Here is a 65,446-nt window from a genome sequence, read left to right as displayed (position 1 = left end):
GGGGCATTGGATACAGGCAGAGGTTGGAGCAGACCGGCAGGCATAGAGTGAGCAACCTTGTTAGAAGCACACACAGTGCAGGAAGAAACAAAGTCCATAATGTCTTTGGGCAGCGTGGGACACCAGAAATGACGAGTTATCAGGTCTCGAGTCTTACGAACACCAGCGTGCCCAGCCAGTTTGGAGCTGTGTCCCCAGCGGAGAATTCTCCTCTTGTCTGCCAATCGAACAAAAGTCCTCCCCGGAGGTCCTGTTGGATGAAGTTTGCCGCGGACCCGGAGTCCAGGTTTGGCAGAGACCTGTTGCGTCTTCTCACCGGACACTATGGTCACAGGAATAGACAATTTGGGAGAGAGTCTTTTATTTAGCGCCGTTCTACCTAGAGTTGTTTCTTCAACCAATTCTAGGCCTTGGAGGTTTTTTGGCTTTTGTGGACACAGACGCACTAAATGGCCTCCAAGGTTGCAATACAGACAGAGTCGCGAAGTGCATCTGCGTTGTTTTTCTTGGACAGATAATTTGAGACGGTCTACTTGCATAGACTCCTCTGGTGGAACAGCTGATAAGGGCAACAGGGGTTACTGGAATGTAGGAGCCAGTCTAGGAAGTCTTCTGGCCCGGCGAACCTCTTGAGACCGTTCCCGGATTTTCATGTCAATACGGGTGGCTAGAAGAAAGAGGTCATCTAGGTTGGAAGGCAGATCTCGAGCGGCAAGCTCGTCTTTGATATCAGAAGATAGGCCCTGCCAGAATGTGGCCACTAAGGCTTCGTTGTTCCAGACCAGCTCTGCCACCAGGGTACGGAACTGAATGGTGTACTCTCCCAAAGAGGTGTCTCCTTGGCGAAGGGTCAGCAGGGATGCGGCTGCAGATGAGACTCGTCCAGGTTCCTCAAATACAGTGCGAAAAGTCTGTAGGAAACACTGGAAGTCACAGGTCTCTGGTCCCTGTCATTCCCAGATAAGATTCGCCCATGCCAGGGCCTTGCCAGTAAGGAGAGAGACTATGAATGCGATCCATGCGCGCGCACACCCTACGGGACACTGCAGAGCGGAGCAAAAGTGAGTGCTGGCGTCTACTGGGGAGGAGATGCGAGCCAGCACTCACACATCCATGGCTGTGGCCGTCGAGGGGTGAGTAACCAAGACCGTCTGCGGCCGTGGATGTTACAATATATACAGCCTCAGAACCAAGCTCACTACATATATGTAACTCCAGAACCAAGCTCAGCACATAAATATCGCACAAGCACAAATACAGCTCAGTAAAGAGATCAATTGCAAATTCCGTTTAACCCCTGCCATATAAGTTTGTACGGCATAAAACTACAGCTCTTAGTATAGCCAGAACGATGGTAAGGATATGCTGGGAATTGTTGTTTCACAAAAAAGAACGATATACCCATCATCTCGCTGCGGATCGTACAGTGACTACAGTACGGACCAGTCAGAGGGAGAATAAACATTTACGTTTAGTGACTCACCGGTATGTCTTCTCAGATTGGAGTCATTCTTTTTCTCTCTTCTTTTCCATCTGGTCCAGACCTCTATGATGAAGCCTCCTGGCCATGACCCATTTCTGCAGAGTTTGCCACTCAGATGACTTTGGAAGCTCACTTTTCCAACATTTCCGTACCTATAAACGAAGATAAAATTCTCATGGTGCCACACTCTATGTCCCTAAATATAATAGTATCATACACTGTGCCCCTGAATAAAATAGTGCACTGTAGGTAGTGCCACACATCTAGCCCTCGGTAGATTGTGCTCCCCATAGAGCCCTCCGTAAATAGTGCTTCCGATAGAGCCCCCTGTAGATAGTGCCCCTCATAGAGCCCCCTGTAGATAGTGTACCTCATAGAGCGCTCCGTAGATAGGGCCCCTCATATAGCTCTCTGTAGGTAGTGCCCCCCCATAGAGCCCCTTGTAGATAGTGCCCCTCATAGAGCCCTCTGTAGATATTGCTCTCCATAGAGCCCTCTGTAGATAGTGCTTCCCATAGAGCCCTCGGTAGATAGTGACCCTCATATAGCCCTCAGTAGATAGTGCTCCCCATAGAGCCATTTGTAGATAGTGCTTCCCATAGAGCCCCCTGTAGATAGTGTCCCTTATAGAGCCCCCTGTAGATCGTGCCCCTCATAGAGCCTTCTGTAGATAGTGCCCCTCATATGGCCCTTTGTAGATAGTGCCCCCCATAGAGCTCTCTGTAGAAAGTGCTGCCCATAGAGCTCTCTGTAGAAAGTGCTGTCCATAGAGCCCTCTGTAGATAGTGCTTCCCATAGAGCCCTCTGTAGATAGTAGCGTTCCCTGTAGATAGGGCCCCCTGTAGCATCCCCTGTAGATAGGCCCCCTGTAGATAGGGCCCCTTGTAGCATCCCCTGTAGATAGTGCCGCGGTAGCGATTCCTGTAGTTAGGGCCCCCTGTAGCATTCCCTGTAGATAGTGCCCTCTGTGGCGTTCACTGTAGTGCCACCTGTACCGTTCCCTTTAGATAGTGCCCCCGGTAGCATTCCCTGTATAGTGCCCCTGTAGCGTTCCCTGTAGATAGGGCCCCCTGTGGAGTTCCCTGTAGATGGGAGCCCCTGTGGCGTTCCATGTAGATAGGTTTATTAAGATATTCTTAAAAATGGGCCCTTAGAGCCAAAATAACAGGCTCAATCATTAGGTCAGCAGCAGAGACCCAACCAATGAGGCGAGCGATAATGACTACCCACAGACCAGTCTCTCCTATTATAATATATATGCTGAATCCTAATGATTGACTAGTAATAGCGCCGTACCACGCTACACCTTGCGCTATGTTGCGCTCGTCCGGCTCTTAAAGCCACGTACAATACTCTGGTCAGCAATAGGGTCAAAACCTCCAAGGTTTGGTAGCAAGCCCCCTATTACAAGATCACTGACCAGTATTCTTCTCAGAGTTAAATTGTTAGTTGTAATACTCTATAGTTAATCCTACGCGTTTCAGAACCACCGTTACTGGTGGAACCTCATCAGGGATTATTAGTGTTAAACGATAATTTTTGATTTAAATGCCGGAGCGCACGGTTGTGTGCATTAATGAACCTCCCGGCCCGTGCACGATCAAGATATAATGGTCGCACACGAGCCGGCGAGGTGCCGGTCTTTTAAGCGGCTAGGGCCCGCCCCCCATACTAACATGCCCCCGGCGTACCACCAATCCACATCCGACACGTCACTCAGGACCTGTCAGGATTGTGGCACGCCTCCCATTTTCGGCAGCCAATAGGGTATATGTAGGACGACTAGCGTCCCTAGTAACGCTGGAGATCCAAGAGCGGATCTAATACTTCAATAGGGAATATTAAACTGTGAGTGGATGCAATGTCCTAAGCAGAGGACAATGCGCCGAACATCCGGCCCAAAACCCCACTACTACCAGATTGCAGAGTAAACACAGTGCACGGCATAAGATCGTCTGAATGACACCACAGTTGCGTCTCGTTGTTATGACGACCACCGGACGCATACATATCAATGGGTAGGTTACAAGCATGTAACACCACTCCTCAACGATATCGAGATGTTTAGACTTCCACAGACATCTAGTAACTGTGGATTGGATGTAGACCTTCACATCAATACCCAACGTCTTCTAGGGTGTACTTATTACTATATCAAGGTGGTACATAACCATAGTACGAAGTAATTAGACAGCTACCATGACTCACAAAACCATGTATCCTTACAGTGTTCTATCTCTCCCTGGATTTAGATTAACCCCTTATCGTGTATACTAAAGGGGACATAATCAACCAGCTTGTAATTCAAGGGTACAAGGGTTCCTAGACGTTAACGTTTATGGATGACAAAACGATGTCATAGAAAACAAGCATAAGAAATTTGTTCGTTCATACCCAGGGGAGCAATGGTGCGCAGTCGAAAAATCCACTGTGCTTCCTTTTGAAGGATAATTTTATTCATATTCCCTCCTCTCATATTGGGTCTCACATATTCAACACCTTGGAATCTCAGAGAGGAACTATCCCCATTATGAAATTCCCATATGTGACGAGATATCGGGGTATCCTCCTTCCTTCTGCAATCCCCTATATGATCCCGTATCCTCCTCCTGAACTCTCTAATAGTTTTGCCAACATACTGTTTTCCGCATATACAGGTAATCATATAGACAATGCCCTTAGTCCGACAGTTGATATACGTTCTGTTCTCAAAAATCCTTCCCGTACTCATACTCTTGAAAGTCGTGCCACATTGAATAGAGGCACACGCTTTACACGATCCACATCTATACGTCCCTTTGAGGTTACTATTGAGCCACGTAGTGGAGGGGTCCTGTCTACCCATATGGCTATGTACCACATGATCCTTGACATTCCTACCCCTCCTGAACGTAATCAAGGGAGAATGTCCCACCAAATCTCCAATATCTGGATCAGCCTCTAGAATCCCCCAATAACATTGGAGGATTTCTCTTACCTCCGAACTAGCTGAGTCAAATGTGCCAATGACTCTGATAATATTGTCATCACTTTGCTTTGGTCTGGGATTCAATAAATCATCACGGTTACATCCTAGGGCGTTCTGATAAGCCCCTCTTAGAATATGTCTCGGGTATCCTCTATTAATAAATCTGTTTTCCAGTTCACATGCTGATATTTTGAAATCAGATACAGTGGAACAGTTTCGTCGTGCCCTCAAGTATTGACCCTTCGGTATTCCCCGTTTTAAATTCATAGGGTGACAGCTCTCCCACCTAAGTAAGCTGTTTGTGGCCGTTTCTTTACGAAACATGTTGGTATGAATATTTCCACCCGCGGATTTCGATATCACTATATCCAAAAATGTAATTTTATTCACACTAATTTCTGATGTGAAAAACAAACCTTTATCATTTACATTCAGTATAGCCACAAATTTCTCAAAATCCACCTGGGTCCCTTTCCATAATATTAAAATGTCATCGATGAATCTTATCCATAGTATGATATGCGATACCCATTGTTCCATTTTTTCACAAAAAACACACAACTCCTCCCACCAACCCAGGTATAAGTTCGCATACGTGGGTACACCCTAGAAGACGTTGGGTATTGATGTGAAGGTCTACATCCAATCCACAGTTACTAGATGTCTGTGGAAGTCTAAACATCTCGATATCGTTGAGGAGTGGTGTTACATGCTTGTAACCTACCCATTGATATGTATGCGTCCGGTGGTCGTCATAACAACGAGACGCAACTGTGGTGTCATTCAGACGATCTTATGCCGTGCACTGTGTTTACTCTGCAATCTGGTAGTAGTGGGGTTTTGGGCCGGATGTTCGGCGCATTGTCCTCTGCTTAGGACATTGCATCCACTCACAGTTTAATATTCCCTATTGAAGTATTAGATCCGCTCTTGGATCTCCAGCGTTACTAGGGACGCTAGTCGTCCTACATATACCCTATTGGCTGCCGAAAATGGGAGGCGTGCCACAATCCTGACAGGTCCTGAGTGACGTGTCGGATGTGGATTGGTGGTACGCCGGGGGCATGTTAGTATGGGGGCCGGGCCCTAGCCGCTTAAAAGACCGGCACCTCGCCGGCTCGTGTGCGACCATTATATCTTGATCGTGCACGGGCCGGGAGGTTCATTAATGCACACAACCGTGCGCTCCGGCATTTAAATCAAAAATTATCGTTTAACACTAATAATCCCTGATGAGGTTCCACCAGTAACGGTGGTTCTGAAACGCGTAGGATTAACGATAGAGTATTACAACTAACAATTTAACTCTGAGAAGAATACTGGTCAGTGATCTTGTAATAGGGGGCTTGCTACCAAACCTTGGAGGTTTTGACCCTATTGCTGACCAGAGTATTGTACGTGGCTTTAAGAGCCGGACGAGCGCAACATAGCGCAAGGTGTAGCGTGGTACGGCGCTATTACTAGTCAATCATTAGGATTCAGCATATATATTATAATAGGAGAGACTGGTCTGTGGGTAGTCATTATCGCTCGCCTCATTGGTTGGGTCTCTGCTGCTGACCTAATGATTGAGCCTGTTATTTTGGCTCTAAGGGCCCATTTTTAAGAATATCTTAATAAATTTATTTTAATCGTTCAAATCAGGCAGTCATATTTACAATTTAACGGAACGAAAACCTTGGTTATCAGTGAGATAGTATTATATCAATCCATGTAGATAGGGGCCCCTGTGGCATTCCCTTTATATGGAACGCTACAGGGGGGACTATCTACAGAGAACGCCTCAGGGGGCACTATCTACAGGAAACTACAGGGGACATTGCAGCAGGCACTATCTACAGTGAATGAATACCTATACGAGTATAGACCATTGGCATACGCCAAACAATAATGCGTCCACACAAATCATAAAGCAAATATCAATACCTATACCAGACTGTGAAGACTACTAGTATATCCAGAAAATGAAACACATATAGCACAAGTCATGTACCATGACAATATAAAATAAACTTTATTGAAATATACATAACACATTGGCCATCAAAATATAAAAACAATATAGCACACAGTTAAAAAGGAGAGTATGGAGGAGCTGCGTGAATAATCCAATATATATGCTACCATACTATAAACATCCTGTGATGTGGTAACAAATGCAGATATCTATAGAAAAGATAATCATATAGATCAAGTATTTGGACAACAGAAGCACATAAATATATTTAGCACCTGACAGAAGAGCACACAATTGTGCATGCATATAAAAGTATACAGCTAGAGCTCCAAGTTGCACCCAAAACAAAGACCATGCTTTATAAATAAAGGATATTGCACAAACCCATGGACTGCATGATAGGAAGCACGCAGGAACACTCCACACTGACCGCCCCCGACGCACGTTTCGCCGTCAGCTTTCTCAAGGGGTACTCTTGAGAAAGCTGACGGCGAAACGTGCGTCGGGGGCGGTCAGTGTGGAGTGTTCCTGCGTGCTTCCTATCATGCAGTCCATGGGTTTGTGCAATATCCTTTATTTATAAAGCATGGTCTTTGTTTTGGGTGCAACTTGGAGCTCTAGCTGTATACTTTTATATGCATGCACAATTGTGTGCTCTTCTGTCAGGTGCTAAATATATTTATGTGCTTCTGTTGTCCAAATACTTGATCTATATGATTATCTTTTCTATAGATATCTGCATTTGTTACCACATCACAGGATGTTTATAGTATGGTAGCATATATATTGGATTATTCACGCAGCTCCTCCATACTCTCCTTTTTAACTGTGTGCTATATTGTTTTTATATTTTGATGGCCAATGTGTTATGTATATTTCAATAAAGTTTATTTTATATTGTCATGGTACATGACTTGTGCTATATGTGTTTCATTTTCTGGATATACTAGTAGTCTTCACAGTCTGGTATAGGTATTGTTACTATCTACAGTGAACCCTATCTACAGGGAACGCCACAGGGTCCCCTATCTACAGGGAATGCCACAGGGGCCCCTATCTACAGGGAACGCAACAGGGGCCCCTATCTACAGGGAACGCAACAGGGGCCCCTCTGTATACAGGGGCCCCTGTTGTGTTCCCTGTAGATATGGGCCCCTGTGGCGTTCCCTGCAGATAGGGCCCCCTGAGGCATTCCCTGTAGATAGTGCCCCTTGTAGCATTCCTTGTAGATAGTGCCCCCTGTAGCGTTCCCTGTAGATAGTGTCCCCTGTAGATAGTGCCCCCTGAGGCGTGTACTGTAGCTAGGGCCCCTATATAGTCCCCTGTAGATAGAGGCCCCTATATAGTCCCCTGTAGTTCGTGCCCCCTATATAGTCCCCTGTAGTTAGTGCCCCCTATATAGTCCCCTGTAGTTAATGTCCCCTATACATAAGGCCCCCAACATTGCCCACATAAAATTGAAAAAAACAAATACATTATATACTTACCGGTGCCGACACCGTCCTCAAGCGACACCATGCCTCCTCCAGCTGGACGACACAGCGGTGTGATGACTTCATCGCACCGACTGCGTCATCGCTAAAGCGCCAAATGGCGAGGCATCAAGTGCCTCGCCAGGGCAGCGCTAGGCAACTCAATTGTATGCGCGTCCTAAGTTCGCGGACACAATTGAGTACAGGGGACCGGTTACGGTTTCCTGCATCACCCCGGTTGTGTGAACCGGCTCTAATTTTAACAAGAACCGGGGCGAACGGGCAGGATCCCACACCTGAGTACCTCCATATTTGTGGCTCCGTTATTCCCAATTGCATCACACTCTATGGTCACAATATGCAGGTCATAATGGGAGACCCTGTATATCTCCCCTGGAAGACCGGGTGTCGCAGTATATCTTGGCTAAGCATCTTTCAGCACTTTATAGATTGTTATTACGTGTCTCCTCTAAAAAAATTGTTTAAGCACTGGATAGATATAATTAGACACTTCCCTCTCTATCTAATGATAACCCTAAACTCTCCTCTCATTTTGGCCACGGATTGCCTCGTCCAAGTGAAATTCTTTCATTACATTTATGGCTGACAGATCTTTCTTGTATTTGTTTTTGGACTGCCCCATTATTCTTGGGTTTTGGACAGTCGACTGCACTATTGTTTCCGCCCAAAAAAAACCATCAACGGAACCCTGATGCTGATGTGAACAGGCCTTTAATATACAAATTCTCAGTATATCATGTTATCAGATCCAATATTGACAAGTTGCAGCATTTTATTTTAGAATGTATGCTTAGCTATAAAAACGATAATTACATGAAAATGCATGAAAATCGCCTTTGGTTACGACTTTTATTGCATGACTTCATACGACAGACGTAGACTAACAAGCTTCACAGGTACCCTTAGCCCTTTGATGGACGTTTGTGAGCACAGATCCCCCATTAAACTTTCTTCCGCTATATGTCACTTTGATATCTGGAGAAGATGGATTTTTGGTGGATTTCACGTTATTATTTTATTTATGGGCAGAAATCCAGATGTTATGTCTGGTGTATTACATGAATCACAAATCGCTCCTTCTGTCCCGGTCTTTAACTGCCCCCTACAGGTGACTTTAATATATGCATTCTGCAGCAACATCACAACGTTCCCAAAGTAAAGATGGCTTCCGGCCACGTAGAGGAAATAGGCACGTGACTAGACGCTGACGTGACGCTCTCCTTCCAACCAATGAATGAGAAGCCGGTCTCCATGCCAACATGGTCCTCCTCCGTCAGTGGCTCTTCCGGCCCCGGGTTCCTAAAGATGGTGAGTGTTATGTGTCCTGGTATGGAGATGGGTCGCGAGTGTCAGAATGCGGGCGAGTGTCAGCATGTGGCGCCAGAAAGTAGAAGAAATGATAGAGCCGTAACCACTCCGCTTCCATATTTCCCTTATACACAGAGTCTAAGTTGAAATGCAGGTGTCATATGGAATTATGGAATATACGTCCCCTTTCCTCGGGTTGTGAGTGGTCCCTTAAGGTTCATGTGCTGGGACTATTAAACCAAGCGGTGTTTCTACCGTCCTTGAGTGTCCATTGCATTTGTAAGGAGTTCTAGGAATATATAAATAGTTCCGGCACTGGACATATTGAGGGTGGTCAAGGAGGAGGGGGTCAGTGTTTGTTTACATATCTAGCTCCTCCCCCTTCCTCAATAAATAAGTATATATTTTTTGGAATAAAGATTAATACACCATGATGCAGGCACATATTCAGTAAGTTGCATACGTCACACTTGTGGATATGCGGAATATCCATATATATGTATCTCACATCCATGTACGCTATGATATGTAATAATTGTCTACATGTGAGATCAGAGACCGGTTTATAAAAAAATAAATATATATATATATATACTGCACTGAACAACTAGGACATATGGATGTCATATAGGGGATCTCCTGCTTGTGATTGGCCTCTTAGCCGGAGAGGAGAGTTGCGTCCACTCCGGAGTAACCATTTATCTCATAGTCGCCTATCCATTGGAAAACCTGGCCATGCACATGAAATATCTTTCACATATGACTGTGATGTTCCTAGACCTTCCCATGCACACGCTGCTTGGCTGAGCCTCACCACGTCTGTTTATCTCAATGGGAAGAGGCAGGTCTGCCGCTGCCAGACCCCTGTGCCCGCCACTTCTCTCTTGTGGGAATACCTGCTGTCTCGGACAGTCCTGCTGCTCCCACACACATTAGATTGTCAGATGACTTTGATCTAATGTGTATGGCTAGTTTGTTGCTTGTTTGTCATTGATTTAAAAATAAAATATTTTGTGATTGCCGATAATTGACCAATGTCTGCCAAATTGGTGATTGGTTATTCGTATTAGCGATTTATGGCCATTCTTAATCTAATGCACATGTCCAGCTTTAAGGGAAACAGTCATATTCAAAATGTAGTTTGATCTGCGGTCATCATGTTATATGCAGGAGGATCTCCGTAGACTGCTATATAGTTTTGTGAGAAAAGAGTTGGTATAACCTGTAATTTATTGATCTAATCCTCTGCTCATTCTAGGCTTAGGAGTCCAGTGGGCGGTCCTATAAAGTGATTGACCTCTATTTCTGTATGCACACTCAGAGGCAAGGCTGTCAATCATTGAGTGAGATTCCTGGACTCCTTAACCCAGAATGAGCAAAAATATAAATGATTAAATTACAAGTTTTACAGAATTTTATCCCACAAAACTATATATCAATATACGCAGCTTCTCCAGGCATGAAGATCGGACTGCGTTTTCAGTGATCGGTTCCCTTTAAGGAGCAAGTGACTCCTATAAGGGTGGTTTGGAAAAAGGTTAACAAAAAAAAAAAAATGCATTTAAATGAATCAAATTGGATCTTAAAGAGGACCTGTCACTAGGTCATATAAATTGAACTTGTTAACTGACTTGAATAGCGCTCTCTCCCCGATTCCAGCACTGTTTTTCTTTTTTCCTGGATCCTCACCCCTCCTCACATTCTGGAGATGTGGCCCACGGTTTTATTGGCTTTCTATTTACTAATTTGCTGTAGTTAGCCAGCAGGGCGTGAACTACCCTCAAGCTGCCTCTCGCTAGTTGGTGTGCATCAGAGGCAGGGAAGCTAGCTCCACCCCGTTGGCTAACTACAGCCAATAAGCATATATGGAGTCATATCTCTGGAAAAAAAGGGAAAAAAGAAAAACAGCGCTGGAATCCGGGAGACAGCACTATTCAGGTCAGTTAACCAGTACAACTTATATTACCTAGTAAAAGGACCTCTTTAAATATTTATGTATATATGTAATGTATCTGCAGTTTGTATAATAAGAAAAAAGGCTCCCCCATAGTGGTCTCAGCAGTGCCTTGTAACCCCTTCCCCATAGTAGTTACAGCTGTGACTCCTCCCACCTTTCTCCCAGTGGTCTCAGCAGTGCCTTGTAACCCCTTCCCCATAGTAGTTACAGCTGTGACTCCTCCCACCTTTCTCCCAGTGGTCCTGGCTGTGCCTTTTCTCACCATGCCTTATAGTAGGCACAGCTGTGACTCCTCCCATAGTGGTACTGGTTGTGCCTTTTCTCACCACGCCTTATAGTAGGCACAGCTGTGACTCCTCCCACAGTGGTACTGGTTGTGCCTTTTCTCACCACGCCTTATAGTAGGCACAGCTGTGACTCCTCCCACAGTGGTACTGGTTGTGCCTTTTCTCACCACGCCTTATAGTAGGCACATCTGTGACTCCTCCCACAGTGGTACTGGTTGAGCCTTTTCTCACCATGCCTTATAGTAGGCACAGCTGTGACTCCTCCCACAGTGGTACTGGTTGTGCCTTTTCTCACCACGCCTTATAGTAGGCACAGCTGTGACTCCTCTCACAGTGGTACTGGTTGTGCCTTTTCTCACCACGCCTTATAGTAGGCACAGCTGTGACTCCTCCCACAGTGGTACTGGTTGTGCCTTTTCTCACCACGCCTTATAGTAGGCACAGCTGTGACTCCTCCCACAGTGGTACTGGTTGTGCCTTTTCTCACCACGCCTCATAGTAGGCACAGCTGTGATTAGTCCCCCCCCCCATCCTATCCTTCATAGAAGTCGCAGCAGTGCGTTATCAACTTCTTCCTCTACAGTGGAGAATTGTTTGATCTGTCGATAACAGCAGATCGCATGGGGGTTAAAGAAACCGGACCTGCAGCGATCAGCTGATCACTGGCCTCTGATTAACAAGGGGTTCATTCCCTTCCCTTTAATAAGTATACGGCACGCCATAAGTCCCAGCATTTGCACCCTTAAACTTCTGTAGATGACTAAACGTCATGGACTTGTCTCCTCAACTTCATGAAATTTATATGTAAATAATATTCTGCACATGTAGAAACTCAAACAAGTTGGTACCTGGTAATAAATACTTGCAGCTAGTGGGCTTTCCGAGGAATAGCTTTGAAGAGTGTGATATGTTCTAGCCTAGAGTCATGGTTTGTGTTAAATGGCAGGAATTCAGAAGATGTTTCCAAAGTTTTGGCCTATATATTGAATAGAGATTTAGAATACTAATGGATAGCCTGAAGAATTAACTACACCTTGCCTGCTCTGTCTCTTTCATACAATTCTATAAAGATTGATCTATAGTGGATTGATATATAGTGGATCTATAAGGATTGACACATTTAGTGTATGGAAGTGACAGGGAGGGGCTTATGATATAACTTGATTCTGTAATGATGTTTTACACCGTGTTTTTTTGCTTTTCTTTGCATTTGCCTTTCCCCATTTGAAAGACACTAATATGCTTTTCTTTAATAAAGGGGACCATACATCTTTTCCGGAAGACACAGCGTTCAGTTTTAGGCAAATTAACACAAGAGTTTCGACTAGTGACATCTGATCGGAGGGTAAGTAGTTGCTAAGACTTCAGAAAGCATGATCGGACCTATGCCTGGAATAACATTAATAATCAGTTTTTGTTTTATAGCACTGACTTTTCTACCCTTTATTGTATGCATAGAGTATAAATCTTGGACTACATAGTGATTTTCATTATGCGGTTGAACAATCCATAGAAACCGAGCGTTACAAAATGTATGCAGCTGAATTCGACAATTGATCGAACCAACGTTGGTGATGCTGCATCAAATCCTTAATCATTCTAGCACACATATTCCAGTTTGGGCACATATTGATATTTGGGTGTGCAGAACACATAGATTGTGAGGCTATCCGTAGGATTATACAAACAGGTTGTGAAGGCCTTGGTTGATGGAATTTTTTTCAATGGCAGGTTAGAGACGGAACCGCAGGAAGAAAGAGCATGTCGCTTTTTTCCCCTGCAAGCGTTTTTTTGCCACTTGCAAGAGAATACGCTGCCGCCTCCCATTGAAATCAATGGGAGGCAATTTCGGCCATTTTTTGGCACGGTCTCCGCATCAAAAACAGTGCAAAAAAAAAACCAACTAGCCCATAGTAGTTTCCACATGATTGAGGACCATCTTTGTAAAAAATTTTTTTGGGGTTTATGAAGTTTTATTATGATCTTGCTGACTTTTTGTTCATAAGTGTTAGGCTCTATTCACACGACAGGGTCCGGGTGTCGGACAATTAAAAACAGATGTTTTAGTCAGCTTTTCTGGGCCGTTTTGCATCCATTCCGGGCTGTGTTTACGTTGTTAACGGACGATTGTGACCCGTTTTGCTTTGCATCCGTTTTTCACCATCCATTTTAAAAACTGATGAATTTCTATTTTTTTGGGTTCCAACCCACAAAAACACCTACAGGAAGGTCACATGATCGCCCAGTCACAATTTTATCTTGCTTTCAGAGTATATAGAGCTTTGTCTAATCCCTCAGCTTCTTTTCATGGGTTTCTGTCTTTTTCTATGCTATTTTTTACTTGCTACCATGTTCTCACAACTATTAAACCGTGTACTGCAGCTTTGGCTGATTTATCGGCAATTGGGACAGCAATCGCAGATGTTGATGCCCTCTGTAGGTAGTGCCACACAGCCCCCTTGTAGGTAGTGCCACTGTAGCTTTCTGTAGGAGTGGAATCCCTCTGGCCAGGGATTCCGCTTCAGGAGTTGCCCCTGATGTCACTGTCCATATATGGATAGTGACGTCAGGGGCTTCTGCAGCGGAATCCCCAGCCAGAGCGTCGGCAACTCTCTGGCTGGGGATTTCGCTTCAGGAGTTGCTCCTGATGTCCCTGTCCATACATGGATAGTGACGTCAGGGGCTTCTGCAGTGGAATCCCCGGCCAGAGCGTCGGCAATGCAGGGGCTTCTGCAGTGGAATCCCCGGCCAGAACGTGGGCAACGCTCTGGCTGGGGATTTCACTTCAGGAGTTGTCCCTGATGTCACTGTCCATATATGGATAGTAACGTCAGGGGCTCCATCTAGTAGCGGAATCTCCGGCCAGAGGGATTCAGCTCCTACAGGGAGCTACAGTGGCGCTATCTACAGGGGAGGGGGTGCTATCTACTAGGGGGCTGTGGCACTACCGACAGCAAAAAAATCTCTTCCTCACATGCACTTCGCACTGTGTGGAGAAGGGGAGAGCGAGAGGCAGAAAGCACGGCCGTAACTCGGATCACATCCAAGTGACTGCCGTGGGAGCTGTGCAGCCGTGAGTAAATAGGGCATGGTCCAGTTTTTTGTTTTTTTTACCAGGCCATCAAAAAATCGGCCGTGTGAATAACCCCATTTGGGGTCCATTGTTTTTCTGCGGCCCTGTGACGGACGTTAAATAAATGGCCTTCACTCCGCCGACTATCCCTGCTATGTGAATAGGGCCTTATCACTTGTAAAACCGTTCTCCTGCAGTGGATCGCATAACTGTCAAACAATGTTCATAACAACTATGATTGTTCGGTAACAAACTTCAGAATCTTCCCTTAGAACGTGTTCACACTTGGCGCTAATATATGAGGATTTATGCCAATCATGTTTTTGTTAAAAAAAAAAAGAGTTCTAGGAAATGTTTCTACACCTGCTTCTATGGAAAACTGCGATTGTGTTTTTACATGCGTTTTTTTTTTTTTGTTTTTTTTTATGCCGTCACTTTCCCTGTCGAAGGCAATATAAAAAATCTGTGGCAAAACCATGGCAGATAAGGATGCTTCAGGTTTTTCGAAGTGCAAAACATCGATGACTTTAGAGAATACTCGGTACCAAAAATTGTTCTCCAGATTGTGAATATCAATGTTTTGATTTTTAACATGTTTATTGATTTACTGATGTCTATCCTTTTAAAAATGTTATCACAATTATATTTGTCATAGGGATGCACGATGTGTCGAAACTTCGATACTGTTTTGATACCGTGCACCCTCAAACGGTGCAATACCTTTGTCATGTATTTCGATACTAAGCTGTGCGGCCGCACAGCTAAGTATAGTAATACATGAATGTATGAGAGCGGGGCTGCAGATGTGTAATACAGCCATTGACCCGCTCCTGAGTCCTGACAAGTGCGCACGCGGTCAGCATGATGGGATGCGGCCGGCGCTGCACTAATGATTGCCAGCACTGAAGACAGAACTTGGCGGGCGCACTGCAAAACACCCCCATGTTCTGTCTTCAGTGCCTGTGCCGCCGCTCGTTAGTGCAGCGCCGGCTGCATCACCTCATGCTGACTGCGCGCACACTTATTGTTAGGAGCGGGGCACTGGCTGTAATACACAGCCGCAGCCCCGCGGCGGAGATCAGAGAAACCTCTCATCTCCGCCGCTATTCTCCTGAATGCTCCGATCAAAGCTGACTGCAGCATTCAGGGGAAAATGAGAAGGGGGGATGCCCTTTGGATCGCGTCACGGGGAATTCCTGTGACGCGATCGAGGGCCATACCATATATGGGCAGACAGCCCAGGGTCCATTGAAGGGCCCCAGGGCTGCCTGACCATATTTCCTGTTAGGGCATACTTAGGTATGTCCTAACAACTGCCTGTGTATTATCCGTATATAGGTATATGCCAGTACATTAAAGTTTGAAAATAAAAAAGTAAAAAAATAAATAAAGTAGTGTTAAATAAAACAAACAAACACGCACACATTACAATAAACATTAAAATAAGTCTCGATACATAAAATATACACATTCGGTATCGTCGTGACCGTAATAACACATTTATAGCGTCATTCATGTTTACGCTGTTATAAAATAAAAAACTGCTTGCTTTCGCTTATTAATGTGAGGCACGAGGTATTATGAATTTTGAACCTCCATGTGCCTCACATTAATAGTAATTAACCCCATCATGTACCTCACATTAACCCAATGTTGTCCATTATGACTGAGGAACATGATGGGTTTAATTACTATTAATATGAGGCACATGGAGGTTCAAAATTCATCACACCAAGCGCCTCACATCAGAAAATGGTAGAACTTTTTTTTTATTATTGTTGGCAAAAGTATCGTTTTGGTATCGAGTATCGCAATACTACACAAAGTATCAGTATCGAAGTCCAAATTCTGGTATCATCACATCCCTAATTTGTCACATTGGCCGCTAGATGGCAGTACAACATGCTACACTCTGGACCAATAAAAAAACTTGTTTAAGGCTTCATGCACACGACTGTAGCTGTGTGCACGGTCAGTGATTACAGTGCGGACGGCCCGAGGAGTGTCATCCGCGGCCCGTCTGCAATCACGGACCGTGCACACACAAGTTGTGCGTTGACTTTAAGTTGCCTGGACAGCAAATGCAGCCCGTAAAATGACTTGTCCTATTTTTCTTGCAGTCTGGGCATCCAAACATAGCACGGACCGTGGTAACCACGGTCGTGTGTATTGACTCATAGGATAGAATGTGTTCTATACTGTGTACACTGCATGTGTGTTTCTAGCCTTGAGGCGAATTCCCAGGTACCGGATCTGCTGCAGACTTTCCTTGCGGATTTGTGCATGGTGAATCTGCAGCGGATTACCGTACCAGCCATGTGGATGAGATTTTAGCAAATCCCATTAACATGCTGCAGAATTATTTTTTCAGCACGCAAAGTGATTTTAAAATCCGCAGCATGTCGATTACTGAGGCAGAATGAGCACAGATTAGTTGTGGATTTTCTCCATTAAAGTGTAGCTAAACGTTCGACAAACTTCTGACATGTCATAGTGACATGTCAGAAGTTTGGATTGGTGGGGGTCCGAGCACTGAGACCCCCACCAATCTCTAGAACGAAGCAGCTGAAGTGGTCGTGTGAGCGCTCAGCTGCTTCGTTTCTGTTCGGCTTTTTCTGGAAAGCCGATGTATCTGTGTACGCGCTCATAGACGTTGTATTGAGTCCGTACACGATACATTTATTTCCGGAAAAAGCCGACCAGACACGAAGCGGCTGAGCGCTTACACGAGCACTTCAGCTGCTTCGTTCTAGAGATTGGTGGGGGTCTCAGTGCTCGGACCCCCACCAATCCAAACTTCTGACATGTCACTATGACATGTCAGAAGTTTGTCGAACGTTTAGCTACACTTTAAATTCAATAAGGAAGAAGAAATCTGCAACCAGATCTTAGTGTTGCAAATTTTGCTGCAAATCCGCAAGTGCGAATAATCGTTTAAAATGAAATCCACTTTATTCTCCTTGAGCTCCCATGGCAACGCTTGCCTGCTTCTTCGCCGGTCTCTGTATACCGGCCTTTAGAGATGACCGCTCGACACGTGATCACTGTAGTCAATCACAGGCTGCAGCGGTCATACGTGTCAATGTGTCCCTGGACGTCCATATACAGAGACCGGCAGGGAATTGGTAAGGTGATAATACTGTTTTTTTGTTTTTTTTTATGATAAGCTTCTCCGCAATCTGCACCAAAACCTGCGGAATTTGGTACAGAAGTTTTTAGCCGCAAATCCTGAAGCCCCATGCACACGACCGTAAAAAAAACCTCAGACCCATTCACTTCCATTGAACGCGGACACCTTTCCCTATCGCTACGGATGGGTGTCTGTTCCGTAGAAATGTTCCGAAAATTATGGAACATGTCCGTTCTTTTGCATTTTGCGGGCCGCGCTCCCATACTTTGTATGGGAGCACGGCCCGAAAATGCGGTTGGCAGTCGGCGGCCGGCCGTGCCCACAATCACGGGCCTTGATTACGGGCACGGTCGTATGCATGGGGCCTGATGTGCACCTTCGTTTTAAATAAGTTTTTGGGCAATTAAAAAAAATAAAAAAAAGAGACTGAAATGCTAAAATAATAAAATTGCTAATCTACTTTCCTTCAAAATATTTCACCTCTGCGTGGCGGCAGTTTGGGTTCCCCATTGTATCCATGTTTACACTCCTGTGTGATGACATGTCCTCTGTAGGGATGGCACCTCACGGCCTGATGTAGTGATGTTCCTATGGTGGACATGATTGGCTGGCCCGCTCGTATGGCATGTCATCACACAGGATGTGCTGTGTGCTGTGTAGTTGGAGGAATAATGACAGAATTACCACAGAATCTTTGAATAGATTGAAAATGCCTATAAAAGTTGCACACTCAAATTTGTTTTTCATATTTTCAAATTTAAGTTTTTTAATAGAAAAAAATAGAAAAATATTCCATTTGAATGATTTTGGACTTTGTTTTCAGTCATGGAAGATTTTGCTGTTCGGTGCAATAAATGTGGTTTGCACAGGATTCTTGCTCACGTGGTGCAGCTCTACAAACAGTATGGGTATGTAATGATATAGATACAATTGTTTACATCTCAGACAGTATATGTTCTCCCGTACCACATTCTACCCTTTACCCAAAAATTAAAAGTACAAACATTACCCATACAGATTACCGAACACTAAGAGAACTCCTAACTTTAGCACATTGTGATATGATGTATTTCTTTTTCAGCTTTGACCGCTTATACCTATCTTACAATTTTTGACCTCTTCAGGTAAGCCTTTTGGGTATTGTAATTTTACTATTCGGCCTAATCTGACATATTACAGCATAATTTCGACAGTAGCATTTGGAGTATTGAAATACCTATGCTAACTAGCAGAACGGGGTTTAGGGGAACCGCCCTAGATATAGGTGTGGATCCCAGAGGGGGGACCCGCATCTATCTGACATTTATGACATATCCTGTGGATATGTCATAAATGTCTCTCATGGGAAAAGCCCTTTAACCCGTTAGTGACCGCCAATACGCCTTTTAACGGCGACCACTAACAGGCTTTATTCTGATGCATATGCCTTTCTACAGCACTGCATCAGGATAAAGTAAACAGAGCAGGGAGCTGTCAAATCTCCCTGCTCTCCGCTGCCAGAGGCAGCTGAGGGCTTGGGGCGTCCATGCTCTGCCGTGTGAGATCGATATTAGTATCGATCTCACCCGTTTAACCCTTCAGATGCGGTGCGCAATAGCGTGCACCGCATCTGAGTGGTTTTGGAGAGAGGGAGGGAGCTCCCTCTCTCCCCCACCGACACCCGGGGATACGATCGCCGAGTGTCTGTGTCTCTAATGGCAGCCGGGGGCCTAATAAAGGCCCCCAGGTCTGTCTGGAACGAATGCCTGCTAGATCATGCCGGAGGCATGACCTAGCAGATGCCTGTTTTAAACGGACAGGCAGTAATACACTGCAATACAAAAGTATTGCAGTGTATTATAATAGCGATCGGAGAATCGCATATTAAAGTTCCCTAGTGGGACTAGTAAAAAAGTGAAAAAAAAGTTTAATAAAGTTAATTTAAAAAAAAAAAGAAAAACCCACCTTTTCCCCTTACAAAATGCTTTACTATTATAAAACCAAAATAAAGTAAAAAAGTTACACATATTTGGTATCGCCCCGTCCGTAACGACCCCGACTATAAAGCTATAACATTATTTAACCCGCACGGTGAACGCCGTAAAAAATGTAATAAAAAACTATGGAAAAATTGTTTTCTGTGAATCCTGACTTTAAAAAAAATGTGATAAAAAGAGATCAAAAATTCGCATCTACTCCAAAATGGTACCAATAAAAACTACAAGTCGTCCCGCAAAAAAAAAAGCCCTCATACAACCGCATCGACAAAAAAAACAAAACGTTACGGCTCTTCAAATATGGAGACACAAAAACAAATAATTTTGAAAAAAAAGCGTTTTTACTGTGTAAAAGTAGTAAAACATACAAAAACGATACAAATTTGGTATCGCTGCAATCGCAACTACCCACTGAATAAAGTTATTGTGTTATTTATATCACACGGTAAACGGCGTAGATTTAAGACGCGAAAAAGAGTGGCGAAATTTCAGGTTTTTTTCTATTCCCCCCCCCCCCAAAAAAAGTTAATAACAGTTAATCAATAAATAATATGTACCTCAAAATGGTGCTATTAAAAAATACAACTTGTCCCACAAAAAATAAGACCTTATACAGCTATGTCGACGCAAAAATAGGAAGGTTATAGCTCTTGGAATGCGACGATGGAAAAACGTAAAAAATGGCCTGGTCATTAAGGTCTAAAATAGGCTGGTCATTAAGGGGTTAAGTAATATTTGGAATGGGAAGACTGTGGCAAAGCATAGAAGATACAGGAAAACATAAAGCGAAAATATAAACTCCATGCATATACCCTGGTCGGATTCAAACCCATAAACCCATTGCTGACCACTAGCTCCTTACGATATTTTTTCTATCTTTTGACGTGTTGAAACGTTTACCGAGACTCCAGAATAGCAAGTCTGCCCAGTTATGGGAGCAGGGAAAGGTATTAATGCATATTAGTCCAAAACGATTTTGTTTTGCTCTATACATGATATTAGAAGCTGAATATGCCCTCTTGTTCTGTTTCTTCCTAACAATACCATTACATGTGTGATATTTTGTGTGTATTCGGATTATTTACTGTTAACACTTAGACAAATGATGTCTTTATTTTCGCAGTTTAATAACATGTTGGATAAGTTATTGGGTTATGATGAAAAAACAAAGTCTCACATATTCCTTTGGGTAGGTACTTATTGCTTATTATTTGCATCTGAATGTTTTAATGGATATAAAAACCAAGGCTGTACAATTAACCGCAAAAGTACTGTTCATAAGCATGCCCACACGCTGGTGGTTATAGACTTCTGTAATGACCGACTTACACCGCGTTTGCTGCCAACTATCAGCATTTTTTGTAATATGATCGAGTGTGACAGACACCAATAGCAGACAGATGTCTGTAGAAAATCTGATCTGACATGTTGGATTTTTCTGGTCGTTGTAAGGTGCAGCCATTGGTATAATTAGGAAAATCGCCTATGATAAATAGATGGGCACCAGTTAGCATGCCCCAATTGTCTGCGTCGTGAATTTGTAAGTTGTAACTGGGGGCAGAGTAGGGCTGGGCGATTAATTGAACATGTAACTTCGATTGCGATTAATGAACAATTCTTTAGGCCACATCCCATTTTGCATTCCATGCCACCTATTTGAATGCTATGCCATTGAATTCATATTTATCCCAAGCCTGTGTATACTACTGAATATAATATACACTCTGACACTGCCCCCACACAGTATATTGGCCCCGTAGTGCACCCCACACAGTATAATGCCCCCAATACATGCCCTCACACAGTGTAATACCACCCATAACTGCACTCCACACAGTATAATGCCACCCATAACTGCACTCCACACAGTATAATGCCACCCATAACTGCAATCCATACAGTAAAATGCCACGTAACTGCCCCCACAGTATAATGCCCCCATAGCTGCCCTATAACTGCCCTCCACACAGTATAAAGTCACCCACAGCTGCCCACTCACTGTATAATGCCCCCACATCTCTAATAGCGCCTGATAAAAATAATAATATACATACTTACCTAACCCCATTCCAACGATGAGTGGAGGAGATTTCTCTGCTCCTCGGGTCTGTTAGGCACGGCGCAGACCGGCGCGATGATGTCACTGCCTCGCGTCCAGCGATACATAGTGAATGGTAGATCATGGACTTTACAGCCCCCTGCGTTCTAAAGATGCAGATACAGTTTAATCCGGGAAAAAATAATTGATAAAACCAAAATTTGCACGATGACGTCGTTTTTATTTCCCGATTAATTGCCCAGCCCTAGGGCAGAGATTTTGTTTTTTCGGATCTATAACCAACTTTTCCAGACCAACTGTAAACTCCAAGTCCACTTTCACTAGTGTATGGCCAGATGTAGCTGTTAGACCTACACAATGGACATATCCTACTTGCTGACTGTTCTAATTGTTGCTGCTAATATGTGAAAGCTGCCCAACTCTTAATAATTCTCCATCATCTAGTAGAGGAGATAGATTGGGATCTATATTCCTACAACTAGCAGTCTGGTCCCTGAAACTGAAATGACTCCCCTTCCATCAGTATGAGGCTTCTACTTTCTATTCCCGTTTAGTTTTTTTCCATTAAGCTGATAGGAGTTGGGGTTCCCACTATTTGTCAGGTGATCTTCTTCTTTTTCTGGGTTCTCATGTTTGTTGGAACTGGGGCAGTATCTATGCTGTTCTATCTCGGGTATTTCCGTTTAGTGCCTGAAATCTTGGACAATTAAGAAATCTACAGATGTGTTTACCGCACATAGATTTCCAGATATAAAGATTTCGATCTTCTCATGTGTTGCTTAGAGAGGAAACAGATCAAAGGGCAGTATAGTCGCGTATTACATAGAACTGAATGTCGGATAGCCGTTTCTGTGGTGTGAGGCTATTCTTCTACAGTAGTTGGTTCCGACTGGGTGCTGCGCCATTGGTCCAGAGAACCTACCTGGGCATCCACACATTCTTTGCTTTGGTCTTACAAAACTTCTGACGTCTTAAGCAATGAAAATTTCACCAGGATTTACTATGTACTTTTTGGATACATCTTTCATTTCTGTGTAACTGTGACATGTGTTTAGACCAACATATGAGCGACCTTAAAAAAAACTTGAAGAACAAGAAGCCAAAACGCCACAAGTATAATGAGAAAATACAAATTTTATTAGGACATACAACACAAAATTACATATGTTAAAATTCAAGGGGATCTAAAAAAGAACAGTGTGGGTTGTATCACAGGATAAATCTAGGGTGTCCTGCGACAAATGGGTTCCTTAGCTCTGATGTGCGTAACAATGACCAAAAAATAGTCAAATGTCTAAATGGTAGATTGTAGACATATACACAACCTATCAGTATTTCTACAGATGCATTTAAAGAGAAACATAGGGTGCATCACATGAGTATGTATTGATGAGTGCCCAGAATCAAAAAATTGCATGACCAGTACTGCCACGATAGGAATAGATGAAAGGGAAAAGGTCAGAGTCAGGCCAACAGGCCAAAAGAGGAAAGTATTAGATGTCCAAAGCATATGTAGATCCACAGGATCTACTGAACGCACAAATGAATGTTGTAGCAAGCTTACCCATCAAGGTGGATATATGGATGACCCCTCTCTGCGGCCCGAAATGGTGGCGCCCCGACGTGTGTTTCGCCAAACTGGCTTCCTCAGGGGATAGTGTATAATGATGTGGCATTGTATAAACTTATATATAGCTAGGTAGATAGTAGCAAAATGTGTTCAGGTGTGTATTTTTCTCCATTACCGGTCCACGGCGCATGCGCGGGAGTCCGGCCTGAGCCGCGAGATCCCAGCCGTCTGTCGTCACGCCCGCACCGCGCATGCGCGCCCCCAGGGACGCGTATCCCTGGAGACGAAGCAGGCGCAGCACCAGCGTGATGACGACAGAAAGCCGGGCGAGGCTCCCAGGCTCATCCACGCACGCGCAACCCCGGAACATGCAAATATTCAAATAAGTATGATGAAAAGATCCATATGAGCGACCTAATTTTGTCCCTAGAATATACAGTAATGACCACTCTTGGTACCACGGTGAGGAGGAACAGGGGACTTGAGATCTCCACACTAATGATTTTGGGGGTCCCAGCGATCTAACGTTTAATTGTGTAAAACTCTTTCAAATTGTTTTCTTTTTGCTGGTTGAGAGGTCTAGATCCCCATATGTACAATGTCTCCAGTTGTCTTTGTTAGGACTCTCTAAGTGGGTTGTAGAATTCTGCCATGAATAGCCAGAATTCGGCTTGACTGATCTGTTAGGTGCACCCCATATGATAGAGGAGTGTTCTGATGGTCTGCAGTGCATCAAAACCTTTATTGATCTTCTAAAATTCAGTAGACGGTACCACCAAAATCGTCCTTAAAAGCCATGTATGTTCCATTTGGTTTTTTAACGATTAACACACTAGAATTTTTTTTATTTTATTTTTTCTTATATTCTTTCATGTTTATTTTTAGATTTGAAAGGTTTGAAGTGTTAGCGGTTTTCGCATCCACCGTTCTGGCCCAATTAGGAGCACTCTTCATACTTAAAGGAAGGTAAATACCCTAATGTAAAGGATTATTAAGAATTTGCCAGTACATAATAATCACTGATTTACTGGATTATGTGCTGTTGCTTAAAGCCCTTTTACATGGGCCAATGATGGAGTGAATGAGCGTTCATACAAGCACTCATTCCCGATCATTGCCCTATGTAAACAGGGCACAGATCAGCCGCTGAAAGAGCAAACGCTCGTTCATCAGCTGATCACATTTTATGCAGCTAAAAAATGGACGCTCGTCGGCAGCACATCTACCTGTGTAAATAGGGATATGTGATGCAAATGTATCGGGCCGAACGATCAGCAGTACCCATGATCCCGATCATTGGTCCGTTTGATTGGAGAAAACGAGCACCAGTCGGCAAGCTGTATTGTTGATCTGCGCTCGTTAATAGGTGGAGAACATGGGTGAATATCGGCCCGTGTAAAACTCCATTAAGCAAAATGGTAGATCTTGAAGACCTGTTGGTTTGGTTATATAAAAAACTACAGTACATACACATTCTTTATAGAATTGGTGACACAACTAGTTAGGTATAGTGGAATGCAGTGGCAACAACCCTGTTACATATCTTAGTTTGTGCAGTATTGTAAAAAGTACTTCTATTCTCCCATACACAATATGCAAATTAGGTTGCAAGTGTCCGCCAAGTCTGCCATTCTCTTCTGACATTTATTTCACAGGAGATCTTAAGAACCTGCTGTATTATTATAGTAGCTCTCGGCCTCACCAATGTTGCCTACCCCTGCACTAGTGCATCTGAAATGAAGTCTTAATTAAAAATGTCCTATAGTTTTGTGTCTTTTCTCCCCTACATACTTCTATATTTTCATGGTAACCGAAAACAAACCCTGTGTAGTCTGATCCTGCAGTCATACTCCCTACATTGGTCCCCTAATTCTTACTAACATACATTTGGTAGGTTAGCACAGAGTGGGATAGAAGGAAGGCATTATGACTTTATTTAGGCCTGTAAAGCAGGTGTAAACAGAGAATGATAGGACTACTTGTAAAGTTGATTGATTTTTCATTTTAAGTACAATGGGGCAATAAAAAAATTAAAAAAGCAACACTTTGCCGAAGCATACATGTTCTTCATAGATAACTCTTTTGCTTGTACCTGCTCCTGAACGGAAATATTTTCTGTTTCAATTTCATGCTGCTCCGTACTCCCAGCTTTACTGTTAAATAACTCTACCAGCAGCCGCCACCAGTGGGAGCTTATTGTAAACAGATTTATACAGCTATGATCGCAAGCTGTGTAAATTTGTATGCAGTGAGCTCCCCCTAGTGGTAACTTAAAAAAAGCAAAGAAAAACCCAAGTAAAATAAAATTGTACGTATGTATATATGGAGCATTGCCTGTAAATAAGGCTTCATAAACGTGCTTGGTCTCTTCATTGAGAGCCAGTATTCCTTTGATCTATATCTACAATAAAAATAGTGACACATTTGGGACACTTTTTCCAATTTATAGTGTTGCTTAGGGAGTTACCGTGTGTAATCTGTATATTTTTTTTTTTTTTTTCAGTGCTGAAAGATTTTTGGAGCAACCAGAGATTCACACGTAAGTAATTTTAAAATACTGGGATAAAAGCCACATATTTAAATCAAATATTTCATTGATATTAGGCTGATATTCAAGCTTGATATATGGTTGATATGGAGATGTAAGATCTGGTCCAACTACTTAGCCACTGGACCCTCTCTTGTATTCAGCTGTTCTTTCAGCACCTTATTGGAAAATGATCACATGAACAAGCAGAAAGTTGTAGGGGAAGGAAGCCATTAAAATATTGATATGATTTCTGCCGGCAGCTGCCACCATGGGGAGCTCCTTACATATTACATAGTTTGTACGGTTGAAAAAAGACACATGTCCATCAAGTTCAAGCACGGGATGGGAAAGGGGAAGTAAAAAATTTCTACACATAGGAGTTACTTTGGATTTCAAAGAGAACTCCATGGGTACTAATGAATTTAGAAACTGCCTGTAAATATCTTACATTTACCTTGGACATGTACTGTACATTAGCAGCTCTTTTTTTATAAGTGATCCTATTGGCATGCGGACACTGTGCATGTGTCCATTAACTGATGATGATGAGAATTTGGCTGTCACTGATCGATGAACTTCTGGCCTAACAACAGAGAGCAGGGTTTCCTCAGTAATTTAGAGGAGATGTGTCTGGGCAGATTTCAGATACTAGAGCATAATGATAGCCTAGACTTTTAACCCCTTAGTGACCACCAATACGCCTTTTTACGTTGGTCACTAAGGGGCCTTAGGCTAGGCTGACGCCTTTTCACGTTCGCCTAGTCTAAGTCCTGCACGGGTCTCCCGTGCAAGCTGGAGCCGGGGCTCTGCTGTCCGATGAAACCTGAGCTCCTGCTCCAACGCCCACGATCGAAGTTTACTTCGATCGCGGCCGTTTAACCCGTTAAATGCCGCCGTCAATAGCGACCGCGGCATTTAACTTTGTTTACAGAGGGAGTGCGCTCCCTCTGTCACCCATCGGCGGCCCGCGAATGCAATCGCGGGTCTCCGATGGGGTGTCATGGCAGCCGGGGGCTTCATGAAAGCCCCCAGGTCTGCCCTGGACATATGGCTGTTAGGACGCGCCGGTGGCTCGTCCTAACAGATTGCCTGTCAGATTTACACTAACAGGCAATAATGCTCTGGTATACGAAGTATACCAGAGCATTATAGCAGCGATCTGAAGATCGCACAGTAAAATCCCCTAGTGGGACTAGTGAAATAAATAATAAATGTGAAATAAAGATTAATAATAAAAGTTACAGTAAAAAAATAAATCCATTTTTTTCCATAAAAAGTGGTTTTATTTAGTAAAAGTGTAAAAAAGAAATAAAAGTACACATATATGGTATCACCGCGACCGTAATGACTCCATTAATAAAGTTAATATGTAATTTAAACCGCAAGGTGAACACCGTAAAAAAAAAACGCCAAAAACATGGCGAAATTGCAATTTTTTTCCTTTGCCCCCCAAAAAAGTCATAAAAATGAATAAATAAGTCCCATGCACCCCAAAATAGTACCAATCAAAACTACGTCTCGTCCCGCAGAAAACAAGCCCAAAAAAATCGTAGTGATTGATGGAAAAATAAAAAAGTTACGACTCTTGGAAAGCGACGATGCAAAAACAAATAATTTTAGTTCAAAAGTGTTTTTGTTGTGCAAAAGTCGTAAAACAGAAAAAACCTCTACATATGTGGTATCGCCATAATCGTACCAACCCATAGAATAAAGGTAACATGTTATTTACGTCGCACAGTGAACGGCGTCAATTTAAAAACGCATAGAACAATGGCGGAATTTCAGTTTGTTTTTTTTATAATCCCCCCCAAAAAAGGTCATAAAAAAATTATATGTACCCTAAAATGGTGCTATTAAAAAGTACAACTAATCCCGCAAAAAACAAGTCCTCATACAGCTATGTAGACGAAAAAATAAAAAAGTTATCGCTCTTTGAATGCGACTATAGAAAAACGAATAAAATAGCTTGGTCATTAGGGCCTAAAATGGGCTGGTCACTAAGTGGTTAAGTATATCAGGGTTAACGTTTTTGTTTACTAAAACATGCCATATATAAAAATAATAATAAATTATCATAGGAATTAATAAAAATATTAATGAAAAAAATTAAACCATCCATTTTTGGGAAATACTTCTATTTGGCATCCCTACACAGTATTGCATACACTATAAAATGATCTTTATCTTTATTTTCATTTTTTTCTACCAGGGGTCGACTGCTTGTGGGAACCTTTGTGGCCCTGTTTTTCAATTTATTCACTATGCTTTCAGTTAGGAATAAACCATTTGCTTATGTTTCAGAAGGTAAGATTCATTTCAGCATACAGTTTGGCTATTAGAACAACTGGGGTTAGAGGAGGAGGCAGTGGTACAAGCCTTAAAGAGAACCTTTCCCCTGCCCATACATGTGCAGCTGAGTGCCCCATGTAATAGGCCGGGCTTCACAAACACTGTCTCACTTTACACTTTTTTTCCAATCTTCCTCCGTTATTTACATATCGGTGCCGTTATATTTGGCGCCTGATATGTAAATTAGCCCGTGAACTGTCAATGGTGCATTTCTATCCAACTAAATGGCAAGAGGGCGTGATCTCTTTGCTCTGACACTGTCCAATCCGCTACGGACTGTGTCGGGGCAGCTTGCGCTGTGCTCCCTCCCGCAACTGCGGGCCGTTATTACGGGCACGGCCGTGTGCATGAGGCCTAAGGCCCCATACACACAACCGTAAATACTGTCCGTAAATACGGATCCGTAGTCATCCGGATTTCATCCGCATATACGAAACGGTATCCACAAATACGGTCTGTAATGCATCCGTATTTAATCCGTAAATACTGAACCGTAAAAAAAAAAAAGATGGAGGCAGCAAATCATGTCACCAACATATTGCATAGCAACATTTCTGTAAATATGGACGGTTTACGGATGCACATCCGTAGCTGTCTGTATTTATGCAAGCGCCCATAGGCTTCTATGTGAGAGTCCGTGCCATAAATACGGACAAGAATAGGACAGGTTCTACAATCTTTTTTTCAGCACGGACACCAATCCGTAAAAATACGGAAAGGTGTCCGTGGCCAATAGAAATGAATGCGTCCGTAATTATGAAAAATGCGGTTATGTGCATAGGGCCTTGGCGTTCTGTCCACACTGCTGTACACACATTACATTCTGGATAGAATGACTGAATATTTAGGGTCACAGTTCTGTGTACAGCTGTTCGGCTCACATGGATTCCCCTTCTTTGAGTACTCTCTTTTTTTACACTATTTTGACACATCCCTTTTATTGAAATATACTTGATACATTGTAGCTTTTGCTGTTGTTAGGCTCTGTTCATATCTGCGTTCGGGTTTACCGTTGTTCTGCTACTTCACAGGAGCAGTACAATGATAAACCGGAGCATCCAGTTCCGTGGCATGATGGAATCCAATGGCGTCCGACAGAACGCATTGACTTTAATAAATTTTGTTGGATTTCCGTCATGGCGTCCATCGTTTTACCGGATAAAATAGTTCAGCATGCTGCGCTATTATGTCTGACAAAGACAACGGAAATCTGCGACGGAGGCCCCTAACCAAGCCTCCGACGCAGATGTGAAAAGAGCCTGATTATAGGAATCCAGATTTTTCATTTGGTAATTCGCTGTTGGCCTAAATGTCGTATTTTATAACAATTGAAAGTTTGTTATTTTCTATAATGCATATTTTGCTTTCTCCCTCTTGCAGCTGCTAGTACAAGCTGGCTTCAAGAACATGTAGCAGACCTGAGCCGAAGGTACATTGCTTATAATCCGGCACTGGTGCATATTGTCCGTTGCATTGTCTTCACAAATGCCCTTAAGAACAAGTTTATGTGAAGATTTAGACAAGTGTCTTCGTTTCCACATGATATTATCCCAAGCATTTTATTTCTGGATTATTTATAGTCCTTCTAAGAATTATTATTTTATTCATTAAAAAGCATAGAATGCATGGCAGGGGCAGGATAAGTTCTGTTGGTGCCCAAGGCAGTTTCAGACTGAACCCTCCCTCCCTCGCTCTCTCTGTTACTGACATTTATCATGACAGTCATCAGACTGACAATAATTTAATCGCCCCTGTCGCGCAGGGCCTTGGTCTCACACCCTTCATTAGTCACTCGAGTTCAGGGAGAGCTGATATCTTCTATTTTAGGCACCATATGTATCAGTCATTTTAATGTTACTTTGTTTCATTTAACATTAAATATATAGTTGCACATACAGACTGCTTTATGTGTATGAGGCCCCATGCACACGACCGTAACTTTCATACGTAATTACGGATGAAATTGCGGACCCATTCATTTCTATTGGCCACGGACACCTTTCCGTATATTTACGGATGTGTGTCCGGGCCGTAGAAATGATCCACAATATATAGAACATGTCCTATTCTTGTACCCAATTGCGGCACAGACTCGCCCATTGAAGTCTGGGCGCTTCCACGATTGTGGACAGCTATGGATGTGTATGCGTAGCCGTCAGATCCGTATTTGCGGACCGTAAAAACGATTATGGTCATGTGAATGTGGCCTAAATATGTAAAATACATGGTGTGTGTGTATCTTTCTATACCCTTCTAGCTAGCAGGGATAAGTTTTAATAGCCAACAACACTATTACATTTTCGGTCCTTCACACAGCGCACACACAACAAAAATAGTTTAGTGTCCCTTTAAAACATTGTAACATCTGTGAGCCATTAACACATTTTGCAATCCATATTTACGGTGTTGGTTTTCCAACATCTGTGTATGAAATTGCACAGATTAACCAGTTCAATTCTCTATTCTATTGTGTTCTTGCAGTTTGTGTGGAATTATCCCAGGGCTGAGCAGTGTGTTCTTGCCTCGGATGAACCCCTTTGTGCTGATTGACATTGCTGGAGCACTAGCACTGTGTATTACTTACATGTTGATTGAAATTAAGTAAGTATGCAGTATACATTTTAATGCTGGTGCCAAATGGAGTAGCGGGCTATACTATCAGTGCCTTACATTTTTTTTATCCAGTCATGCATATTTTATTTTAATATAAAAAATGTACTGCATATGTCAGACATATGGCCTGAACATTGTGTGAACATAGCTGCGTAGACAAACGGCTATTATTATTGGATGACAATCAAATCATACTTGAAGATAATCTATATGATTACATATGCACTTTATATCATAATCTCACACCTTTCCCGACTGCGAGGGCCCAAAAAAAAGTTTAACCAAATAACGAGGATTTGATGGAAATGAGCGGAAGTCGTTTTAATCCATATATACCATATGTGGGTAAATCTTTCCTATTGGGTATTTTTGTAAATACAACGTGTTCCAAATTATTATGCACATTGGATTTAAGTGTCATAAACATTTAATTATTAGTTTTTCAATTAAACTCATGGATGGTATTGTGTCTTAGGGCTCTTTGGATCATTGTAATCAATCTCAGACACCTGTGATAATTAGTTTGCCAGGTGTGCCCAATCAAAGGAAACTACTTAAGAAGGACGTTCCACATTATTAAGCAGGCCACAGGTTTCAAGCAATATGGGAAAGAAAAAGGATCTCTCTGCTGCCGAAAGGCGTGAAATAGTGCAATACCGTGGACAAGGTATGAAAACATTGGATATTTCAAGAAAACTTAAGCGTGATCATCGTACTGTGAAAAGATTTGTGGCTGATTCAGAGAACAGACGGGTTCGTTCAGATAAAGGCATAATGAGGAAGGTTTCTCCCAGACAAATTAATAGGATTAGGAGAGCAGCTGCTAAAATGCCATTGCAAAGCAGCAAACAGGTATTTGAAGCCTCTGGAGTCCCGCGAACCTCAAGGTGTAGGATCCTCCAGAGGTTTGCAAGTGTGCATAAAGCTATTATTCGGCCACCCCTAAACAATGCACACAAGCAGAAACGGTTGCAGTGGGCTCAGAAATACATGAAGACTAATTTTCAAACCATGTTTTTTACTGATGAATGCCGTGCAACCCTGGATGATCCAGATGGATGGAGTAGTGGATGTTTGGTGAATGGCCACCATGTCCCAACAAGGATGCGACGTCAGCAAGGAGGTGGTGGAGTCATGTTTTGGGCTGGAATTATGGGGAGAGAGCTGATAGGCCCCTTTAGGGTCTCTGGTGGTGTGAAAATGACCTCTGCAAAGTACGTAGAGTTTATAACTGACCACTTTCTTCCGTGGTACAAAAAGAAGAACCGTGCCTTCCATAGCAAAATTATCTTCATGCATGACAATGCACCATCTCATGCTGCAAAGAATACCTCTGTGTCATTGGCTGCTATGGGCAAAAAAGGAGAGAAACTCATGGTGTGGCCCCCCATGTTCCCCTGACCTCAACCCTATTGAGAACCTTTGGAGCATCCTCAAGCAAAATATCTATGAGGGTGGGAGGCAGTTCACATCAAAACAGAAGCTCTGGGAGGCTATTCTAACATCCTGCAAAGATATTCAAGCAGAAACTGTCCAAATACTCACAAATTCAATGGATGCAAGAATTGTGAAGGTGACATCAAAGAAGGGGTCCTATGTTAACATGTAACTTGGCCTGCTAAGTTTTTTTTTATTGAAAGAGCTTTTGATTTCTGTAAATATGACCTCCTGGTGCTGCAAATTCAACAAATTACCATTTTAGTTCTCTTTACAACCTTTAAAATGTTTTGATCTCTGTTGTGCATAATAATTTGAAACAGTGCATTTTGAGTTTTTTACTTCTAAAAAAATCTGTTATCATTAGGAGATTTGTTCAATAAAATTAGCATTATACTCCAACGGTTGATAGCTTGAAGATTATACTGACTGTCATTTGCATCGAATATTTAGGAAAATCAGCGAAAAATAACATTTGCATAATAATTTGGAACGCGGAGTAAATTGATTTATCTGATAATACATTCCCCATGACCTTGTCTTTCCATTCATTCAAAGTTGGAAATCTTAGAGAAGTCCAAAAATAGAGAACAATTCTGGCACACGTTAATATCTTAGAAATAGCCAAAATAGCAAAGTTATAACTTTGAATCTTGTAAAATACAGAGGGCTGGACCTAGGGGAATGTCACTTTGGTAAAGCTGAGATTATAAACACACTTCTGGTATCTGCAAAGTTTTGGACAAAGGCAGTACAGGTGGAGTAAATTGAGTCTATACTGATGACACTTTGGATATTTCTAATAGTCCCTTACCCTCATCTTATATAGTAAGTCTGAATAATGATGTAGTCTGTTAGCAATGAACCACTGAGCGGTTCTATAAGACTGGGTTTCCTCAGGGCGTTTTTATTGCAGTTATTATGTGGCTTTTATGTGTTTCTTAATTGCTTTAAAAAAGTATGTGTTTGTGTTTTGCCGTGATTTTGCTGCCATGTGGCTATTAAAGGTGAAGGAGATTGAAACCATTTGCTTTACCTGTAATAGCCACAGAGCCAAAAATGCATTCGTTTTTCAAAGCAATTAAGAAACACATAATATCTGCAAAAAAGCGCCCTGTGTGAGCTCAGCCCAATAAGCATTAATGATTGGTCTTCTATATTTGACTCCCATTAGTTGGGGATTTAACCATTAAGGTCATTGTTCTATCTATACTTATCCCTACAATTCAGATTGTACACCTTTCGAGAGGTCAGATTCAGAGTGGAGAATGTGAGACTCGTGTGTAATAAAGGTCGGGTGAACCTTAAAGGCCCTTTTACACGGGCCATTTATCGGTCGTTCACAGAAAGTCAAACAGGGCAACGATCACACGATGAACGCGCAAACGCTCATTCGTTGGATGATTGTATAGTTTATACAGCCGACAATATTATCGTTGTCGGCAGCACATCTGCCTGTGTAAAACGGGAGATGTTTTGCCGACATGATAAAAATATAGGAGGACAAGCAATCGAAGCAATGATTGCTCGTCCCCATACATGGCTCCTTGTGAAAGGCGCAAACTAGCACCGATTTAACGAGCTGTCTTGTTGATCGGTGCTCATTTACACGGCCCACGTCCGACTGTGTAAAAGGACCCTTACTCTTGAAATTATTCCTTTAACTTGATGATACTGAAAAACATGCTGTGTTCATAAGGAGGCCTCATGAAACAATACATTAAATGGTTTAAAGTGTAGCTAAAAGTTTGGTTTTGTGGGGTCCAAGCACTGAGACCCCCACCAATCGCTAGAACGAAGCAGCTGAAGCGCTCGTGTGAGCGCTCAGTCGCTTTGTGTCTATTCAGCTTTTTCCAGAAAGCCGATGTATCGGAGTACGGGCTCATAGACTTTCTATTGAGCCCGTACACCGATATATTTATATCCGGAAAAAGCCGAACAGACACGAAGCGACTGAGCGCTCACACGAGCACTTCAGCTGCTTCGTTCTAGCGATTGGTGGGGGTCTCAGTGCTCGGACCCCCACCAATCCAAACTTCTGACACGTCACTATGACGTCAGACGTTTGTCGAATGTTTAGCTACACTTTAATTATATTTTGGAAAAACTGGTTAAGCAGTTGAATTGCCAGCTATCCAGAAATGTGTTCATTATTCCAAATGTCTGTATTGTCTGATGAGGTGTTCCCTTTTCCCAATAACTGTGTTTTCTCCAATATTTTGAAAATTAAAGTAGCAATGGGAATAGAGTTAAATAGAACTTTGTATAGTTTTCCAGATTCCAAAAGCTCAAATACATTTTGAAAGCAGTTTGGATATATGTAATAACATTTTTATAAGAGGGTCATTCTGCCAATCGACCAAAAATGATAATTGCTAGCAAAACAAATATAATCAGACAGAGTGATTCTGATGATTATATTTTATGAGATTATTGCGAGCTATGCAGTCCCACAATATAATATTTAAAGTGTACCTCTCATTATGAAACAGCTTTTCTTAAATCAATAGTACAGCGAAGATAAGAAACTTTATATTATATCTTATGACAGAAAAATACCTCGTTCTTCACTTATCCGACTCCGTTCCCTCACGCTATCTGAATCCGTAAATGTTGACTCACTCAGAATTCACCAATATAATTAGATTACAGCAGCCCATAGAAGAGAGGGAAGGATGGGATGAAGCAAAAGCAGGAGACTAGTTGATAACTGAAGATCCTGCTCCCTTATCTCTATCTCTTACATATTTGGATGCAGCCTCAGCATGGAGGAGATTATACAACAGTAACCATTGATTTCAATGGTGACTGAGCTGGTGCCAATGGTTTCCGTTTGTCTTCGTTGTGCAAGGGTTCCGTTGACGGAATCAATACTGTAGTCGACTGCACTATTCATTCCGTCGAAACTACAGAATCCTTGCACAACGGAAACAAACTGAAACCATTGGCACTGGATCCGTCACCTTTGAAATCAATGGTGATGAAAACGGAAACCTATGGTTTCTGTTTGTGTCAGTCAGGGCTCCATTCTGACAGAAAGCTCCGACAGAAAGCTCCGACAGAATGTCGGAATAGAGCCCTGACGCATATGTGAACAAAGCCTTAGGAGCTGTGTAGTTGGGAATCCAGCAGTGGGGCAAGACAGTAAAACACTTACTAGAAGACAGCAGCAGTATCTCTGTGTCTCCTTCCCACTCTTCAGCTGCTCCTTCCTTCTCTCCATTGACTGCTGTAGGCAGCTGTAACCTAATCTGTCAGTGAAGCAGAGAATCCGTCTCTCCTCTGCTCCATGAGTGAATTCTTTTGTGAGTGAACATTTAAGGCTACATTCACATGACAGTGAAAAAAAATATCCGTTAAAAACTGATCAACTGTCTGTTTTTCATGGCCATCCGTTTTTCATGTCCGTTAAAAAAACTGATGGATTTAATTTGTTGGTTTTATTGTCCAAACCCCCTGAAAACACCACAGGGCCCGTGTAGATCGTGCCACAGTGTCAGTGCCCACAGTGTCACAGTGCACACTGTAGATAGTGCCCACAGTGCCAGTGCCCATGTAGTACTACAGTGCCCACATAGTGCCACGGTGCCCACATATAAAGTGACACAATGCCCTCAAGTACCCCAGTGCCCACATATAAAGTGACATAGTGCCCGCATACAAAGTGTCAGGGGCTCTTTCTAAGAGCGGAGTCCCCAGCCAAAGCGTCAACAGTGCTCTAGCCGGGGATTTCGCTTCAGGAGTAGCCCCTGCAGGGATTCCGCTTAAGGAGTAGCCCCTGATGTCACTGTCCGTATATGGATAGAGACGCCAGGGGTTTCCACAGTAGCGGAATCTCCAGCCAAAGCGTCGGAAACGCTCTGGCAGGGGATTCCGCTCTGAGCTCCTGACGTCACTGTCCATATATGGACAGAGACATCAGGGGCTCCCTCTCGGAGAGGCATCCCCGGCCAGACCGTGCTCTGGCTCGGGATTCCGCTTCTACAGGGAACTACACCGGCGCCATCTACCGAGGTATGGCTGTCTACGGGGGCTTCCCCGGGCTCAGCCCTTAAAGTAGCGCAGTATCTGGGGAGTCCTCGGCCAGGCTCCGTTTTTACCGGCCGTTACAAGGATTGATTCCTGAAAAACGGCCGTTAAAAACTGATCCATTCACTTCTATGGGACCCGTGGGGCCGTCAATACGGCCAAAAATGTCCACTATTTTGACGGCCATTTTTCACTGTCGTGTGAATGTTGCCTAAGGAGGCGGGGGGAGAGGGAAGAAAGGAGTCTGATAAGTGGAGAAAGGCATTTTTCTGTATTATGATCTATTACAAAGTTTCTTTGCTTGTACTACTGATTTATAGGAAGTTGTTTTCTAATTGGAGGTACACTTTAAATCATCAATTTAATGCTTCAATTGCTACTTGGTTTGTTTGTATTATTTTGACCCAAAACTGACCTTTTTAATGTGGGTTGTACAGTATTAAAAAACATGGCTGCTTCCAGAAAAGGTACTACACCTGCCCATGGTTAGTGTCTAGTATTGCAGTTCAGCTCCATTGAAATTAATAGGGCTGAGCTGCAATACTGAACGCACCTTTAATTGTCATTGCATTTCAAACCAAACCATTGTTTTAAGACAAAATGGTGCCTTGTCCACAATAAGTGTATTGCATGACCCTTGCTTTTTACATTCTTAACACTGTTCCATTGATCCTTTTTATTATAGAAATGCTTTTTTCCCCTCCTCTTGTCTGCTAAATTAAATGGCTCATAATTTGACAAAGTGGTGCACGCCAGAAAAACTTAGTTTTACTTCAAGCCTATGTAAACTTTTGAAGTCAAATTATTATTATTTTTTTGGTTTTAATAAAACTGTATAATGTGATTGTGAAAAACTTTTAAATAGGTTTTAATAAAAGGAAAACTGTTCTAACTCTAACTTTGAGATACAGCTTCTATGTATCCTGTATAAAAGGGGTATCCTTCAAAGGGGTTGTTTCACCCAAAAAAACCTATGTGAGACACTTATTTTTGTCCATTGTCTAATAGAGGTTAGAAACTAGATATCATCACGTAGTAGTAATATTCTTCTTGTGTTTTCAGCAACTATTTTGCCGTGGACACTGCATCAGCTGTCGCCATTGCTCTTATGACATTTGGCACCATGTATCCTATGAGTGTTTACAGTGGCAAAGTTCTACTCCAAGTAAGATTTCATTTTTATGTTATAATATAAGATTCTGTTATAACATGGTATTACTTGATTATTTTGCTTCAAAGGGGTTGCCCAGTTTTAAACAATTCTCTTTAAAATATATTGCCACCACCATAAGTTGGGCGCAGGGTTTATTTTGGGAACCTCCCTATACTGTGAGCCGGTCAAAGAGTCACTCCGGTGGATCCAGCATGTCCATGTATTGTATGGTCAGCTTTTTAAATAAAGGGCCAGCATGTAATACTACATTTCCTCAGCAGCAGTTATCGCTGGTAACGGTAACATATGGTAACGGCTGATCACCGAGGGGTTTAATAGCCCGACTGGCTGTGAGTAGCTGTTTGCCAAGGCAAGCTGTTTTTATAGAAGAGTTGTCTTAATAAGATATCTGCTATTTAGAACAAGTCTGCTTTAAGAATGTCTTACATGAAGCTGAAAAGTCTCGATATTTATTGGTGATATCTAAAGAAGAGCCCCAGGTCTGCCATCTGTGTATGCTTAATAGGCCCTGCCGTATCTATTTTGTACTTCAAAACTAACGTGTTATTTATCCTGCACATTGAACACCGTAAGAAAAAAACATCGGAATAGGTTTTTTTTTTTGTTTTTTTTATCAACTCCTCCTAAAAAAATACATAAAAGTTAATCAATAAGTCCTATGTAGCCCAAAATGGTACCAATAAAAATGACAGCCTGTACCGCAAAATGCAAGCCCTCATGAAACTCCGCTTGCGGAATAAAGTCAACATGTAATTTATGCTGCGTGGTGAACGCCATAAAAAGCGAAACCCCAAAAATAAATGTGGATTTGCAGTGTGTTTTTCCATCCCCCACCCCCAAAAATATAAAAAAAACAAAATGGTGCCACTCGTCCTGCAAAAAACAATCCCTCATACGGCTACGTTGATGGAAAAAATATAAAAGTTATGGCTCACCGAGCGCAGTGATGAAACAACATAAATATCGCTGTTTCCTCAAGGCCCAATATTGCTGTGTCCTTAGAGGTTAAAGGTCAAGTATGCACAAATGATAAGCTAGTCATCTATTATCCTGGGGGAAGTCATAGACCAGAAGGATCCCTGGGGGGGGGGGGGTCACTAAGTAGCAGCTCTCTTCTCTGGCTAATGGAGGTGGGTCCAGAAAGGGGTACTCCTTTCTGTTACTTCCATATGCCCTGATAGAGCTTATGTATAGGGTTTGTTTGTTGTAGAAAACCCCTTTAAAGACCAAGGTAGAAAATTGCAAAATAAATTCACTACAAGGCCGGTTCACACGTAGCTTAAATACTGCAGATTTTTCGCAAAGTATTTCATTGCGGAGAATTCGCAGCGTAATACAGTAATAGCAGAGTGAATGAGATTTGAACAAAACTCATCTACACGCAGCGTAAAAAAATCCACCGAAAAAATGTTCATTGACCTGCGGTGCAGTTTTTTTTAATCCACAGCATATCCATTTATGCTGTGGAATCGCTGCTTTTCTGTTGCGGGTTTCCCCCATTAAATTCAATGGGAAGGTTAAACCCGCAACAAATAGATGTTGCAATTTTTGCGGCGGAAAATCTGCGATTCCGCCGCAAAAATCGCAACTCAAAAAAACAAAAATGATCATACTTACCCACAACTCTGCGTCCAGCCCGGCCGGCAGGAATGCCGTTTCATCCCATTTGACTGTTGCAGCCAGTCACAGGCTGCAGTGGTCACATTGGATGAAACGTCATCCCAGGAGACATGGGTAAACATAGACATATATATTTATTTTTTTTACGTGCGGTTTTCTGCAGAGGACATTCCAGCCAAAAAATTGCACCACAATTTGGTGTGGTTTTTCAGCTGGAATTCCCTGTGGCATCCAGGGAATCCGCGCTTTGTGAACATACCCTAACACTGTATTTTAAAGAATGTGGCTATTCCTAGGTTTGATTGATGTATGTGGATATACTGGTTGGATAGGAAGCACATTCTTGCATTCCACTTTCCTTTGTTTAGCTGCATTTTTACAGTGGGGAGGATCTTGGCATATGTCAGTGGGTGCCAGAACCAGCTTCCACTGCACATAATTGGTCATACACAAGGTCAGACATTCTGATGTAGGTCTATGATGCTTTAAGATTTCCCATTGGTGTGTGTTAATGGTTTAAAAATAAAATAAAGAACATGATGTTATGTGGGTGAAATAATGTTAAGTATAAACTTGGCAAAGTCTCAATAGCTGCTACAGTAATTGATATTGATATGACTTAAAGAGGCTCTGTCACCAGATTTTGCAACCCCTATCTGCTATTGCAGCAGATAGGCGCTGCAATGTAGATTACAGTAACGTTTTTATTTTTTTAAAACGAGCATTTTTGGCCAAGTTATGACCATTTTTGTAGTTATGCAAATGAGGCTTGCAAAAGTCCAAGTGGGTGTGTTTAAAAGTAAAAGTCCAAGTGGGCGTGTATTAGGTGCGTACATCGGGGCGTTTTTAATACTTTTACTAGCTGGGCGCTCTGATGAGAAGTATCATCCACTTCTCTTCAGAACGCCCAGCTTCTGGCAGTGCAGATCTGTGACGTCACTCACAGGTCCTGCATCTTGTCAGACGAGCGAGGACACCGGCACCAGAGGCTACAGTTGATTCTGCAGCAGCATCAGCGTTTGCAGGTAAGTAGCTACATCGACTTACCTGCTAACGCCGATGCTGCTGCAGAATCAACTGAAGCCTCTGGTGCCGGTGTCCTCGCTCGTCTGACACGATGCAGGACCTGTGAGTGACGTCACAGCGTGATCTCTCGAGAACACGCTGTGTCTGCACTGCCAGAAGCTGGGCGTTCTGAAGAGAAGTGAATGATACTTCTCGTCAGAGCGCCCAGCTAGTAAAAGTATTAAAAACGCCCCGATGTACGCACATAATACACGCCCACTTGGACTTTTACTTTTAAGCACACCCACTTGGACTTTTGCAAGCCTCATTTGCATAACTACAAAAGTGGTCATAACGTGGCCAAAAATGCTCGTTTTTTTTAAAATAAAAACGTTACTGTAATCTACATTGCAGCGCCTATCTGCTGCAATAGCAGATAGGGGTTGCAAAATCTGGTGACAGAGCCTCTTTAAATGAAAGGGGGTATTCCTATCTTGTACGCTTGGAACACTGCACCTATCTCTAGAATGGACCCACGTCCTACCTTCTCTTGCTCTCTCTACTCTCCCGCCACTACACTGCTGAGTGGGTTGTGAGTACCGAAACCACTGAGCTAAGCTGTTTCTGTAACTCCCATACTGTAGAAGTTAATGTGAGTTATGGAAATGGCGTAGCTCGCCGTGCTACGCTGTTGCTGTACTCCCGACCAAACCTCAGTCAGTGGCTGGAGAGCAGCGAAAGCAAGAGAAGGTAAGTCGGGGGTCAGAGGACCCAGTTCTAGAGATGAGTGCGAACCGCATCTATCGGTCATATATGGCATATCCTGTGGATATGCCATAAATGTTCAAGATGGGAAAATTCTTTTAATATTGTTTTCTCTTAGTTGATAATTTTGAGACAAGGCAGTTGCAGATTTATTAATACCGTCATAATCCTAAAACAAAAACTAGTCATGAATTTATTAAAATTTATTAATTTGACAATTTCTCAAATAAAAACAACCCTGCCTTACATACATTTACTCTCCACCCAGGTCGCTACATTGTGACACCGCTGAAAGACAAAATTATGTGTTATAGGTGGCATTAGTAGTGTCAGACAGTGGCACAACTGTTTGATAAATGTGACACTTGCCATCTGTGATACACATTGTCAAAATCGAGGGTTAGCAATGTTGGTCAAGTCCAACCGGGGAAGCATCTGTATGGAGTTTGAATGTTCTACCCATGTTTGTCCTTGGTTTCCTACGTGTATATCGTATCTGAGGTAGGGAAATTAGAGAGCCCCAGTGGAAACAGGGAATGACGTGCGTAACTACAATCCGTGTACAGTGGCTCTTGAAACGTGGCTCCACTTCATCAACACGCTTGTTTGACATATTTCTAAAGAAATGTGTGTGTGTATTTGCGTGTGTGCGTGTGTGTGTGTGTGTGTGTGTGTGTGTGTGTATATATATATATATATATATATATATATATATATATATATAAAAAGATAGATAGATGGATATGTTTGTGTGTGTGTGTGTGTGTGTGTGTGTGTATATGCTTGTCATTCTCAATTAATTAGAATATCATCAAAAAGTTAATTTATTTCAGTAATTCAATTCAAAAAGTGAAACTCATATATTATTATATAGATTCATTACACACAGAGTGATCTATTTCCAGCATTTTATTCTTTTAATGTTGATGATTATGGCTAACGGTTAATGAAAGGCCAAAATTTAGTCTCTCACAAAATTTGAATATTGGGTAAAAGTTCAAGATTGTCTACTCATGGTGTCACACTCTTCATCACAAAACACCAGCAAAGGTTTCCAACTGTCTGATTCAGTAGGCTACACAATCATAAGGGAAGACTGCTGACTTGACAGTTGTCCAGAAGACAGTCTTTGACACCCTCCACAGGGAGGGTAAGCCACAAAAGGGCTTTGCTAAGCAAGCTGGCTGTTCACAGAGTGCTGTATCCAAGCATATTAATGGAAAGTTGAGAGGAAGGAAAAAGTGTGGTAGAAAAAGGTGCACAAGCAACAGGTATAACCGCAGCCTTGAAAGGATTGTGAAGAAAAGGCCATTCGAGAATCTGGGGGAAATTCACAAGGAGTGGACTGCGGCTGGAGTCAGTGCTTCAAGAGCCACCACACACAGATGTATCCAGGAACAGGCTACAAATGTCGCATTCCTTGTGTCAAGCTACTCATGACCCAGAGGCAACGTCAGAAGCGTCTTACCTGGGCTAAGGAGAAAAAGGACTGGTTTGTTGCTCAATGGTCCAAAGTCCTGTTTTCAGATAAAAGTAAATTTTGCATTTCATTTGGAAAACAAGGTCCCAGAGTCTGGAGGCTTAGAGGAGAGGAACTCAATCCAAGTTGCTTGTGGTCCAGTTTGAAGTTTCCACAGTCAGTGATGGTTTGAGGAGCCATGTCATTTTCTGGTGTTGGTACACTGTGTTATATTAAGTCCAGAGTCAACGCAGCCGTCTACCAGCACATTTTAGAGCACTTCATGCTTCCCTCTGCTGACCAACTTTATTATACCTGGTTTAATAACCACAGTATCACTGTGCTTAATTGGCCAGCAAACTCACCTGACCTAAACCCCATAGAGAATCTATGGGGTGTTGTCAAGAGGAAGATGAGACACCAGACCCAACAATGCAGACAAGCTGAAAGCGGCTCTGTCACCACATTATAAGTGCCCTATCTTGTACATAATGTGATCGACGCTGTAATGTAGATTACAGCAGTGTTTTTTTATTTCGAAAAACTATCATTTTTGACGGAGTTATGACCTATATTAGCTTTATGCTAATGAGTTTCTTAATGAACAACTGGGCCAAGTGGGAGTTGTGGAGAGAAGTGTATGACGCTGACCAATCAGCGTCATACACTTCTCCCCATTCATTTACACAGCAGCATCGTGTTCTTACTAGAACACTATGTGCAGCCACATAAACACACTGTAACGTTACTGCAGTGTCCTGACAATGAATATACATTACCTCCAGCCAGGACGGGATGTGTATTCAGAATCCTGACCACTTCTCTGTGATTTACAGCATAGCAGGCGTAGTCTCGCGAGATCTCGCTGTGCTGTGCTGTGCTGTGCTGTAGTCTCTCACAGACGATACAGAAGTGGTCAGGATTGTGAATACACATCATGGCCTGGCTGGAGGTAATGTATATTCATTGTCCGGATACTTGATTAACATTAATGTGTGTGTATGTGGCTGCACATCGTGTTCTAGTAAACAAGATGCTGCTGTGTAAATGAATGGAGAGAAGTGTATGATGCTGATTGGTCACTGATTGGTCAGCGTGATACACTTCTCTCCACAACGCCCACTTGGTCAAAAAGTAAAACACGCCCAGTTGTCCATTAAGAAAGTCATTCGCATAAAGCTAACATAGGTCATAACTCTGTCAAAAATGATCGTTTTTCAAAATAAAAAACACTGCTGTAATCTACATTACAGCGCCGATCACATCATGTACAAGATAGGGCATTTATAATATGGTGACAGAGCCTCTTGAAGGCCGCTATCAAAGTAATCTGGGCTTCCATAACACCTCAGCAGTGCCACAGGCTGATCGCCTCCATGCCACGCCGGATTGATGCAGTAATTCATGCAAAAGGAGTCCCGACCAAGTATTAAATGCATATACTGTACATACTTCTCAGTGGGCCTGCATTTCGGTATCAAAAATAATTATTGAAATTGGGTTTATATAATATTAAAATTTTATGAGAAACTAGGGTTTTCATTAACTGTTACCATAATCCTCAACATTAGAAGAAAAAAATGCTGGAAATAGATCACTCTGTGTGTAATGAATCTATATAATATGAGTTTCACTTTTTGAATTGTTACTGAAAAAAAATTACTTTTTGATAATCTAATTCATTGAGAAGGAGAGAGCGAGAGAGTGTGTGTATGTAATGTGTGTGTGTGTGTGTGTGTGTGTGTGTATATATATATATATATATATATATATATATATACACACACACACACACACTACCGTTCAAAAGTTTGGGGTCACCCAGACAATTTTGTGTTTTCCATGAAAACTCACACTTATATTTATCAAATGAGTTGCAAAATGACTAGAAAATATAGTCAAGACATTGACAAGGTTAGAAATAATGATTTTTATTTCAAATAATGATTTTCTCCTTCAAACTTTGCTTTCGTCAAAGAATGCTCCATTTGCAGCAATTACAGCATTGCAGACCTTTTGCATTCTAGCTGTTAATTTGCTGAGGTAATCGGGAGAAATTTCACCCCATGCTTCCAGAAGCCCCTCCCACAAGTTGGATTGGCTTGATGGGCACTTCTTGCGTACCATACGGTCAAGCTGCTCCCACAACAGCTCTATGGGGTTGAGATCTGGTGACTGCGCTGGCCACTCCATTACAGATAGAATACCAGTTGCCTGCTTCTTCCCTAAATAGTTCTTGCATAATTTGGAGGTGTGCTTTGGGTCATTGTCCTGTTGTAGGATGAAATTAGCTCCAATCAAGCGCTGTCCACAGGGTATGGCATGGCGTTGCAAAATGGAGTGATAGCCTTCCTTATTCAAAATCCCTTTTACCTTGTACTAATATCCCACTTTACCAGCACCAAAGCAACCCCAGACCATCACATTACCTCCACCATGCTTGACAGATGGCGTCAGGCACTCTTCCAGCCTCTTTTCAGTTGTTCTGCGTCTCACAAATGTTCTTCTGTGTGATCCAAACACCTCAAACTTTGATTCGTCTGTCCATAACACTTTTTTCCAATCTTCCTCTGTCCAATGTCTGTGTGCTTTTGCCCATATTAATCTTTTCCTTTTATTAGCCAGTCTCAGATATGGCTTTTTCTTTGCCACTCTGCCCTCAAGGCCAGCATCCCGGAGTCGGAGTCACTGTAGACGTTGACACTGGCGTTTTGCGGGTACTATTTAATGAAGCTACCAGTTGAGGACCTGTGAGGCGTCTATTTCTCAAACTAGAGACTCTAATGTACTTGTCTTGTTGCTCAGTTGTGCAGTGGGGCCTCCCATTTCTCTTTATACTCTGGTTAGAGCCTGTGTGTGCTGTCCTCTGAAGGGAGTAATACGCACCGTTGTAGGAAATCTTCAGTTTCTTGCCAATTTCTTGCATGGAATAGCCTTAATTTCTAAGAACAAGAATAGACTGTCGAGTTTCACATGAAAGCTCTCTTTTTCTAGCCATTTTGAGAGTTTAATCGAACCCACAAATGTAATGCTCCAGATTCTCAACTAGCTCAAAGGAAGGTCCGTTTTATAGCTCCTCTAAACAGCAAAACTGCTAAGATAATTGCACAAGGGTTTGCAAGTGTTTTCTAATCATCCATTAGCCTTCTAACACAGTTAGCAAACACAATGTACCATTAGAACACTGGAGTGATGGTTGCTGGAAATGGGCCTCTATACACCTATGTAGATATTGCATTAAAAACCAGACGTTTGCAGCTAGAATAGTCATTTAGCACATTAACAATGTATAGAGTGTATTTCTGATTAATTTAATGTTCTCTTCATTGAAAAAAACTGTGCTTTTCTTGCAAAAAATAAGGAAATTTCTAAGTGACCCTAAATTTTTGAACGGTAGTGTATGTGTATATATATATTCTACATATATGCTTTTTTAAATTGCAATTTTAGGGTTCTGAATGGTTTCTAACACTCATAAATAAAGTTTTTATGCTGACGGTCGACTATAATCTCTGTGGATCTAGGTGTGAACACTTGCCAATCACAACTTTGTTCCCAACAAGTTCTTAACATCACATGTACATGAATTTGCATTTGACACTAATGTATATCATCGTATCACTTGTGGGTGTTGTAGCAAAAGTAGTAAACATTAGGGCTGACAAACACTTATCACATGAAACAGAGCCAAATACAACACATGCATGAACAAGATCCTTGTGTTTTCTATAAACAAACGTACTTCCGATATGTATCACATTTCAACTTTTTCATGATGTTTGTTTTTTTTATTACTTGGAATTGTGTAAAATGTATCTTCTCAATGTCCACCCTTTATTCTTAATGTAAATTGAGTATGCTGGTGAATATCGTTCATACAAAATTGCCTTTTTTCTTCTTAAGACTACACCACCACATGTTATTGGCCAACTGGATAAACTGCTTCGAGAGGTAAGAAAAGTAAAAACAAGGAAATAAAGATTGAATGTTTTTTATTTTAGGAGAAATCTTTTAAAGAAAATTTTACATATGAAGCAATGATTTGTGAATGGAAAACAAACAGTCTGTTTTTTTGTTTTGTTTTTTTTATTTTTTAAATTTGCACTTGTATTCTGGATAGTATCCAAAAAAACAGGATTAACATTTTACCTAAAAAAACAACAAACCCAAAATAAAAACATTCTGACCGTTCTTTCCATAATAATGCTATTGTCGGATCCACCCCCATATGCGCATCTTTCAGGCAATACTATTTTGCTGATCCTTTTATGCAGACACTGTCAGAAAAAGGAGGCTTCTCATTGCATGAGAATGTTGCTTGTCACATGCTGCTCAAAATTAAAAGAGTTATCTGGTGAGATCAAATTGATGGCCTACCTTTTGAGATATCGCTCGTTTACGGAGGATCCTAAAGGGACCATGCGTGTGTTAAAGAGTCTAACTTGGTTAACTGACCTGAATAGCGCGGTCTCCCTGATTCCTTCACGGTCTTCAGCGAGACAGTGCTATTCAGGTCAGTAAACCAGTTCATCTTATATATCCTAGAGATAGGTCCTCTTTAAAGATTACCTAGGTGACCTAATACATAGATGCTTAGCATTCATGGCTTGCAGTACATCAATTGACGTTGAGGGTTTTACGTTCAGATATGTGTTGCTAGTCTTGCTCCATTGCGAATATTTGGTTTGATGTATAGTCTCCGGCAATGAAACAACTGTAGTTTCAGGGACAATTTGTTAAATGTAGTGATTTTTATTTTTTTTTTAAACTATCTTTCAACCTACTGTGTCAAATGTATGTTTTTTAACGTGCCTACATGTCCTGACATGATGTATATCAGTATGTAATGTATTTTGCATAATGCGAGCTTTGCTGTTTCCATAACTGCCATTCACTTCTATGGGAGTTACGGCAACAGCGTAGCTCAGCGAGCTACGCTATTTTCCATTTACATGGTCGGAAATCACGAGTGGCAGCAGGAACACAGAAAGATGTAATGGAGATTAGGGGGCCCCGTTCTAGAAATAGGTGCAGGTCCCAGAGGTGGGACCCGCATCTATCTGACATTTATGTCATATCCTGTGGATATGCCATAAATGTCCCTGATGGGAAAACCCCTTTAAAAAAAATAGATTAATATCTGATAGGTGGGGATCCGAGTCTCGGTATCCCCCGCGGATCACCTGTTTTGAAGGGGCCACGGAGAAGCACAGTATTACAGCTTCCTCCCATTCACTTGTGTAACAACATTGTACAAAATGGAGCAATGTAAGGAATAAAGGGGACACGGCGCCGCAGCAGCCCCTTTCAAACATCTGATATGGATTGCCCATCCTAAGGTCCATCATGGACCCTCCAAATGCGCCCCACTAAAATAAAAAGGAAGTATGTACTGTGATATTTAGGCTTCGGCGCTCGGAAGTGGCTCCCATCTTGTCTATTTTGCAGCAGAAGTTCTGACAGCACATATTCGTTAGCACTTGTAGTTAATGTGACACATCTACATCTCCACAACAGCATGGAGACAAGCAGTTGCCTGAACATATTTGGGCAGATACTTGGCAAAAAGTGAGTCAAAATAGTTTGTTCACTCTGGAGTTTGAAGGATGTTTTTATTTGATTTTTTCATTCTGGGGATTCCCTTTAACTAAAGCCCTTTCTGGTAAAGCAAAGCAACCAGGTCCCTTACATCCATTTGTCATGTAAGCTTTAACATTAGCCATGGTTATTAAAATAACATGGCTACCGCTTTTATCAGCAAGTGTATATTAAATTATTTACTGTTGTGGAATCTTTATACTATGTCTTATTTTTGTATTGTCATTACTTAGGTTTCCACACTAGACGGTGTTCTCGAAGTTCGCAATGAGCATTTTTGGACTCTGGGATTTGGGACCATGGTATGTGTGATGCTGTGAATGTGTTTCTCTATTTTTGTGTAACTTTTATGAGGGGCTCCCCTATTTTGGACAAGCTAATTTCTAAGGGTTCGTTTGCTTCTGTCTGGGACGCAGGACTAAAGCTCTAAGACTGGCCGTAGACCATTTTCCACTTCGCTCTAATGCAAATCTAGATAGAGACACATAATCAGGGCCCACTACCCTTGGGAGGGTCTACTCAGCTGCCGAGTCCTGACGCTGCCGTCGTCACGGCATTGCTGTTCGCATATGGACAGTAATGTCAGGAGGAGAGGAGTCCCAGGCAGAGCGCTAGCGGCTCAGCTCCGGAATTCCATCTCTGGGGAAGCCCCTGACCTCACTGTCCATATATGGACGGTGTTATCAGGAGCAGAGCGGTGTCCCAGGCTAGGAATATCTAGAGTCACATTGATTAAGTAAGTTACACTTTCACTGACTTTTGTTTGCAGCCAATTGCTTATCAATTGCAGTTATTTACTTTGCTCTTTGTTGACATCTTTTTGATACATTTCTTTTATATTTACATCTACTTGTATGTGACATTCATGTTGTTGTTTTAAGAAATCTAAATAAAATATATTTTTTACATATGCTAATCCTTCTGGTTTTCATGCTCCCATTTGGGTCTTTTCTGGTTTCATATATAAAGGGGAGTTTAAACCACCATAACACTGTTTTGGATCCTATATGAGTATATCACTAGTCGTATATGGACAGAGCCGGAGTACCGGAGCAGAGCCTTTACTAGCGCTCTGCCCGGTACTTCAGCTCTGCTCTGGACATCACTATCCATATATGGACAGTGATGTCATGAGCAGAGCAGGAGTACCAGGCAGAGTGCCAGTAGTGCTCTGCCTGGGACTATGGCTCTGGGGTTGCCCCTGACAAAGCTCACTATATATCGACAGTGACGTCCAGGGCTTCCCCTGAAGCGGAATCCCCAGCCAGAGCGTCGACAGTGCTCTGGCTTGGGGATTCCAGTCCTAGAGGGAACCGCGAAGGCGCTACCTACGGGAGGGTGACTGTGTGGCACTACCTGGGAGGAAGAGGCGGCGGCTGTGTGGCACTACCTGGGAGGAAGAGGCGGCGGCTGTGTGGCACTACCTGGGAGGAGGCGGTGGCGGCTGTGTGGCACTACCTGGGAGGAGGCGGCGGCTGTGTGGCACTACCTGGGAGGAGGCGGCGGCTGTGTGGCACTACCTGAGAGGAGGCGGCAGCTGTGTGGCACTATCTGAGAGGAGGTGGCAGCGGCTGTGTGGCACTACCCGGGAGGAGACTGCTGTGTGGCACTATCTACAGAGGGCACTAAATTTATGGGGGTACAAACTGGGGGCCTAACTTCTATATGGGGGCATAAACCGGGCCTAACGTCTATATGGGGGCACAAAGTGACTTTTTCTGCCACTTTACTGCCGCGAGAGATCCCCGGCAAGGGGGCCTACTAAGTCTGTGTCGCCCAAGGGCCCACATAAACCTGGAGCCGGCCCTGCACATAATGGTAGATTATTTTTCTTTTATTAAGACCGTTTAAAAGGTTAGTTCATTTTTGCATTGTTGATGCACTGGAACAATACAAAAATAGTTGCAAAAGTGTATCTAGCCCTTGGGTCTTTTTATAAGTTAATCCATCCATAGAGCTGTATTTCACCTAGTATTTTATCTATACAGAGTTATGCGGCTCTATGAGCAAAAGGGACATTTGTTATCAATCATTCATAAAAATTCACCATCGCTAAACTTTTATATTTTTTGACTTTTTAGGCTGGTTCAGTTCATGTCCGGATTAGAAGAGACGCTAATGAGCAGATGGTGCTAGCTCATGTTACAAACAGACTTAATACGTTGGTCTCCAGTCTGACTGTTCAGATCTTCAAGGATGAATGGGCGCGGCCAGTATTGTCTTCTGGTCCTTTGCCACCCAACATGCTGAACATTTCAGACCATCACATTATTCAGATGCCATCTCTGAAATCTCCAACTGACGATTTAACTCCTTTGACTTCAACACCCTCAAAACCCAGCAGCCCACCTCCAGAATTTGCCTTTAACACACCAGGCAAAAATATCAATCCTGTCATTCTTTCAAATACACAAGCAAGGCCATATGGCCAAGGACTTCATTATGGTTCTACACCATATGGTGCTACATTCAGTCAAGGACTTGGAGTGCCTGGCGTTGGCAGCACGCAGGGTTTGAGGACTGGTTTTACTAATGCTGCCAACAGATATGGAACATACACTCCAGGACAGTTCACACAGTTCAAACAATGACTTAATTTTTGTGTGCTTATTTTTCTGCCATTATGGAAAGTTTTTGTTTGTTAAACTTTGAGATGTCATGACATTCGGACCTATCCCAGTTTAAAACTTTTATTTTGCTTTTGAACATCATCGATGCATTCCACCTGATATTTTTTTTATATATTTTTTTTTCCCTTTATCCCCATAAACCTCCTGCAAGTGTTTGCAGTATTACGCAGCAAACCTATTTTAATAAATTAAATGACCACCATCTTGTTTTACCTGTTTTCCCACATTCACATTGGGTTTTTCACAGAATTGGATATCCCTAAATTCAGTTGACAGAATTTAGAAGATCGTAATATAGGCCTATGGTAATTTACACGTGTGCCTATACTCCCTATGGATCAATGAAGAAATTATGCAAGGGTGGAGAGGACTTTTGATCTTATCTATAAAGAATACAGGACACAAAATTGTACACACCTTAACAGTAGCTGCTGTTAAATCTAAAGTCAACAGCCTATAAAAGGGAATCTTCTAGACGCAGCTGCAAATTTAATTCCTTGTAATTAATTTATGTTGCTTTATAGAGCCAACATATTCAGTAGTGCTGTATAGAGACTAAGTCCTTATCAGTTCCTGTGCCCAGATGTTGCTCTTGGTCCAATTTGCAAGTTGTCAGTACTACCCTTTGAAACCATCATCACATTCTGCACATTTGGAGATATATAACAAAATATAATGATTATGGGGCAGATATTTCTATAGACGTTTCATCTATTTGAAGAACACTATAGTCACCCAAAGATTCCACTTTAATGTACAGCAAATGCAGAGTACGTAGATTATAAGACCCATATGGAAGATGATTAAAGCGTACCTAACTTTTCTGGTGACTTTTCAGAATAAGCTGTCATATGTGTGCACATGAGGAATAATATGATACCTGTATGTGGCATTATTTAGCAGCTTTTCCCTCTGCAGGCTCTCTCTCTAGTTCTCAATTGTCTCTGAGATAGACTATCATGTCTTCTGTACATCGCACACATAGAAGAGGAGAATCTGCGGCCGTGTTGCGGTACTGCAGCTCTGCTTCTACTGAAGTGAATCGGAGCAGAGCTGCAGCACAGCCACTATACAGTGTAGGGAGACTTCTGCTTCCAACACCAGCCACTGAATAACATCCGTTGCCCTGACACAGCCGGAATAGCTGATCAGTGCAGTGTCTGGATGTCGGACCCCCACCAATTATAAACTGGTGACCTAGTCTGTGTATAGGTCTTCTGGTTGAAAAACCACCCCCCAATCTGGACGAAACCTATAAGTATCTTTTGCTATAAATGTGTGATACAAGTTAAACAACTGCTTATTTTAAAGTGAAATTTGCTTTAAGTGAAACAACATTACAAGTCTATCACCCATGATAAATTTGGATGCTGTAAAACGTACAAATATGTTTTTCTTAAAATGTCCTGTACTACAATTGCATCTTTTTTTTAATTCAAAACATCTTCAGATCGGATTGATAATTCCTGTTTTTCCAGTATGGGACAATTTATGTAATGATATAATCTTCACTAACCCTTTTCATTTAAATTGTTACTACATTTTATGTTATTTGCACCGCAGTTCTAGCCGTTTACGCTGCCAGGATGTTGATTCGGTAAAGGTAGTATTGTCACTTTGACTCTTCTAACAATCCCACTGCTTTTATGTTTATAAATAATAGCAAATAGAATTATTTTTTTTCTGCCAAATTCTTTCCATTTGTCTGTTCCTCTGACAGAACAGATGAACAGAAAGCCAAATGGAAGCCTAATGCTGGTGTGAACTGGCCCTTTAATTGCTTTTTCCACGAGTTTAATATTTTTTGTTAAAATTTATTGCTAGAAAATACCACTTAGGCCTTATTCACACAAAGGTATTTCATGTCCATGTGCTATCTGTTTAAGTAACTGACCGCACACTGACCAATGCAATTGAATGGGGCTATTCACACATCCGTGTTTTTTCATGGAGCATTTGTTTGTTTCGTGAAATTCACCGGATAACAGTTTTTGCGGATCAGACTTGCCCATTGAAGTCTATGGGTGCGTGAAAAACACGGACAGCACACGGACATCTGTGTGCTGTCCATTTTTCATGCATCAGTTGCTAAAGAAATGCAGAAAAAAAGTAAAACCAAGTGCATGAATAGGAGAAACACGTACGAGGAAAACGGATGACATACGGAAACCACATTGACGCAATACGGACAGTCATATGCTTGAAAAACGGCACTTTTTTTTTGCCGACCTGAAGTCTGAAACGCTCGTGTGATTCAGGCCTTAAAGGGAAATTATATAAAAAGTGTAAGGTAAAATATTCTAATTCATTTTTACAAAGAATACATACTTGCACCATATGCATATGTCGTTTAAAACATTTTATTTTTAACGTTTTAGTGTTTTGACAGTTCTGAAAAAGGTAAGATGTTTTGGTAATGGTTTTAAATGTAAATCTATAAAGATTTTCTACATATATATATATATATATTTATTTATTTATTTTAAACCCTGAGATCATTCTTTCTCTCAACCATTAAAAAGCATGAACGTGGCACTCAAAAAAGTGCACAAGGATGCAGGCCAAAACAAAAAGAGCCCCCGACTTATTTCCCAACCCTCTGAATCAAAAAGCCCCGCATTGGTGGGTAACAAGTGGCCTCCCCTTACCAAAGCCTAGGGAGACAAACGTGCTCTGGTGTCTGTTTAGGCTGCCTCCCAAGTATCTCCACCCCACAGGTGGTATCCAGAAAACATTATAGGGCTCAGGTATAATAATGTCTTTGTAATATTTGTACCTGACTTATAGAATCCAAAAGTTAGATAATATGAGTACTACCTTGTGATGGTATACCCTGATTTTTGTGGGCAGAGTCTGAGCAACTCGTTTTAATCTAGATTTGTGAAATTGAACATCCAACTCATATCTGCTGTGATATTAAGTAAGTTCTCTGCTTTGAACAATCCCTACTTGTAAGAATGTGTCCTCTGACAATAAGCAGATCACAAATTGGGATCCCAGGGATCAGCTATTATCTGTGGGGAAACCTGGTAGTAAGTGCTCAATTTACCTGCAGTGCCACCACAGGGGAAACTAAGCATTACACAGTGCCCATCCATATCTATAAGTTGTTTCTGTAATACAGGACAGTGAGAAGCAGACTTTTATAACCGCTCTGGCCAAGAGATGAGGATCCTGAACAAAGGACCCCCCCCCCCCCCTCTATTAACTGAGAATTCCCTTATAGAGTGTATTAAAATAGATTTTCTAAAGTTAACAAAGCCGTTTAATAGAGCATAAAATCCATTTCATAGGTTTAGGTTATCTTCCATTTGTAACTTAATCACTCACATGCAAACTCTATAAACATATGCTTAATTATCTGTGGCTGATAATTAGAAATTAATTATGCATGTTATTTGAATATATTAACCCAGCCTCTCCCTCCCCTGTTATTTCAACCCATTCCATTAATCTCAAGATCATGAAATCATGTTACGCAATGTCATCTATTTTGAATCCTTTGTATACGCTCCACAAATTGTGAGGGGGTGTATTTTTTAAATATGGGTATCTACATGGGCTACGGCTATACAGCTGTATTTGTGGTTTATATTCCCTCGTGTATTTTGCCAAAAATAAGAACCAATCTTGGAAGTTCTGTTTTGAAGAAAGGTTTCAAATAAAATATATGGACAAAGGAGGCCAAAAATACATTTATGTATGCGAGTCATACGTGTTGCATGTCTTCCTCTTGTCCCTGCCCTGGCTGAATGTGTTGTGCGACCCTTTGATGTGATGAGTCTCTTTTGATGAATTTGGTCTGTCTGGTTGACCACCACTGAAAACTGTTCGTTCCGTGGGGGGGAAAAAGGCAATGGCTGCCAGCCAACTCCGCTTATTTCTGGGCAAATAATAAAATCGGACATATAAAATGTATCCTGTCCGATCTATTTTTCCCCAATATCAAATAGTATGGGGATGGCTGTCTAATAATTTCTCCAAACTAATAAATTATTGAACTGTTAACAGATTAGCCACAAAGCAGCAATATTTTTAGCTTCCCCAAGGGAAATTTTAGCAGAACTGCCATTTAATTATCAGCGAGTACGCCGCTAATGTAGTGAGTAATGCTATATCCTAAAAGTGATGCAGCAGTTCCAATAACCTGGTCAACTCATAGTTATCTTACTAGTGAAATGCTTATGCAGCAGAACAAACAATATTGCAAATAAAATACACTAAACTCTTCCTATTTGTTATATAATAAATTGCTTAGTCCTTATGTCCATAATGATGTCACTGTATATTTGTGTGTATAGATGTATATAATTTTGACATGATAGTTTCTATGAAACTAGTAAGTATGTAGGAACACCCACAATGAGTGTTAGCAATCTGGTTAGACTTGTCTATAAATATGTTTAGAGAGAACATTTCACATCCCTTTATCATTTACATGCAGAATTTTTTACATTCTGTGAATTGTCCACAGTTTCAAAATATTCAACAAAGTGCGCACCTCCCCAGTGAAATTTTGGACAAAGTCCCATCCGAGACCTGCTTGTTCTATCAGTTGGGGTCCCAACTGGACTCTTTTCTGACCTATCTGAAAGTGGTGAACAAAAGTCTATGTCTATCATGTTGTCGTGTTTCCAGCCAACAAGGACTTTTAATTAATAGTAAAATCTAAAATTGCAAAAATGTCTAGATATCTGTGTCTTCTGTCGAATTGTGCAGTTAGCAGCGGGAGACGGAAAGGTCGAGTTGCTGGGGCAACTGTACAACGTCCAAAACTGTTTGGCAACCAATCCGCTTCGGACTGACTTTGCATCTCCCACTATCAACTGCATATTTTGACGGAAGATGCAGCTACAGATACTATGATTGACCCTTTAAGGTTATCACAAAAGACACTGGGCACCCTTTGTAGTTGGAGGAAAAAGGGTTAAATTAACAACTGCAAAAATGGGTTTTTACTGTAAGAGCTGTGGGATATCCGTGCGATACATCACAGAAACTTTTTTTTTTTTTTTAGCATGAACGGTGTGATGCTGCTACTGGCGGGTACGTAGCTCAGCAGTTGTTTCAGCCTCTCTGCTAAAGGGGTCTCCAGGCAACATTTTGTTTAAGCCATCTTTATCATTAAGAATAAAAGGGCTTTTCAAAGCTCTGTACCTCTAGCGTTCACTGGCCTGATCGCCGCTGCATGTAAACACCACAGCGGCGGTCAGATCCATACATGGCCACCCCACTCTGTGTATACCTGCTGCAGTTGTGTCTTTGATCTAGAGTAAAGCTGCCTGTATACTAAAATATACAATGTGGCAATCACTCCACATTTGCCATCAGGAACAAAAGGGACTGGATGAGCGGCACCTGGTGCCAGGAGAATGAGTTCGACATATTCTACGCGGGCTTCCTACTCCTGACACCAGGTATAATGGCAGTTTATTTACTATAATGTATCATAGCTGGGTGGCGGGATGAGGAAGGCTGCATCAAATATATCCAACTCCTTCCTGTGATCGCTTACGTTTCCTTAAACAGGAAATAAGAAAATCAATATTAAAATCGAGAATTGCCCATAAGCTTGGATTTTTTTTTATTTTTAGGCCATAGAGCCCAGCCCTAGGCAGTCACACTCAGCAGATTTTGTTTTAGAAATTTTCTATGACTGAAAATCTAATCCATTCATCTGAATGGAACATGCAGAAATCCATGCACCTGTGGCACGGAAAACCCCATTCAGGTGAATAAAACAGATTTTCAGTCGTAGAAAATGCCTGCAACAAAATCTGCCGCGTGTGACTGCACCCTTAGTTTCAGGCTGCAATCTTCATTCATTCTCAGAACTCCTGTCATGCAGTCTCCAAGCTGCTCCTATTTTCAGATGTTCCTCCCATAAATACATGCTGGATGTGAGTTCTGTGTGTCCGGGATGCTACTGCCTACCCTAGCTCTCATGTACTAGCACAGCTTCCTTCCTGTACTGATTTTAACTTCTACAGCCCATTAGCGTCTCTTCTCCCTTGTTCTGAAAGACACTGATGCTGAGGAGTATGTGGTTTCCCCCTTCCTAATCTGGATTCTCTCCCCTCTAAGGGCTTGTCCACACATAACGTAATTGCTGTGTATTTTCCGTCCGGAATTGTGGACGGAAAATACGCAGCAGAATACAGTGGGTGCGAAGGAAGAAATGGCATTCACACGCTGTGTAAAGTTTGTCCAGAAATTCCCCTGCGGTGCGTATTTTTAGTTCCGCAGCATGTCAATTGCTGCGGAAAGTGGACTTAATTCTTGCGTTTTTCAGAGGAGATATCACCATCATACAGGCTTGAAAAAAATCGCAACAGAATCCGAACTATATTCTGCAGTAATAAATGCAGGAAATGGTGCGGATTCACTGCAGGAAAGTTGTGAAATCCGCTTTGAACATCCACAACAGAATAAGAATACTGCCGATTTTAGAATCTACAGCATGCTCTGATGTCCGTGCAGAAAATGTTCCTCAACATGTGGAATCTGATCCACGTGGCTGGTGTTATAATCCACAACATTTCCGTCCCATGTTGACCCGGCTTATCAGTTTTACCTGGAGCGTTTCTGTAAATTGAAGTGTCTATATCATGATTTTTTTTTTTTTGTCATTAGTTGCGTTTTTGTCTATATGCACTCACAGTACACCTAATCTGTTCATGCATCTGACAAATATTGTGTATGGGAGACATTACATGGTCCGCCGTGGGCCGTGTAAACTAGCGCCGATCAAAGAGACAGCACGTTGATCGGCACTAGGTTGCTCCTTTCACAAGGAGCTAGTATGGGGACGAGCACTCGTTACTCCGGCCGCTCGTCCCCATACATTTCTATCATGTCAGATGTGCTGCCAACAATGGTAATAGTTTCGGAATTTAAAACGATACAATCATCCGATGAACAAGGGCAGTTATCGGGAAGGAGCATTCTGTGAACGTTCGTTTGCCCGACAATTGGCCGCGATATAAGGGCCTTATGTTTCATGCAGGTGACCCTTTTCTTTTAGACATTTACTTTTGTACATAAATGCAGCATTTAGCATTGTTTTCCTGTTCTACAGTTCATGAGTTTATTGACAGAATCCTAGTTGTCTGGTTACCCAGCAACAGTGTCTGTATTACATACATAAGTCTGATTCATAAATAGCTCGCCATAGTCCTACGCAGGCAACCTTTTTACTTGTAAAAATTGATGACTTGATAATTTGATTAACCTGTCATATCTCCAGACTCTAGTAAATACTTGGTAATGACCAGTTGTCAATTTATACCTTTCCAGGAGGAATAACAGAGGAACGGCACAATGCAGAGTTCTAAGAAAATGTGCACCAGAATTATTGTTTAATGGAAATTACAAGCATTTACTAAACCCCTAACCTGTTCTCTTATAGATTTAGTTTTAGCTTTAGGCTGGGTTCACACGAGTATTATACGTCCGTAATGGACGGAACGTATTTCGGCCGCAACTCCCGGATCGAACACACTGCAGGGAGCCGGGCTCCCAGCATTATAGTTATGTACGACGCTAGGAGTCCCTGCCTCTCCGTGGAACTACTGTCCCGTACTGAAAACATGATTACAGTATGGGACACTTGTCCCGCAGCGAGGCAGGGACTCCTAGCTTCGTACATAACTATGATGCTAGGAGCCCGGCTCCCTGCAGTGTGTTCGGTCCGGGACTTGCGGCCGAAATACGTTCCGTCCATTACGGACGTAACATGCTCGTGTGAACCCAGACCTAGACTTTAATAATAAGCCCCAACCTGCTGCGAATGGCTAAAAACAAATATAATAAATTTTTGTAGACATTATCATGGCCCCTCGCTGCATCTTGCTGATAACATGAAATTGTGGTGGCGTGTATGGCGATTATTCCACAGCAGCTAATCACTGGCCGCAGTGGTGACTTGCTGTTCATACTGACGTCACCCCTGCGGTCCAACATATCATTACTCTACTGATGTTAAGATGCATCAGGGGACACAGGACTCATGAAACTGAATTTAATTGGTAAGTATAATACAGTTTATTTTTAGTCATTTGGAGTATGTTAGGGCAAGGAAGTGTCTGGTATTGTAGATCAGTCCCTTTGACTTGAAGTGTGGACTGCAATACTAGACTCAGCCCATATACAAGTGTGGTGCTATTTCTTAGGCAATAAACGGACACACTTTTCTAATCTTGGTCATTAAAATAACCTGTGATCCTGGAACTCTGTATGACAACATATCTTGTTTGTGAGTTCAGATACTTTGAAACAGGAGTAAAAATATTTTGGAATTAGGATATTATCAGACACTTCTAGAACCTGTGAAACCTGAATTTTCCTACCGAGCAATCGGAGCTTGGGTCCTGTGGTTCGACTCCTGGTCTGACTCCTCATTACGGTTCTGTCTCATTATCCAGCTCCAAGTTGACTGTTAATCTGTTGATGACACCCAGCTACATTACTGACTTCGCTACAGCGCGACGCCCCCCAACCACTGACTATTCTGGAGCAGAGACCTGGGAATCCAACTAAGAGGCCATACCTCCCTGCGGAGGTTAAGGCTGAAGAACAGCAAGTTTGTTTAGACTCCGCACTCCAGTATTTTCACCAAATTTTTTTTTTATTATTGTCCCAGTCCATTTGAAATAAAAAATGACGCAAATTTGGAATAGGTCTTGATTAAACATGTGCTATTGTTTTGTTTCCACAGCTCCTATTTAGACTTATGCATTTCAATGGGAACATACTACAAACAAACCCCATATAGTCTGATCCTGCAGTCATACGTCCTTCCATCTGTCCTCTAGTTATTGCTAACATACATTTGATAGGTTGTCTTTGGAACTTAAAAAAAAATTGGTTGCAAAAGTGTACTTTGCCTTTAAATGATGAAATTCTGCCTGCCAGCCACCACTAGATGGAGCTTACTGTAGACAGATTTATACAAGTCCTATTGAACTGAATGAGTAAATCTTATGTTCGCTCAACCATGTGGTGACTGCAGGCAGCACATTAACTCGGTTTCTGTGTGAAGGAAAGCACGGAATTCATAGCCCTGCAAACATATATCATGAATTTAATCAATTCCGAATGTTATTTATTTTCCTTTCATTTCCATTTTAGATATGACCATTTCTCATGATTTCTTTTATTTATTTTTTTACTCCAAAAAATGAGGACACATCTGATATTTCACTAATAAACAATTTGAATATTTCCAGATTTTACTTTATATTCTTCCACAAGGTCATTAATAAAAATATTGAAAAAAACGGCAGAGTTACTTTAGTTCTTTAGTAATGTATACCATTTACAACTACTACTTGTCTCTTGTTACTTACAACCACTTTAATATGGGAGTTGTCATGGTGATCCAAAATATTGCTGTGGGTCCGGGTCCTGAGACCCCCGGCCAACAGCTAATTTTGTTTGTGAAATCCTTGGCAAGCCAGATAGGTACTGCAGGAAAAATGTCGTATTACATGGAGGCCATTCAGATGAATGTCCTTTCATGTAATACATAGACGGTCTGAGGCCATGTCCTGATGGGAGCACTCCTGTAATACATGTTTTTTATCCTCATTTTTCTGAATCGGCAACTTCAGTATTGGGCTATTGAGAGTATCTATAGCAAATGCTTTTTATTCCAAAATGTATCACTGTTGAAATGGGTATGGGGAGGAATTTTGTCGACCTGGCCAGGGAATGGGGTGAAAAGGTTAGGCAAGTCATCAAGGGGCGGATAAGCCCCTCTCAAGTACCTGGATTGGCTCCAAACTGTTCTCAAAATAAACAAAAGGTGGGAAATAGTAAAGTGTGTTTAGGTGACACCATTTTGTATGAAGAATCCATTTTATAGTTTGAAGTATTTATTTCTCCGTGAGACAATTTATGCTAGGGCTGTCTGAGAAGTCATGTGTTGAGACCTTGCATATCTGAGTTTCTCATGAGAACATAGATGTGTTGACTTTGCATTGCTGAACGTTTCCCATGGGAACCTTGTCTTACTTGTGATTGGCTCAGCTCAAGCTGACTGACTACTTGCGAGATATAATTGTAATCGCATATTAACAATAAACTAAAGAAGGATTTTTGGGTATACAAAGCATGTCTCTTCTCTCCGATATAACTAATGGATTTGGATCTGGACAAGTGACTGAAAGGTGTCCATTGACACACCCATCTAAACCTTCAGTGTAATATATTTTGCACTAGATTGCGTCAGCAATCACATCAGTAATGTGACAAACCTGCCAACTTGAAGTTACCTCCTGGTAAAAACAGAACAATTTAGTAATCGCCCACTTTTTATGACTTGATACTTATTTCCTGATTATACTATTCGGTACTATATAATTTTGCTAATATTAACATAATTTGTGAAAAGACATGTTCTTTTGCCTTAGCCACAAAGGCTAACGTAAGTGTGATTTTGTCTGATTCCATCTTCCACAGGCTTTCAATACATACAAGCCAACAGGATAAAATGTAGTTATTGCATATGTTCTCTATTCGGGTCAGTTCACATGGCCAATTCTGCTTGGCGGGACACGCTACAAAATCTGCCGCAGAATTACTCCTGTCGTTGGCAGGAACACTCCTCCCATTTACTTCAATAGGAGGTTCGGGTGGAATGTGCCCGACGGTCGGGCAGGACGCTTATTTTTCCCGCTAGCTGAAAAAATAAGCTGGCGGGAAAAGGAAGCATCTGACTCCCATTGAAATCACGGCCTTAGGGCAGATACAGACGGACGTTGCGTTTTTGCGCGCGCAAACAACGCAGCGTTTTGCGCACGCAAAAACCATTTGACAAATGCGTGTGTCATCCGTGTATGATGCGCGGCTGCGTGATTTTCGCGCAGCCGCCATCATAGAGATGAGGCTAGTCGACGCCCGTCACTGTCCAAGGTGCTGAAAGAGCTAATTGATCGGCAGTAACTCTTTCAGCACCCTCGACAGTGAATGCCGAACACAATATACAGCAACCTGTTAAAAAAAAAAAAGAAAAAGTTCGTACTTACCGAGAACTTCCCGGCCGTTGCCTTGGTGACGCGTCCTTGGTGACGCGCCTCTCTTGACATCGGGCCCCACCTCCCTGGATGACGCGGCAGTCCATGTGACCGCTGCAGCCTGTGCTTGGCCTGTGATTGGCTGGAGCTGTCACTTGGACTGAATTGTCATCCCGGGAGGTCAGACTGGAGGAAGAAGCCGGGAGTTATCGGTAAGTCAGAACTTCGTTTTTTTTTACAGGTTCATGTTTATTGGGATCGGTAGTCACTGTCCATGGTGCTGAAACAGTTTAACTCTTTCAGCACCCTGGACAGTGACTATCTCCGGACGTCGCGTACCGGAAATTTTTTTGCCGGGTTCGGCCAAAACGAGTTCGGCCGAACCCGGTGAAGTTCGGTTCGATTGTCCGGGTTCGCTCATCTCAAAGACACTCCATTTGGATGTTTGGAAACAGAAAAGCACGTGGTGCTTTTCTGGTTACATTCATCCTTTTGACAGCTGGTGCGCTGTTTCAGTCGGTGGTTTTCACGCACCCATTGACTTCAATGGGTGCGTGATGCGCGAAATACGCGGAGATATCGAACCTGTCGCGCTTTTTGCGCAGCTGACAAACGCGCAAAAAGCACGGACTGTCTGTACTGCCCCTTAGACTTGTATTGGTCTGTGCGTGGCGCGTGAAAACCACGCGGCCCCCACGGACCGTATACACGCTCGTGTGAATCCCCCCTTACACTGCCTTGGTTAAGTGTAGTAGGGAGACATGTATAACATTGGTATGTTAACATATAAATAAAGTATGTTCTTCTCACCCCCCCCCCCCCATTTGTTTACACAGTTTATTATTCATTGTATGAACCGAATACAAGTGGTTTACAAGCAGTAGACTGACTGAGACATTAGTATATGAATATTTATTCTGTATAATTATTGTTTATTTTTACCAAAGACAATTTGTACTTTTCAGTGCATTTGATTTTACTAGGTTATATGACAGCATTCATTGGATTCCATAATGTATACCTCAGTGTTCCTTGATACTTATTCTAGCACTTTTATTGCTTGGTGACTAATCAATCAACACTATATGGACAAAAGTATTAGGACACAACTCTTAGTCATTGAATTCCGGTATTTCAAGCAGTCCCAATTCCACTGGTGTATAAAATCAATTACCTAGCCATGCACTTTGCCTTTACCAACATTTGTGAAAGAATGGGTCGTTCTAAAGAGCTCACTGAATTCAAGAGTACGCCACAGTTGCAATAAGTCAGTTCGTGGAATATCCTGGAGAGTAGAAATTTCACGGTTCATGAGTGGTATTATTGCAAAGTGGAAGCATTTATGAACTCAGTCACGAAGTGGCAGACCACATAAAGTTACAGAACGGGTTCTACAAGTGATGAGACACGTAGTGTATAAAAGTCGCTAACTCTTTGCTAACTCGTTAACTGCAGAGCATCGAACCTCCCCTAGAATTAAAATCGGCTCAAAAACTGTGCCACGGGAGCTTCATGGCATGGGTTTCTAAGTCGGAGCAGCTGCATGCAAGCCTTACATCACAAAGCATCGGATGGAGTGGTGTAAAGCACACCGCCCCTGAATTATGGATAGGTGGAAACACGTTCTGTGGAGTGACGAATCATGCTTCATTATCTTGGAGTCTAATGGACGAGTCTGTTTTTGGTGAATGCCTGCCTTGCTACATTGTGGCAACTGTAAAGTCTGTGTCTCCCCTCACAAATGCTCTTCTGGAAGACTGGGCAAAAATTCCAGAAGAGTGGAAGCTGTTTTAGCTGCAAAGGGGGAAAAACGACGGTCACCATGACGGAAACCTGACGGAACTTATTATAGTCATTGGGTTCCATTGGGCGCCATTGGTGTCCGTCATGCGATCTATTTTAGACAGAGCAGAACAATGGAAAAAACGAACCCAGATGTGACCTAGCTTAACAATCCACAAGTAGTTATGAGCCAAGAAATTCATTACCTCAGTCCCTTACATGCAATCTAATAGACAGTAGGAAGCTGCTATGGCAGTGGACCCCTTTACTTACTTGCCCCTGCGCAGTTGCACACGTGATGTGTCCGCCCCTGCATGCTATGTAGGTCATGCAGGGGCGGATACGTGGGGGATATATTCAAAACGCATAATCCAATAATGATCCATTCATAAGATCAGCCATGCTCACACTCCATTCAAGTAATTTAAAGGGGTTGTTCCATCAGAATAACCCTTTTTGTAAACACAGAGCCGCTGGCGGTCAACTGGTCAGCAGCTGAAGCCCCCAGCTGTTCTTGCTAACAGAAGCTCTGTGCAACCATAATCTTGCCCCGCAACAGCTTATACAGGGGAATGGTATTATTGTACAGTACATATATACTGTGTAATATATGGACACGTTGAGTTTGCCAGAACATGAGCCACTTTATGACGCCCACAATGAACACAATTCGCGGACCACAGCCTGAATCCAGACTGTGAATGCCAGCTGTCCAGACCACCTTTTTTTTACTTTGTGTGGTTACTTTTAGGGTATGTGCACACGATAACTGGCTTTTACGTCTGAAATTACAGACTGTTTTCAGGAGAAAACAGCTCCGTCGTTTTAGACGTAAATGCTGCTCCTCACATTTTGCGAGGCGTCATTGACGCCCGTAATCTTGAGATGTTCTTCATTGAATTCAATGAAAAACGGCTCAAATTACGTTTCAAAGAAGTGTCCTGCACTTCTTTGACGAGGCAGTCATTTTACGCGTCGTCGTTTGACAGCTGTCAAACGACGACGCGTAAATGACAGGTCGTCGGCACAGTACGTCGGCAAACCCATTCAAATGAATGGGAAGATGTTTGCCGACGTATTGGAGCCGTATTTTCAGACGTAAAACAAGGCATAATACGCCTCGTTTACGTCTGAAAATAGGTCGTGTGAACCCAGCCTTAGGCCCCATGCACACGGCCATAATTTTGATCCGCAATTACGGACCGAAATTGCGGCTCAAAGTGCAGACCCATTCATTTCTACTGCCCACGGACACCTTCTGGGTCATAGAAAGGCTCCGCAAAAAATAGGACATGTCCTATTTTTGGATTTTACGGACTGTGTTCCTATACTTTATAATGTGAGCATGGTGACTCTCCGTCGCTGGCCGTAGTCATAATCACGGACCGGGATTACGGCTATGGCTCTGTGCAGGGGGCCTTACCCATTTAGTATATGTGTTATTTGCAACATTGTATGAGTTTTGGGTGCTAATGGATGTTTTGTAGTGGTGGAGTTCAGGGCTCAGCACACTTAGGGTATGTTCACACGGCTTATTTTCGTCCGTTAATCAGGCCGTAAACGGCCGGAAAATCGGAAGCAGAATGCCTCCAAACATCTGCCCATTGATTTAAATGCGAAAAACAGTTCTGTTCCAACGGGCTGTTTTTTACTCGGCCGTTTTAAAAAAACGGCCGCGAAAAAGAAGTGCATAACACTTCTTGAGACGTTTTTGGAGCCGTTTTTCATAGACTATAGAAAAACAGCTCCAAAAACGACCGCTAAAAACGCAGCGAAAAATGCGACTTTGAATAAAAAACTTCTGAAAATCAGGAGCTGTTTTCCCTTGAAAACAGCTCCGTATTTTAAGACGTATCTGATTTTGTGTGATACCCTAATGGTGACCAACATCTGCCCTGTCTCAAGCTACTTGGTACAAATAATACCTATAAAAAGAAAGTGTGCTAACCCTTTGGAAGAATGTTTTTTATATGACCCAGTAATGCCAATGATAGGTTAATGATGTTTTACTGCAATAATAAGCATGAGCAACACATATAATATTCCTTTTTATTCCAGTGAACCATGGAAATTCCAGATCATCAAGGTTGCAGTGTTTAAATTTAGTTTGGAACTATATTTTGAGCATATAGGACCATCCGAATTTCTAGATTATTAGAAAATGAACAAAAATAATATT

General features: G+C 42.2%; 1 protein-coding gene across 3 annotated transcripts; it reads left to right on the top strand.

Moving 5' to 3' along the window:
* The first annotated feature begins 9,092 nt into the window (after nt 1-9,092).
* Nucleotides 9,093-50,672, top strand: SLC30A6 (solute carrier family 30 member 6). Of its 3 annotated transcripts, none has more exons than XM_075862781.1 (14): nt 9,093-9,209; nt 12,712-12,798; nt 18,480-18,564; nt 18,738-18,780; nt 20,756-20,821; nt 24,147-24,227; nt 25,765-25,800; nt 28,001-28,095; nt 29,521-29,569; nt 30,622-30,741; nt 37,282-37,384; nt 46,146-46,193; nt 48,074-48,142; nt 49,922-50,672. In XM_075862781.1, the coding sequence occupies exons 1-14, from the start codon at nt 9,132-9,134 to the stop codon at nt 50,429-50,431; spliced, it is 1,470 nt and encodes a 489-aa protein (XP_075718896.1). In that variant the 5' UTR covers nt 9,093-9,131; the 3' UTR covers nt 50,432-50,672. The 3 variants fall into 3 exon arrangements, with proteins under 3 accessions (XP_075718896.1, XP_075718897.1, XP_075718898.1); XM_075862783.1 differs by lacking the exon at nt 9,093-9,209 and adding an exon at nt 14,976-15,067 and having other exon boundaries at nt 12,713-12,798; XM_075862782.1 differs by lacking the exon at nt 20,756-20,821.
* The last annotated feature ends 14,774 nt before the right edge of the window (nt 50,673-65,446 follow it).

Source organism: Rhinoderma darwinii, chromosome 4 (genome assembly GCF_050947455.1).
Source record: "Rhinoderma darwinii isolate aRhiDar2 chromosome 4, aRhiDar2.hap1, whole genome shotgun sequence".
Lineage (NCBI taxonomy): Eukaryota > Metazoa > Chordata > Amphibia > Anura > Rhinodermatidae > Rhinoderma > Rhinoderma darwinii.
Note: the sequence above shows the minus strand (reverse complement) of the source record. Positions and strands in the feature narration are given on the sequence as shown.

What these genes read in the sequence shown, in the direction of transcription:
- SLC30A6 (XM_075862781.1), top strand. Translation starts at nt 9,132, where the DNA reads ATGAATGAGAAGCCGGTCTCCATGCCAACATGGTCCTCCTCCGTCAGT. An exon ending in GCCCCGGGTTCCTAAAGATG is followed by an intron (nt 9,210 to 12,711) that starts GTGAGTGTTATG and finishes TCTTTAATAAAG; the next exon opens with GGGACCATACATCTTTTCCG. An exon ending in GTGGCAAAGTTCTACTCCAA is followed by an intron (nt 37,385 to 46,145) that starts GTAAGATTTCAT and finishes TTTCTTCTTAAG; the next exon opens with ACTACACCACCACATGTTAT.